This window comes from Mobula birostris, chromosome 5, assembly GCF_030028105.1.
Source record: "Mobula birostris isolate sMobBir1 chromosome 5, sMobBir1.hap1, whole genome shotgun sequence".
Classification (NCBI taxonomy): domain Eukaryota; kingdom Metazoa; phylum Chordata; class Chondrichthyes; order Myliobatiformes; family Myliobatidae; genus Mobula; species Mobula birostris.
In genome coordinates, this window is record NC_092374.1 from 186,405,485 (window position 1) to 186,470,132 (window position 64,648).

Sequence of the window (64,648 nt, forward strand, 5' to 3'; positions counted from 1 at the left end):
GTGTGTGTGTGTGTGTGTGTGTGTGTGTGTGTGTGTGTGTGTGTTTGTGTGTATGAATGCTACAGTACACTGACGGGTTCTTCTGCCCAAGCCATCAGATGATGGCCCATGTTGTCCAGGCTCACAGTCACCACCATTCCAAAACACTCCTGGAGGTAGGTTCGGACACCTCCCCATTCACAAAGACTCAGCTAAACCTCCACTGGTGCATTAAAAACGCACAGTCAGCATTCCAGGAATCAGCAGTGTACATCCCCACAACCTGTTTTCCCCCTTTTGCAATATCTATTTATGCTTGTAACTTATTTTGATTTTGATAACTTGTTCTGTACTGCTGCTGTCACACTATAAATATCATGAAATGCGTCAGTGACAATAAACCCGATTCTGAATTCCCATTATTTGGAGGGAGGAACGTATCCAATGCAGAGAACAAATTTCTTGTCACTGAACCTCCAGTCAAGATCCCAGTGAAAACTCGTGCTTGCCTCCAGTTGTGTTCATCCATCATCAATGTCGATAAGGACCTCGACACCATTATGATGGTGTTGAGACTAGCGCGTGATTTTGATTTAAGTGAGGGAGAGTTGTGCAGCGTCAGCCTCACTCTCTCTTCCCAATTCTCATCTGGATCCAGTGGCAAGACAGAGTTGAGACGGCTGGAGATGGGACTAGGCGCAGTGGATGACCAGGACGTCTTGTGTCTTGTCCTGTTCTACATGTTCCACAACGCTTGCAGAGACCGCCTACTTGACCGTTGGACCTTCCATTGGTCTCGTCTGCTCAATCCGCCGGAGTCTGTCTTCACATGCTGGGATAGACAACTCCCTATCACACTGAGGGTTTGAGACCCGTCGGCCACCCTCACCTGGTTTAGCCGGCTTGTCGAAGCCGTTGCCTGGGGTGTGGCCGCTGTCGCATGCAAACAGCTACAGGGAGCCACAGGTGAGAGCTGAGTGCCAGGTGGGGACCAAAGGTGGACTATCCGCCTTGAAAAGGACGCGACGTGTTCCCCCACCAGAGGTGCTACCCCTCCCTGACACCCCATACACACCTGCCTCCAGTTAGACTGTAAGACAAAGCAGAATTAGGCTGTTTGACCTGTCAAGTCTGCTCTGCCACTCACTCATGGCTGATTTATTATCTCTCCCAACCCCATTCTGCCTTCTCCCCATCTTTACTAATCAAAAACCTATCAGCCTCCGCTTTAAATACATAGCTGAGTTATTTATCTATTCACTTATTGACATTGTCGAATGAGCCCTACTGCCACTTCCAGTGATGCCGCCCAGCAATTCCCTGATTCAATCCTAGACTAATCACAGGACAAGTCACAATGACCAATTAACCTACCAATCGCTACGTCTCCGGACTGTGGGAGGAAAGCACAGTGCCTGGAGGAAAGCCACACGATCACGGGGAGAACGTACACACACTTCTTAGGCAGCAGCTGGAATTGAAGACAGTTTGCTGGTTTTGTACGGCATTGAGCTGACTGATGTGTTAGCATGCCACCCTATTCCCACTCCTATTCCCATTCCCATCCTCCTGCCTTCTCCTCACCCTTCCAATCAACAGCTCTATTGTTAGGCTGTGGCTTCTGGTCCTAGACTCCCCCACTGTAGGAAATATCCTATAGTGGACGTTTGAGACCTGATGTGGATTGGGAGACCACTTCACCAAGCACCTATGCTCCATCCACCAGAAAAAGTAGGATCTCCCGGTGGCTACACACCTCAATTCTACTTACCATTCCCATTCCGACATGTCAGTCAGCCTCTTCTACTGCCATGATGAGGTCACGCTCAGGTTGGAGGAACAACACCTTATATTCTGTCTGAGTAGCCTCCTACCCCTACCTCTCTGGTGCTCCTTCCCTTTCCCTTTCTTCCATGGTCTTCCACCCTCTCCTAGCAGATTCCCCCTTCTCCAGCCCTCTATCTCCTAAGCCTATCAGCTTCCCAGCTCTTTACTTCGCCCCCCTCCTCCCGTTATCACCCATTACCTTGTACTTCCTCCTCCCCCCCCCCATCTTCTTGTTTTAACTTATCCTTTTTCCAGACCTAATGAAGGGTCCCAGACCGAAACGCCAACTGTTTACGTATTTCCATAAATGCTGCCTGGCCTGCTGAGTTCTCCAGCATTTTGTGTGTGTTGCTTAGGAAATACCATCTCCACATCCACTCAGCCTTGGCCATTCAATATCCGATAAGTTTCGATGAGATCCCCCTGCATTCTTCTAAGCTCCAGTGAGTGCAGTCCCAGAGCCTTCAAACCCTTAATTTCCCAGAATAATTCTCATGAACCTCCTCTGAACCCTCTACAATGCCAGTACATCTTTTGTTAGATAAGGAACCCACAACTGCTCACAATATTCCTGGTGCGGTCCGGCAAATGTCTTATAAAGCCGCAGCATTACACCTTTGATTTTATATTCTCATCCTCTCGAAATTAATGCTACACCTCCGAGGTAAAGATTCGGGAATCTGAAACCCTGTCCCCTTCAGGAGTTTCTCAGTCTTGCATTCATCTGCCAAATCATCCTATTCTTACCCTCACTGGCTACACACTAATAATCAAAGAAAGAAATAAACTTATCAGAAACTTACCTTAGCTTCCAACAAGAGCAAATCTGCAGATGCTGGAAATCTGAGCAACACACACAAAATGCTGGAGGAACTCAGCACTTTTTTCGCATAGGTGTTGCCTGGCCTGCAGAGTTCCTCCAGTTCATTCACAGAATGGCTGTTCCGCTTCAGCCTCTTGCTTTTATTGGCCCTTGACAAGAGCTTAATTACCCCATGATCTCTGGTGCACAGAATGTCCCAACTGGCTCTGCTTGATTTTGCAAATCTTGCTTTACAACAACTCATCCTTCTGGGGACATTTTTCAGTCCAGACTCTTGCTTCTCATGTCTGTGTTGTTTGAGTGGGTTGATATGGTTTTTCGATATGAATTCAGTCTATTCTGACTGATTGACAATCCTGTTCTTGTTCAGCTCGAACCGCTGGACGAAATGTCCTGGCTCTAGTCTCTGCTGTTAGGGGCGGCTGCGGCCATGTTGTCAGTTTTCTGAATCTTGAGTGTTTGCTGACACTGACCTGTCCACGCATTCTGTTCCTTCCTTGAATCTATGCTAGAACCTGCCTTCCTGGTGCATTTAACCCCAGGACAGCGTCCACTCCAAGGTGAAGCTGTACCAGAGCTGTGTTCTGTCCGCACCCTTGTACGTGTCATATGGTGGGCGCTGGGGACGGACCAAAGTGCAAGACACAGACACTGAAGTACTAGGGACAGGACTAGGATACAGGGTGAAGGCTAGGACATGGACACGAAAACCCAGAACAGGACTGGACAAGAGAGCTAGGAGCCCCAGCTTGAACTCCGAGTCAGAGACTGGACAAGGACCCAGAACCTGGGTCTTGCCTCTGGCTCGGACCCCAGAACTAGGCAAGGACGTGACTTGGCTGGCAGGCAGGACGAAGCTCGAGACCAGAGACTGGAGGCTTGGGGTCCTGAAGCTTGGCTTGGAGCGAGGTGAGGCGAGGCTAGAGACTTGGGGTCTTGAAGCTCCTCCTGGGCAGGGCGCGGATCTCCCCCCGACAGAGGCGAGGGACAGGAAGGGACAGAACCAACCGCAGGGTAACAGCAATCTGGCCTGACTTACCTGACGGAGGCAAGGGACAGGAAGGGACAGGACCCACCACAGGATAACGGCAAGCTGGCCTGATTTACCTGACGGAGGAAAGGGACAGGAAGGGAGCTAGGTTCAGGGTGGCTCCAAGACAAGACTTCAGGCGAGACGAGGCGAGAGTTACCAGCAAGACAAGGCAAGGCTTCAGGCAATGCAAGGCGAGACAAGAACTTCAGGCTCGGCGAGAGTTACCGGCAAGACAAGGCAAGACTTCAGGCAAGGAAACAGAAGGCAGGGGAAGGGATACCAGAAGTAAGGACAAGAACAATCCAGGAGCCACACCCTGGTCTCTGGAGACATTTATGCAGCCAGCCCCAACAAGAATCAGCTGCCTCAATTAGTGCGCAACAGGAACAGAAACAGGGTAGACAGGAAAACCTGGAGCAAGGGTTGATGGACTGGACCGTGAACCGGAATGCGGACTTCACGGACCATGACCATGACAGAATGTTGACGCGTGACAGGAAATGACCTTGCCAAGCTGTCGTCATTCCACACCACAATCCTCCAGAAGATCCTTTGTATCTCTGGCCAAGAAAGATCCCCAACCACGCCCTATTCCTTCAGTGTCATCATGAGGACATGGCCACAATCACCATTGGGAAACGTTGGAGATGGATTTGGCACTTGATGAGAAGAGCTGCCAACTCCATCATCAAGACAGTACTTCATTGGCCCCCAGAGGACGAAGGAAGTACAGGAGACCATAGACAACCAGATGCCATACCATGGAGGCAGAAATGAGGACCCTGAAACACATCTGGGGCACACTAGAGAAGATGGTCAAGTTGAGACGGAAAGAGAGGACCTTCATTGTTGTCCTAAATACCAGTGACATAATGGGCAGTAAGTAAGCAGTACAGACCCTTCTTGTTTCTGCAGAAATCCACTGGAAACCATGCTTCCTCTGTCTCAAGTCCATGAGGCTCCTTTTTTCTGTACTCATTGTTTACCTCTCTCCCCCCATTCACTAGATTTTCCAGTTTTGGGCAAGTGTAGGAGAGATATAGAGTATGAAGCTCTTGTGCCCACTAACATATCATGTTGCTGGCCCCTTATTAAAGCTCGTGTGTACTCCCGTACTGACAAAGGGAGCTGCTGATAGCTGTGTGTCTGACCTGGATGCTGTCTTCATTAGTTCTATAATCTGGTCAGCAGTCACTGTAGGTAGAGTAGATTCTACTGTGGTTTCTGCCTGTGACTGTCATCCCTTCCTTCCTTCCTGGGACACTACTCCCTACCATGGTGGGAAATGCCACCACTGTAACACACCATCTTATTTACCCTTCTATCTCCATTCAAGTAGTTCCTTGCTAGGTGCCCTGGTCAGTGGTCCCTGCATCTTCACAGATGTTAGATCTGCTACAGCCACTATTCCCTCGCTTCTGATTTATTTCCCTGCCTCTTGGTGGGCTGAACCCAGCTTTTCCATCAGCATGTTCAGGAAGACTGGATCATCCCTCCGTGGATTGCCCAGCTCTGTTCTCTCACACTGCCCAAGTGTTTCCGGTAGCCAGTTCCCAACGGTGTCTCCCACACTACCCAAGAGTTTCAGGTAGCCAGTTCCTAACAATATCTCCCACACTACCCAAGTGTTCCCAGTAGCCAGTTCCCAATGGTGTCTCCCACACTACCCAAGTGTTTCAGGTAGCCAGTTCCCAACAGTATCTCCCACACTACCCAAGTGTTCCCAGTAGCCAGTTCCCAACAATATCTCCCACACTACCCAAGTGTTCCCAGTAGCCAGTTCCCAACAATATCTCCCACACTACCCAAGTGTTCCCAGTAGCCAGTTCCCAACAGTATCTCCCACACTACCCAAGTGTTCCCGGTAGCCAGTTCCCAATGGTATCTCCCACACTACCCAAGTGTTTCCGGTAGCCAGTTCCCAACAATATCTCCCACACTACCCAAGTGTTCCCAGTAGCCAGTTCCCAACAATATCTTCCACACTACCCAAGTGTTCCCAGTAGCCAGTTCCCAACAGTATCTCCCACACTACCCAAGTGTTCCCAGTAGCCAGTTCCCAACGGTGTCTCCCACACTACCCAAGTGTTCCCGGTAGCCAGTTCCCAATGGTATCTCCCACACTACCCAAGCGTTTCTGGTAGCCAGTTCCCAACAATATATCTCACACTGCCCAAGTGTTTCCGATAGCCAGTTCCCAACAATATCTCTCACACTACCCAAGTGTTTCCGGTAGCCAGTTCCCAACGGTGTCTTCCACACTATCCAAGTGTTTCCGGTAGCCATTTCCCAACGGTGTCTCCCACACTACCCAAGTGTTCCTGGTAGCCAGTTCCCAACAATATCTCCCACACTACCCAAGTGTTCCCAGTAGCCAGTTCCCAACAATATCTCCACACTACCCAAGTGTTCCCAGTAGCCAGTTCCCAACGGTGTCTCCCACACTACCCAAGTGTTCCCGGTAGCCAGTTCCCAACGGTGTCTCCCACACTACCCAATTGTTGCCGGTAGCCAGTTCCCAATGGTATCTACCACACTATCCAAGTGTTCCCAGTAGCCAGTTCCCAACAATATCTCCACACTACCCAAGTGTTCCCGGTAGCCAGTTCCCAACGGTGTCTCCCACAGCACCCGAGTGTTCCCGGTAGCCAGTTCCCAACAATATCTCCCACACTACCCAAGTGTTCCCAGTAGCCAGTTCCCAACAGTATCTCCCACACTACCCAAGTGTTCCCAGTAGCCAGTTCCCAACGGTGTCTCCCACACTACCCAAGTGTTCCCGGTAGCCAGTTCCCAATGGTATCTCCCACACTACCCAAGCGTTTCTGGTAGCCAGTTCCCAACAATATATCTCACACTGCCCAAGTGTTTCCGATAGCCAGTTCCCAACAATATCTCTCACACTACCCAAGTGTTTCCGGTAGCCAGTTCCCAACGGTGTCTTCCACACTATCCAAGTGTTTCCGGTAGCCATTTCCCAACGGTGTCTCCCACACTACCCAAGTGTTCCTGGTAGCCAATTCCCAACAATATCTCCCACACTACCCAAGTGTTCCCAGTAGCCAGTTCCCAACAATATCTCCACACTACCCAAGTGTTCCCGGTAGCCAGTTCCCAACGGTGTCTCCCACAGCACCCGAGTGTTCCCGGTAGCCAGTTCCCAACAATATCTCCCACACTACCCAAGTGTTCCCAGTAGCCAGTTCCCAACAATATCTTCCACACTACCCAAGTGTTCCCAGTAGCCAGTTCCCAACAGTATCTCCCACACTACCCAAGTGTTCCCAGTAGCCAGTTCCCAACGGTGTCTCCCACACTACCCAAGTGTTCCCGGTAGCCAGTTCCCAATGGTATCTCCCACACTACCCAAGCGTTTCTGGTAGCCAGTTCCCAACAATATATCTCACACTGCCCAAGTGTTTCCGATAGCCAGTTCCCAACAATATCTCTCACACTACCCAAGTGTTTCCGGTAGCCAGTTCCCAACGGTGTCTTCCACACTATCCAAGTGTTTCCGGTAGCCATTTCCCAACGGTGTCTCCCACACTACCCAAGTGTTCCTGGTAGCCAATTCCCAACAATATCTCCCACACTACCCAAGTGTTCCCAGTAGCCAGTTCCCAACAATATCTCCACACTACCCAAGTGTTCCCAGTAGCCAGTTCCCAACGGTGTCTCCCACACTACCCAAGTGTTCCCGGTAGCCAGTTCCCAACGGTGTCTCCCACACTACCCAATTGTTGCCGGTAGCCAGTTCCCAATGGTATCTACCACACTATCCAAGTGTTCCCAGTAGCCAGTTCCCAACAATATCTCCACACTACCCAAGTGTTCCCGGTAGCCAGTTCCCAACGGTGTCTCCCACAGCACCCGAGTGTTCCCGGTAGCCAGTTCCGACCAGTATCATTATATCGACGGTGCAGACATGGAGATAGTTGGCAGATTCAAGTTCCTGGTGTAAAAGTCACCAATATCTCATCCTGGTCCAGTTGCTTTGACCCCCAGGATGGAAGTGAACCAGCATCTCTGCTTCTTTGGAAATGTGAGAAAATTTGGCTTGTCCCACTGACTCTGCCCACCATAGAAAGTGTCTTATCTGGATGCATCATTTGTTATGGCAACATGGACAAAGTGCTGGAGGAACTCAGCAGGTCAGGCAGCATCCATGGAGGAAAACGAACAGTCGATGTTTTGGACCCTTCATCAGGACTGGAAAGGCAGGGGGCAAAAGCCAGAACTAAACTGCAAAAGATTTCAGAGTTGTGGACACGGCGCTGTCCATCACAAAAACTAGCCTCCCCTCCATTGCCTCAGGAAAGCAGCCAATAGAAGACAAAAAAGACTAAATATGAAGGTAAGCTAGCCGACAATATAAAAGATTTTTTTCAAGTTTAAAAGAAAAAGAGAGGTGAGAGTGGATATCAAAGTGTGGGAAAATGATGCTGTAGAGATAATAATGGTGAACAAGTAAATGTCAGATAAAAATGAGTAAGTATTTTGCACCATTCTTCACCATTATGCCAGAAATTCGAGAGTATCAGTTTGCAGAAGTGAATGTAGTTGCCATTACTAAAGAGAAGGTCCTTGGGAAGCTGCAAGTTGTTAATTTAGTTAAGTCATCTGGATCAGATGGACTACACCCCAGGGTTATGAAAGAGGTAGCAGAAGAGTTCGCGGGGGCATTAATAGTGATATTTCAAGAACTACTAGATTCTGGAATGGGTCAAGAGGACTGCCAAATTGCAAATGTCACTCCACTATGTAAGAAGGCGGGGAGGCAGAAGAAAAAAAATTATGTCAGTTGGCCTGATTTCTTTGGTTGATAAGATGTTACAAACTGTTATCAAGGATAAGATTTTAGAGTACTTGGAGGCACACGATAAAATAGCTGGAAGTCAGCATGGTTTTCTTAGGGGAGATCTTGCTGAAGAAATCTTTTGGAAATCTTTGAGGAAATACAGGCAAGATAAAGGGGAGTGTTTACTTGGATTTTCAGAAGGCCTTTGATAAGATGCTGCCGAACAAGATAAGAGCCCGTGGTATTATAGGAAAGATGCTAGTACGGATATAAGATTGGCTGGCTGGCAAGAGTCAAAAAGTAAGAATAAAGGGGAGCCTTTTCTGGTTGGCTGCTGGTGACTAGTGACGTTCTGCAGCAGTCTATTTTGGGCCCCCTATGTTACATCTTGTAACTTCAAAACATTAAACTAATTCCATAAGGAATTGGTCAGATCATGTTTGAAACATTGATCATCAATGTTTCCCGTGGGATCAATAAAGTATGACTATGACTATGACTATGACTATGACTATGACTATCGATGAGAGGCATTGATTGTGTGGATAGTCAGAGGCTTTTTCCCAGGGCTGGAATGGCTAACACAAGAAGACACAGTTTTAAGGTTCTTGGAAGTAGGTACAGAAGAGATGTCAGGGGCAAGTTGTTTGTTTTGTTTTAAACGCAGAGAGTGGTGAGTGCATGGGATGGGTTGCCGGCAGCGGTGGTGGAGGCAGATACGGTAGGGTCTTTTAAGAGTCTCCTGGATAGGTATATGGAGCTTAGAAAAATAGAGGACTATAGGTAACCCTAGGTAATTCCTAAAGTACATACATGTTTGGCACAGCATTGTGGGCTGAAGGCCATGTATTCTGCACTATTGGTTGAAGGTTTGCTGCCATCACTCTGTCTGACTTGCAGCTGAGCGATGGCAAACTTCGTCACAGGGTCGGTAACAATGACTTAACATGAAAGTTGTGATCCCTCTTCTCAGTGGCTTCAACAGGTAAGAAATTATCTTTCTCTGAAAGAAATATATTTGACTTGTTACATACAGTTACAGTTACTGGATATCCAACAGGAACAATATTGATTCAGACAGAAAATCATAAGCACAAAATGTAACATGTTTACCAACTTATAAAGATGTGTCCGTGAGATTACTAATACTGCTTGAAAGTTGTGGACTTCCTCTGCCCATCAGTGACATTCTGAGCTCATTAAATCAGTGTTCAGTCAGCAGTTAAAACAATCTACAAAACTGAGCTAAATTATTTGCTGTAGTCTCAAACCTTTGATTTCTTCATAGAATGAAATAAAATATTGTTCAGTCTTTGTAAGACACAATTTGTCTCACCTGTAATCACCTTCACAAACCACTCTCTCACGCCTCTCCCTCCAGCTCCCAAATCACATTTACACCCTGGTGCTCTCCCTTCCTTTCAACCTCCCCACTGTCCATCCCTCTCACTCTATCACCCTCTGTTACCATCACGGTCACCCAATCATGTTATAATATGGCCCATACTGAAGCTCATCATGATAACTGCTATTGGTTGAAGGTTGCTGCCATCTCTCTGTCTGACTTGCAGCTGTGTGACAGCAAAGGTCATCACAGGGTCGGTAACAATGACTAAAGATGAAAGTTGTGTTCCAACTTCTCAGTGGCTTTCGCAGGTATGAAATATCTTTCCCTGAAAGAAATATATTTCACATGTTACATACAGTAACAGGATATGCCACAGGAACAATATCAATTCAGACAGAAAACCATAAACACAAAATATAACATGTTTAACAACTTATAAAGATGTTTCCAGGAGATTACTAACACAGCCTGAAAGCTATGGATTTCCTCTGCCCATCAGTGACATTCTGAGCTCATTAAATCACCGTTCAGTCAGCAGTTAAAGCAATCTACAACACTGAGCTAAATTAATTATTTGCTGTAGTCCAAAACCTTTGATTTCTTCATAGAATGAAATAAAATATTGTTCAGTCTCTATACTAGTTACACAATTTGTCTCATTTATTCCTATAAATATTCTACAACCATTTCTTCGATGTGTGGCTAACATTTCGACAAGATAAAGACTGAGACGGTAAATTGGAGAGAATTCTTGATTCAGAGCCAACATCAGTTTTGTCAGAGGGAGATACAGCACGGAAACAGGCCCTTCGACCCATCGAGTCTGTGCTAACTCTCCACCATCCATTTAATACTAATCCTCAATTTCTTTAATTCTCCCCACATTCCCATCAACCTGCCCAAGGTCCCAGCCCTCAACCACACAACGGGTGCAGTTTACAGTTACTCGTTACCCTACCAACCACCCCTAACCCGCAGGATGTGGGAGGAGACCAGAGCACCCAGCAGAATCCCACGGTCACAGCGTGAACATGCAACGTCTACACAGAGGAGAGGAGAGGTCAGGATTGAAACTGGGTCACGGGAGCTGTGAGCCCACCATCATTGAGACACCAGTTTAACAGAAAATGTCCTCACTACAATAAATACACAGACTATTGATGAAGGGTCTTGGCCCCAAATCACTCACTCCATCACTGACTGCTCCTACCTATGGGCTCGTTTTCAAGGACTCATCTCCTCATGTTTCTTTCTTTCCTTTTTTCTCTGTTTACACAGTTTGTTGCCTCTTGCACATTGGTAGCCTGTCCGATCTGCTGGGTGTGATCTTTCATTGATTCTATTGCGTTTCTTCTACTTACTGTGTATGTTCGCAACAGAATGGCTCTCAGGGTTATATTACTTTTAAATAAACATTTACTTTGGACTTATTCCTCTCGCTAGGTGCTGAGTTAATGTGTTCCTCCAGCATCGAGTGTGTGCGTTAGAATGGACTTCCAGCATCCGCTGATCTCTTGTGTTTCAGCTACAATAGTTAGGATGTCTGAATACAGCAGCGTTTTCGGATATGACACAAGTGCGGGGTGTGATGTTATAAACAGAATTAAAGATTGTTTATTGTTATTTCCAGTGACATGTGTAAAGGAGGATAAAACAATTGTTACTCCGGGTCTGACGCAGCCCAAACAAAAACACTCAAAACGATAAAGAACATTCGTTTGTTATGTGATGTGGGCGATCATGGTCTTTTCATGACCATGATTGTTCTAGGCACATTTTTCCCACAGAACGGGTTCATCACTGCCCTCTTCTGGGCAGTGTGACCCCAGCCGTTAGCAATGCTCTTCAGAGATTGTCTGCCTGGGGCCAGTGGTCGCATAACCAGGACTTGTGATACACACCGTCTGCTTGTACGACCACCCACCACCTGCTCCCACGACTTCACATGACCCTGGAGTAGGTGGACGGTGGGGGGGAGGATGGGCTAAGCAGGTGATGCACCTTGCCCAAGGGTGACCTGCAGGCTACTGGGGGGAAGGAGTGCCTTACACCTCCTGTGGTGGAGATGTGTCCCCACCCCACCACTCTAAGATAAAGGACACTAACTAAAATAATAAGATAAACAACAGTAAATAAAAAAAAGATAAAGAACACTAATAAAAAAACACAATAAATATAAATGTATCCCATAGGACTGATTATATATCCACAAAGTGATGCTAGGTACAGGAATGTCTGTACGTAGGTGACTGACAGGAATCAATAAAATGGTGGTGGGGGTTGTGGAAGGGTGGGTTACTGGGTGGAGCTGCTAATTAATCCAATGTCCCCTTTGGTTTCTGTCTGAATTATTCTATTAGCACGGCCTGAAAGTGTACTCTGAATTTACTCAATCAACCAGTGACATTCTGAGCTCATAATAAATTTGTATTAGATCATCAATCAAAAACCAATAATGTCAAATTAAAAGCAATTAATTACCTGCTGCAGTCGAGTTCTTTCACCACTTCTATCTGGAATAAAATAAGATGTTTCGTAATCCTTTCACCTGTTATTGATTTGTCTCATTTACTCCAGTCACGTTACAACTATCTCCTATCAGTGAATGTTCATTTTCTTCTGCTACCGTAGCCCATCCACTTGGCAAGATTTGACGTGTTGTGTGTTCAGTGATGCTCTTCTGCACACCACTGTTGTAATATGTGTTCATTTGAGTTACTACTGCCTTCCTGTCAGCGTGAAACAGTCTGGCAATTCTCCTCTGACCCCTCTCATTAACAAGCTTTTCTGCCCACAGAGCTATCACTCACTGGATTTTTATTAGCACCATTCTCTGTAAACTCTAGAAGTTGTTATGTATGAAAATACCAGGTAATCAGCAGTTCCTGAGATACTCAAACCACCCCACCTGGCACCAACAATCATTCCACGGTCAAAACCACATAGATCTCATTTCTTCCCCATTCTGACATTTAGTTTGAACGATGAAAGAACCTCTTTACCAGGAATGCATGCTTTTATGCATTGAGTTCCTGCCACATGATTGGCTGAGTAGATATTTGTATTAACAAGCAGGTGTACAAGTGTACCTAAAAAGGTGGCCACTGAGTGTATTCAGACAGAGCAAGATAGACAAGATAAAGACTGAGGCAGTGAAATGGAAAGCATTATTAATCAAAATGGGAAGAAGACCAGAGCCAAAAACTGGGTCACTGGAGCTGTGAGAGGTAGTGGCCCCACCCACTGCATCACTGGGGCACACATTCCACAGAAAATGATCTCAACACTAGTCAGGACATGTGAATACAACAGCATAACCTAGAAACATAGAAAACCTACAGCACAATACAGGCCCTTCCGCCCACAAAGCTGTGCTGAACATGTCCTTACGTTAGAAATTACCTAGGGTTACCCATAGCCCTTTATTTTACTAAGCTCCATGTACCTATTCAAAAGTCTCTTAAAAGATCCTATTGTTTCCGCCTCCACCACCGTCACCTGCAGCCCATTCCACACACTCACCGCTCTCTGTATAGAAATCTCACCCCTGACATCTCCTCTGTACCTACTTCCAATCTCCTTAAAACTGTGCCCTCTCATGCTAGCCATTTCAGCCCTGGGGAAAAGCCTCTGAATATCCACATGATCAATGCCTCTTATCATCTTATACCCCTCTATCAGGTCACCTCTCATCCTCTGTCATTCCAAGGAGAAGAGGCCGAGTTTACTCAACCTATTCTCATAAGGCATGCTCCCCAATCCAGGCAACGTCCTTGTAAATCTCCTCTGCACCGCCTATAGTTCCCAACTCCTTCCATTAGTGAGACAACCAGAACTGAGCACAGTACTTCGTGGGGTCTGACCTGGGTCCTTAACAGCTGCAACATTACATCTCGGCTCTTAAACTTAATCCCATGGTTGATGAAGGCCAATGCATCATATGCCATCTTAACCACAGAGGCAACCTGCGTAGCAGCTTTGAGTGTCCTACGGACTCGGACCCCAAGATCCCTCTGATCCTCCACACTGCCAAGAGCCTTACCATTAATACTGTATTCTGTCATCATATTTGACCTACTTTTTAATTTTTTTTAATATTTATTTTTAGATATGCTTCTTACAGTCACCCTGTTAGACAAACCAACTTGCAAACAAATGTATAAATACCAAATCTGATGTGACACAATAGATTAGATTGAACTGACATGTCTTGATGAATTTACCCTGGGGTTTACATATTCTCTATATTGTACATGTTTTTGCAATGCTATCAGCTTGGGATAATTCACATGAATACATGTGATGTAAATACAGTGAATGGTGTAAATACAATCCAATGTTCCCTCGAGTAGGTGTCTGTGACATCATTAGCCCAGCCTAAAAGCACACTCTAGATTTGCTCTGTCACGCAGTGGCATTCTGTACTCATCATAATTTGGTGTTAGATCATCAGTCAAAAAACATACAACATCGAACTAAAGATAATTAATTACCTTTGGTGCTTCTTGATACTTTGATTCACTGCAAGAATCTCCACCACTTTCTAGAATGAAATGAAATGCTCTTAGTCCTTTACTTGTTATATGGTTTGTCTCATTTATTCCTTTAAAAAAATTTTACAACTATTTCTGTTTTACTGTTGTGCTTTAGTCCATTGGCGAGTGTCTTCCATTGTTATTTGAACAGTAAATGCTGGTGGTATCTCTGGCTAATAGGCGTGATGAAGGTGCAGGTCCTGACAGTGGAAAGGACAAAACATTGAGAAATCAAATCACTTCACCTGCCATGTCCTGCACAGGATTTTAGGGAGAATCTCCACTTCACTCGTTATTCATTAGGAATCTTGACAGTGGCTGGATGAAGGCCAGAACGTAATGCAAAGAGAGATCTCCAGGCTACCCACTGGTTGTCTTCCCCTTGGAGTTTCCAGGATTTCTCATATGAACTTCCACCACTCATCCCCTTCTGACAGTGAATGAAGTACATCCCTGCACCTCTGCTAAACTTTCCCTTTACAACCCAGAATCTGCTTCGAGAAAGGTATACCCAGACCCACTGTAGGTTTGGGCCATGAGATGTCTTGATCAAAACTGAATGAAAGATTCCAGGATGCTAATCAATCTACAAGCAGCGTGGGAGCTGCAGCCCAATGAAAGCGACCAAACCTCTGTCGAGTCATCTCCTACAGACCCAGCCACTGAATGAAGAAGGTCCCATGATTGATCCCTGTGTATCAGTAGGTATCTCAAATCCTATCCCAGCTGAGATCACGCTCAATTCTGTTGTTTGACGAATAACAACCCAAGTCCTACACAAAACAGCGGGCATTTAGTCCTCAGTGTAAACAACAGTAATGTGTGATATGAAGGAACAGAATCCTCTCCTGAGATTTCATTGAGTCAGTGCTACTTAAGTACTGCTAAAGCTGGACCCAATGGTAAACTCCTATAACAGCAACATACACCTTGTGTTAAATATGCTTAACTCTTTAATACTTACTGAACCATACTTTTGAAGACACAGAGATCATCACAACAACCATGACCAATGGGGCCACTGTGCTCCAGGTTAGAGGTGGTCTGTGACAAACTCGATCTGGAAAAGGTCCAAAGTCACAATCCAATTACAAGAGCAGAACCAACAGCAACTGATGTTACACTGCAGCTTAACACAGAACTCGTATTTGGAATGGAACCGCCAGGCCTGGATACCAGGACTGTTGGCGAGACATTTGTTCAGCATCTTAATGAGAAGACAGAGAGATAGACTTTGATTGGGGTGGGGGGGGGGGTTGGAGGGATTACTTAGACATTCAAGGAGGAGACTCCTGAATTTACAGAGTTCAACAACTTTGTCTGTTGTGAGACAAAGTTCAAAGTCACATTTATTATCAGAGTATGTGCATGTCACCACATACAAGCCTGAGATTCTTTTCTGGTGGGCAGACTTCACAAATCTATCTATAGAACAGTAACTTTAAACAGGATCAATGAACAACAGACTGCAAATGCAAATATAAATAAATAGCAACAAATAACGGGAGCATGAAATAACAAGATAAAGAGTCCTTAAAGTGAGACATCGGTTGTGGGGACACCAGAAATAGAACGAGCGTAGTTATCATCTTTTGTTCAAGAGCCTGATGGTTGAGGGGTAGCAACGGTTCTCGAACCAGGTGGTGCGTGTATCTTCTACCAGTTGGCAAAGGGAGAAAGGAGCCTGGCCTGGGTGGTGAGGATCTTTGATGATGGATGCTGCTTTCCCACGGCAACTTTTCATGTAGATATGCTCAGTGGTTGGGAGGGCTTTACCTGTGACGTACTGGGAGGAATCCACTACCTTTTGTAGCATTTTCCATTCAAAAGCATTGGTGTTCCCACACCGTGTTACACTGCAGCCAGTCAGCACACTTTCCACCACACATCTATAGAAGTGTGCCAAAATTTTCGATGACATGCCAAATCTCCGCAGACCACTGAGGAAGCAGAGGCCCTGTCATGCTTTCTTTGCATTTATATTTACATGATGGGTCCAGGACAGGTACTCTGAGATAGTGACACCCAGGAATTTAAAGTTACTGACCCTCTCCACATTTGATCCTCCAATGATTACTGGCTCATGGGCCTCTGGTTTCCCTCTCCTGAAGTCTACAATCAGTTCCTTGGTCTTACTGACATTGAGTGAGAGGTTGTTGTTATTACACTACTCAGACAAATTTTCAATCTCCCTCCTGTATGCTGATTCATCACCATTTTTGATACAGCCCACGATAGTGGTGTCATCAGCAAACTTGTATATGGTGTTGGAGCTGTACTTAGCCACACAGTTATAGGTGTAAAGTGAGTAGAGCAAGGGGCTAAGCTCGTATCCCTGCAGTGCTCCTGTGCTGATAGAGATTGTGCAGGAATTGTTTTTGCCAATCCGAACTAACTGGGGTCTACAAGTGAGGAAATCCAGGATCCAACTACACAAGGGGGTATTGAGGCCCAGGTCTTGGATTTTACTGATTAGTTTTGAAGGGATGATGGTGTTAAACGCTGAACTGTAACCGATAAAGAGCATCCTGATGTATGCACCTTTGCCGTCCAGATTTTCCAGGGTTGAGTGAAGAGCCAATGAAATGGCATCTGCTGTGGACGTTTTGCTTCAGGAGGTAAATTGGAGTGAATACAATTTGCCACGGAGGCAAGAGCTGATAAGCTTCAACACCAGCCTCTCAAAATACTTCATCACTGCGGATGTAAGTGCCGCTGGGCAATAGTCATTGAGGAACGTTACCACGCTCTTCTAGGGCACTGGTATGACTGAAGCCTGCTTAAAGCAGGTGGGTAGCACACACTGCTGGAGCGAGGGGTTGAAAGTATCCGTGAATGCACCAACCAGGTGGTCAGCACAGGTCTTCAGTACCCGGCCAGGTACTCCATCCAGACCAGATGCTTTCCTTGAATTCACTCTTGTAGGCATCCAGCAAATCATCTTCAGGTATTGACATCAAATGATCATCGGGAGACATGGAGAGTGTACAATGTTTCCCCTCTGTTCCGGTGATCAAAGTGAGCATAGAAGGTGTTCAGCTCATCTGGAAACGAAGCTCTGCTGCCTGCTATGTCACAAGGTTATGGCATTCACACCCTGCATCCTTCGCTGATTCCTGTATAGTCCGGAATCTCCACTTGGCCTGAGAGATGACTTTCCGGAGATCATACCTGCATCTCTTGTAGCATTCTTGATCTCCAGACTTGAATGCCTCTGATCTGGCTCTTAGCAAACTCCAGATTTCATGGTTCATCCAGGACTTTTGATTGGGCCAATAAACACTGAATGTTATTTTTTGGGGACTCACTCATCTGCAGCTGTTTTAATGAAGTCTTTTATGACCCTGGTGTACTCATTCAGATCTTCAGATGAGTGCTTGAACACGGCTCAGTCCACTGCCTCGAAGCAATCTTGTAACCATTCCTCTGCCTCCCTCAACCTTCTCTTAGTTGTCTTGATTTCTGGAGCTTGCTTTTTGGGCTCTGTCTGTATGCAGGTGTAGGAGCACATCCAAATGATCCGCTTTGCCAAAATGCGGTCTTGGGAAGGAACGAAAGGCATTCCTTACCATAGTGTAGCAGAGCTCTAGTGTGTTGTGACCTCTGGTACAACAGGTTACATGCTGGTCACAGCTGGGCAGGGTTTTCTTCAAACAGGCCTGGTTAGAGTCACTGAATATAATCTGAAATGCATCAGGTGGGCTGCCTTTGAAGCAATTAAGTCAGGGATGCAAGAGGACGTAAAGTGACGTTTATTAACTATGTCAGACAGACATTAAAAATAGACAAGATGTGGAAGGATACGGCCCTAATGGGATGCGTGTAAATGGGCAAAATGGTTGAAATGGACTTGGTGGGCCGAAGGGCCTGTTTTGTGTTGTGGGGAGAGAACATCGAGGGAACGTTGTACTACTGTATAATGTGAGGGGAGTCCTCCTCTTCTCACAAAGTGTCACAAGAGCTGTGTTTACTGGATTTTCAGGCACCAGCTAATATTAGCCATGATAACAACTCTGACTGAGCCCTCCTTCCCTGTTCTGATGAGAAACATCTGCCTTTATCTCCTTGAATGGCCACTGACAAGGCTCCCTTCGTCCATGAACCAATGCTTATTAAGAGCTCAGAGGTGGAGATTGCCAGTAACTTTAAATTTCTGGCTGTTATCATATCAGAGGTTCTGTCTGGGGCCAGCATGTTAATGCCACTTCAAAGAAAGCACAATCGCACTTCTACTTTCTGAGAAATTTGCGCAGATTTGCCATATCATCTAAAACTCTGACAAACCTCCATAGGCCTCCATTGATATTATCCTGCCTGGCTGCATCACTGCCTGGTACAGACACACCTGTGTCCAAGAACAAAAAAGTCTACAAAAAGTGGTAAGAATGGGCTCCCTCACCTCTGGCCCTCTGACCCTCAACATAGGATCCCCTCAAGGCTGTGTCCTAAGCCCCCTCCTTTACTCTCTGTATACCCATGACTGTGTCACCACCCACAGCTCTAATCTACTAATTAAATTTGCTGATGACACTACATTGATTGGCCTAATCTCAAACAATAACAAGGTGGCCTACAGCAAAGGAGTCATCACCCTGACACAATTGTGTAAAGAAAACAACCTCTCCCTCAATGTCGCAAAAACAAAGGAGATGGTTGTGGACTACAGGAGGAATGGAGACAGACTAACCCCTGTTGACATCAATGGATCTGGGGTTGAGAGGGTGAACAGCTTTAAGTTCCTTGGCATTCACATCAGCCCAGCGCATCTGCAGTTGTGAACTTCCTACGATTCAGGACATTTACAAAGACAGGTGTGTAAAACAGGCCTGAAGAATCATTGAGGACCTGAGTCACCCCAACCACAATCTATTCTAGCTGCTACCATCTGGGAAATGTTACCGCAGCATAAAAGCCAGGACCAATAGGATCCAGGACAGCTTCTTCCACCAGTTTCTAAGACTAGCTTTTTAAAAATTAATTGACAGACTTGAATGTAAATTCCATACTCCCTGATGGGATAGAATCTGCTTCTCTGGATCAGGAGTCCACAGGTCTGGCTGCCAGGCTAGTGACCTAACCACTATTCCCCAAATTCACCAAAATACCCTCCTGAATATAACAAGGGATTAAATAGATATTTGATCAATTACATTCTCCCCAAGACTCACTCAGCATGGACCATAAGACAATTAGATATTGGAGCAGAATTAGGCCATTCAGTCCATCAAGTCTGCTTCAAAATTCCATCATGGCTGATTTATTTTCTCCCTCAACCCCATTATCCTACCTTCCCCCCATAATCTTTGACGCCCTGACTAATGAAGATCCTATCAACCTCTGCTTTAAATGTAGTCATTGAATTGGCCTCCACAGCCACATGTGGCGATGAATGTCATTGATTAATAATAATAATAATAATAAATACATTGTTGATCCCAAGAGGGAAATTCTTTCACTATAGCGCAACATTTAAAGAAACACAATTAGCAGTCTTAACTAATAATAAAGTACGGAATAATAATATACACATTAATTCTTTACCAATGTGCGAGAATTTGCAATAATGTGTAATAATAATTTGTGAAATAATAAAACAGAGACTATTGTACTATGACGTGTGTTCTCGTGTCACACAGAGATGAACTGTTGTATATGCTAATTGCACTTGGTGGGAAAGATTTTCTGTAACAATCCTTGTGACAGTGGAGCTGAATGAGTCTGCCTGAAAGGGTGCTCTGCTGCTTATTCAGTAGATCTTGGAGAGGATGTGCCAGATTGTCCATAGTGGGTAACAGCTTGCTCAGTGACCTCCTGTCCACCACTATCTCAGAAGAGTCCGGGCTGTAGCTAACGACGTCTCCAGCATTTTTGTTGAGTTTATTTCATCTTTTTTGTATCACCAGCACCAATGCTGCTCCCCCAACATAAAGCTACAAAGAAGATGCACTTGCTACAACAGACTGAGAAAAGATCACCAAACTTCTGTTGCACACACTGAAGGATCTTAGCTTCCTTAGAAAATAGAGTCTGCTCATCCCCTTCTTGCAAATAGCCTTGGTGTTGGTTTTCCAGTCAAGTCTGTTGTTGAGGTGAACACCCAAGTATTTGTACTCCTTCACCACCACAATGTCTGCTCCCAGAATGTATACAGGAATGTATTCACTAACACCTGGATAAATAAATTCCTCTGCATCTCTGTTCCAAAGGGATGTCTCTCTATTCTTAGGCTGTGCCATCTGGTCCTAGACTCATTCACTTTTGGAAACATCCTCTCCACATCCACTCAGTCTAGGCCTTTCAATATCTGATAGTTTTCAATGAGATCCCCCCTCATTCTTCAAAACACCAACGACTACAGATCCAGAGCCATCAAATGCTCCACATACAATAACCCTTTCATTCTCGGAATCATTCTCATGAACCTCCTCTGGATCCTCTTCAGTGCGAGGACATTTTTTTTTAGATGAAGGCTCAAAACTGCTCACAATATTCCAAATGCGGTCTGACCAATGCCTTTTAAAGCCTTAACACTATATCCAGGACAATAGCCTTTCCTATCCTCTGTCACTCAGCTGTTTACAGTGGAGACTTCACAAAGCTGAACACAATCCATAGAATTAAAGCAAAGGACAATGAAAGGCTGTTGGTAAACTCACTGCTTTGCTGAATCTTCTCAGCAAGAATGACGATGGAAAAGATGAGCACAGGGATCAATCTCATGATGCCACAGAAGTTAATCAAAGCTTGCAAATCTGGTAAGTGCAAACGGGGGAATGGATTAGAAGAACAGTTTCAACATTCACAAATGGGATTTTTTTTTCTATAAATCATCTTCTATTTACCTGTGCAGACTAAGAACTTTCTGATAGGCTGGCAGCCCAGATTCCTAATGGTGATGGTCAGGCACACATTCAAAGGCAGCAGGACAACCACAATGTACAAGGCAATCACAGATGCACTGGCAGCTCCTGGAGTTATCAACCACAATAAATGAAGGGAAATTAAGTGAACATAAGGTATTATTACCATTTAGCAACTCACTCATAGTTTATACATGTCAGCTCTGGTTGTATCTGACAGTGGGACAATTTAGTCCAAGTTCCTTTATGAATTGAATAGGGACCTTCTAGGATCACAACTCTGAAACGCGAGCAGGTAAGTTAACCCCTGAATCTGCTCAGAATGGACTGAACACAGGTCTGATCCGGAATCGACTCCATTCATGCACATCTTCCACTTCATACCTTTACTCAAATATCCACTATCTCTATTGAATGCAGACACCAGATCTTTTATCCAGTGATACTTCTAGTATCTCTTGTTTTCATTCCCTTCACTCTGAAATGTTGGCTCTGTTTTTTCCGGGCCATAACATCCACTTCCAGGCCATAACATCCTTCCTAATTTATGGACTGCAGAAACACTTAGTCCTTCAAGTATGAATCAGAATCAAAATCACATTTAATATCACCAGTATATGTCATGAAATTTGTTAACTTTACGGCAGCAGTACTCTGCAATACGTGACAACAGAGGAAAAAAAAGCTGAATTACACTATGTATATATATAGTCTCTCTCATGGACAGTTACCTTGTCATGGTGAGGAGGCGTGTGAATCTCAGTGACACTATGAGCTACACCATGTACAGCTACACCGGATGGACAGGTCATGGTAGAGACGTCAGAATAAATATGGTCCACTGGAGAAGGAAATGGCAACTCACTCCAGCAATTTGCCGAGAAAACCTTATGGATGCTTAGAGAGGCAGTTTCCAAGAAGAAGGCTTGGTGTGCAAGTGTCCATGAGGTCACAAAGAGTCGGACTCGACTTAAAGACTGAACAACAATGACATACAGTATACACTGTATAAATATATTTGAGTGTGAGATATATATATATATAGCTAAATAACTAGTGAAAAATAGAACCAAAAAGTATTGAGGTGGATGTCCTTAATGATAGATGCCAACTTTTTGAGGCACCATTCCTTGAAAATGTCCTGGTTACTATGGAGGCTGGTGTCCATGATGGAGATGATGAATTAGTCAGCTCTGTACGTAACTGTACCATAACTCCTACTCCATACCAAGGGGAAGGGTCAAGGTGAGAGAGTGGAGCGGATGTGAAAGGTGAGCCATGACCTTACTAAATGGTGGAGTGGGTATGGGGATCCAGCTAGTTTGTTCTCGTTGAAGAATGATATTAATTAATTCAGTAATGGATTCTTTCCCTCCACCAATAGATTTTTGAATGATCAATAAACCCATGAACACACCTGAAACCTCCGCTGCCTTAGGGAAAGCTTCAGGAGTAAACACTGAGGAAAAATCCGGAGCTCGAGTCCCTAAGGCAATTCTACATTGAGTTCAATGCTGACTGGCAACTCCTGGTGCCAAACTGTATTGGTTTTTGCCATTCCTCTGGATACACCGGTTATGTGGAAAGGAGGAGCTTGCTGCATGGGCATCAGCTTGTTCTCCACATTTTATTGACATACAGCGTGCAATAGGCCCTTCCAGCTCTTCGAGCCGCGACACCCAGTAATCCTCAACTTTAACGTAGCCTAATCACGGGACAATTCACAATGACCAATCAACCTACTAACCGGTACGTCACTGGACGGTGGGAGGACATCGGAGCACCTGGAGGAAACCCATGCGGTCATGGGGAACACGTGTAAACTCCTTACAGGCAGGTGCCGGAATTGAACCTGGGTCACTGGAACTGTACGGCATTGTGCTAACCACTACGCTACCATATTGTACTGTCCTGGCTTGTGTATCATGCAGTCAGCTACAATGCAACATTCATGGTTGACCTCGACCAATGGAGGTCTGTCAACATCAAATTATCAAAACATACAGTGAAATGCAGGGTTTTCATTAACGACCAACACATTCCGAGGATTGTGCCAGGGGCAGCCGCAAGCATCACCATGCTTCCAGTGCCAACACAGCATACCCACGACTTACTAGCCTGTATGTCTTTGGAATATGGGAGGAAACAGGAGCAGCTGGAGGAAACCCACATGGTCACAAGGAGAATATACAAACTCCTTGAACTCAAATAAAAACTAGGATACCGTGCCATCCATGAGCCGTATCGCTCCATTCCCTGCATCTAAAAACCTTTGGAATGTCACTGCTCCCACCACCGTCCCTGGCAGCCCACCACTGAGTGAAAAACACGTCCCCCACATCACCTTTAAACTTTCCCCCTCTCTCCTTAAAGTGATAGCCCTTAGCATTCTACATTTCTACCGGAAGAAAAGGATTTTGCATAAACATACCAAGTCACCCATAACTTTAATGAGACCAATACACTGTGATGGAGAGAGCACACAGCTTTTTCCCTCCCTCCTTGCCTGAGCAGATCAGGTCCACGTCAATAACAAATATTATTTTTGCACATACCTTTTATTGCAATCCAGGAAATGAGGGCCATGAAGATAACAACAAGAGACAGAGTATCACAGGTACACAGGAGCAAAAACAAGTGTTTGGGCTGCCTCAATGAACCTGTGGAGAAATGAAGACAAATGTATGGACACTTGGAACGCTCTGTACACCACTGTCGGAGACTGGAAAGGCCACACATTGCTTAACCCTGAAACGTAGGAGACAAAGGGGTGACCTAGAGTTTTACAGAATCATGAAGGTCATTGACAAGATGAATTGTCTCCCTCTTTTTCCAGGGTCGGGGAGCCTAATACTAGAAGGTAGAGGTTTAAGGGGGGTCATAGAAGGAACTTTTTCCACATGAAGAAGTGGGGGGGGGGGGGGGTGGTGGTATATGGGACTAGAGAAATGGTTAGAGTTCTGGTACAATTACAACATTAAAACAAATAAGTTAGAAAGGAGGGATAAGGGCCAAATACAGACTGGGTAGAATGGGACAGTTTTCCCTGGAGTGAAGGATGGATGAATATATGCGAGGGGCATTGATAAGATGTACTGTTACACTTGTTCTCAATTTTTATGATTATTTTCAACAGGGCTTTAGGAATGCAATGGAATTCCACCACCAGACTAAAGTTTTCAAATTAATTTAACTGGGTAGCTATGGGTTTATAGGAGCAGAGATTTGATACCTACCTTTTTCCAATTCATTCCTCAAGCAACACAGTAGCAGAAAACCAATAAATGACACTGCAGAAAATACTATTCCATGTATTGACAGATGGGCAATTGATTCAGCCACATTCTCCTCCAGACAAAGATCTGCCAACAGAAAAGTTCCATGTCAGAATAACGAAAGGATTCTCAGAGGAAGTGACCAACCTCTTGTTGTCACAACAACCCATTCAGTTGAAGTCCTCGTATTAGGTCAAACCAAAATCAGACCTGCTCTCTGATTTTTCTTAATAAATTCATTTTCAATATGGACATATCTAAAAAGGACTTCATTAATTGCCCATCCCTCATTGTCTGTCAGAAAGTGGTGGTAAGCTGTCATCCTGAAACACTGCAGAACTTCTGGTGAAGATGTGTCCACAGTGCCAGGACTGAGATCTATTAGCAATGAAGAACAAAGACCAGTACAGGAAGAGACACTTTGGCCCATAATGTTATGCAGTACTAACTAAGCTAATAATTAAATGCTTAACTAAACTAATTCCTTCTGTATACACCATGTCTACATTGTCCATTCTCCGTCCAATTCTTTGTACCCACCGAAGACTCTTTTAAGTTCCTCATCTCTTCCTCACTGATGATTAATACAGATGCACGCTTAGCCCACTGCTCCAGTTTCTACACAGTCTTGATTGTGTGGCTAGTCACAGCTCTAACACCATGCATAAATTTGCCAATGATGCCACTGTTGTTGAGAGAATTTCAGATGGCGATGAGAGGGTGTACAGGCATGAGATAGATCAGCTGGATTGAGTGGTTGCAGCAGAGAACCCTGCACTTAATGTCTGTAAGGAGAAGGCAGGAGAACATATCGAGGGGTTAGCAGTGGAAAGAGTGAGCAGCTTCAAGTTCCTGGGTGAGAGCTTCTCAGAGGATCTATCCTGGCCCCTACGTGCTAATGCAAACATGAAGAAGACACACCAATGGCCATACTTCATTAGGAGTTTGAGGATGCCTCATATGTCACGAAAGATAAGGATTTTTTACAGCTGTATGGTGGAGAGCATTCTAACAGCGCTTGCATCACTGTCTGGTATGGAGGTTTAAACACCCAAGATGAAAAGAGGCTGCAGAAGGTTGTAGATTCAGCCAGCTCCATCATGGGCAGATCCTTCCCACCATCAAGAACATCTTCAACAGGCATTGCCTGAAGAAGGCAACATTCATCACTAAGGAGCCTCACCACTGGGACATGCCCTCTTTCCATTACTGCCATTGGAGAGGGGGAAAAAGACCCTGATGATTCCCACTCATAGTTTTAAGTACAACATCTTCCTTTCTGTCATCAGATTTTTGAATGATCCATGAAACCTTGAACACTATCTCATTAGACCACAGTTGGAATATTGTGTTCAGTTCTGGCCACCTCATCATAGGAAGGATGTGGAAGATTTAGAGAGAGTGCTGAGGAGATTTACCAGGATACTGCCTGGATTAGAGAGCATGTCTTGGAGGATAGGTTGAATGAGGTAGGACTTTTCTCTTTGCAGTGAAGGAAGATGAGCTGTGTACAAGATAACAGACATAGACCATCTCCCAGGGCAGAAATGGCCAATATGACGGGACATGTGTCATGTACCCCATGACGGGAATAAAGAACCAGCAGAAATAGAAAACACTTTGGAGTCCAGTATTGATATTAACTAGTAATATTTATTAGTAACTACGTAATACAGTAATATAAATGTAGATAAATCGAACAGGTTAGCAATGATTATATATAAGTAAGTAAATCAGTAAGTGTGGAAGTATATGAAAGTTAAGCTTCTTTAAGTCTAGGGGTAAAAAGATACAGTCTGACGATGATGAGTAAAGTTCAGTTCAGTTCAGTTCATGGTATTGAGTTGAGTAGTGATGGAGAGAGAGAGAGGGAGAGATTTGAGTCTTCAGTTGAGCAGCCGCCGCCGATCTTCTCGTTGTCCTTCGAAATCCTTTAAAAGTCACCAACTGTGACCACAATAGAAGGGGACAGGTTTTCTATGGTGGAGCTATCACCCAGGCAAGGGTGGACACATGGACAACTCCCCACCAGTCACTGCCTTTTTTGTTCACTGCAAGAGCCACTGATCGATCCTCCAAAAACCCACTTTTCCTGTGGGCACAACAAAGCTCATTCAGTGTCCAAAACATGTGTCTGAGGTCTATATCATCTGACCTCCTATTTATCTCACCGTACTGGATACCAGCTGTCATTCAAATAACTCCTCCTTCTTCTCTCTATGTAAGAAATGCAAGCAGGCAAATGTCCTTGAGAAGTAGCAACACGCTGCCGAAAAATCATAACATTGATTGTCCATCAAATAATGCCCTCAGTCGCCATAGCAACTTACGAGCTGCTCAGTGCTGTCTCCAACTCAGCAGAAATCCAAAAGTTAGCCAGTTCTTTCTTGTGCCGTAAAGTGACAGTCCAACAGTTAGTTTTCGTCTCTCTCTCTCTCTTTTCAAAATGACAGGTCAGTGTTAACTAACTCTCTCTCTCTCTCTCTCTTTACAAAAGCACAGTTCGTAGGGGTAATTCAGGACCCCATCACACATTACTTTAATGTGATTGGAGGACAGTACTGGGGGAATTCAGAGGTGAGTTTTTTTAATGGAGTGTTAAGTGCATGGAATGTGCCACCAGGAGTGGCGGCAGAGGTGGATACATTAGCGAGATAAAGAAATTCTTAGGTAGGCACATGGATGGTAAAGAAATGGAGGGCTATGTAGGAGGAAATGGTTAGATTGGTCTTAGAGTAGGTTAAAAGTTCAGCAGGACATCATGGGCTGAAGGGCCTGTATTGCTCTATGTTTTCTTCCTCTTTTGCACATTTATTCATTTTACTTGTACTGTAACTTCTAGTAATTTTTTGCGCTATAGTGTAACAGTCCAGTGACTACAGTTAATGGGTGAAATCAGATGGCTGGTGTGGCATGGACATCAAAAGAAGAATAGGGATGGCAAAAGACACCTTTACGAGAATGAAGAGTATACTGACCAACACTAAACTGGGCATGACAACCCGCCTCAGTGTACTAAAATGTTACGTTTATCCAGTTATGTTATATGGCTCAAAATGTTGGACAATATCTAGTAACATGAGGAAATGAATTGTAGCAGCAGAAATGTGGTTTTTGAAGAGGATGCAAAGAATATCATAGACGAAACAAATATCTAACAAGGATGTCATGAGCAGCGCAAGCACAAAAAGAGAAATAATGTATGAGATCATGAAAAAGGCAACGTAACTTCATTGGACATATGATTAGGAAAGAGGAGTTAGAATGCATGGTAATTATGGGAAAGACTGAAGGGAAGAAAGCAAGAGGACGGCAAAGACAAATGATGATGGAGACAGCAGCCAGAGAACTGGAAATGAATACCAATGAATTGATCCACTTGACCTGAAACAGGAGTGTGTGGGCCATGGCAGTCAAAGCTCAAACTGGGCTTTGAGCTTTGACCTGAAACAGGAGTGTGTGGGCCATGGCAGTCAAAGCTCAAACTGGGCATGGCACCTGATGAACAGTCAAGGCTTCGGCAACCAAATATGAAATATTCCCTCACTAGCCCCTGCATTCTCTGACGGACAGCTTGATACATACAGGAAATAGGAGACCAACACCTTTGTTTTCAGGGGAAATAGTTCTTCCTTTTCTCATTCTGCCAACCTGCTGATGACTTATATTTAAAGACTTTAATTAACTTTTGCTCTCTCTGCTCCACTATGGATTTGCACAGACTGTGTTTAAAAGCTCAGCACCAGCAAATGATGATGAATTGTACCCTCATGATGTTATCCACAAACAAGCTTACCGTGAATTGTTAGCAGGTAGTTTGCCTGGACAGTGCTGCCTTGGTCTGTGACAACACAGGTATAAGTTCCAAGGTCACTTCTGGAAGCGTTCTGGATAACAAGGCTTTTGTTACCATGCATCAACTGATCCTGGGAGACCTCCTTTCCATCTTTCTGCCATTGGTAGCTCGGAGAATCTCCATCAACATTACAGCTGAGCTGGATGGTGGAATGCAGAGAACTGCCGTTGATCCAGATCGAAGGTTTTGACAGCTTATCTAAGGAGAAATTACTGATTAATGAGATGCAATATAGGTTGTTGAATCTATATCCGTATCAGTCCATTATCAATAACTGCTACCATCAATCTGATAAAAAAAATATTCGATCTCTGATTTAAAAAAACAGTTTAACTCTTTAAAACATACGAGGTGTCTGTGGTTTTTTATTGAACCCATTATTGAGTTTTATCAGTCCTTTGTCAAAATGTTCACCTGAAGCATGTTTGTACATTGATGATAGTTTGAAGAGATTTGGTATGTCAACAAATACACTCAAAAACTTCTATAGATGTACCATGGAGACATTCGGACAGGTTGCATCACTGTCTGGTATGGGGGGGGGGGTGGCTACTGCACAGGACCAAAAGAAGCTGCAGAGGGTTGTAAATTTAGTCAGTCTACAAAGTACTCAGGACATCCTCAAGGAACAGTGTCTCAGAAAGGCGGCGCCTATTATTAAGGACCTCCAGCACCCAGGGCGTGCCCTTTTCTCACTGTTACCATCAGGTAGGAGGTACAGAAGCCTGAAGGCACACACTCAGCAATTCAGAAACAGCTTCTTCCCCTCTGTCACTCGATTCCTGTGGATATTGAACCTGTGAACGCTACCTCACTTTTTAAATATATGCTATTTCTGTTTTTGCACGATTTGTAATCTATTCAATATATGTGCACCATAATTTATTTATTTATTATTTTTTTTTCTCATCCTCTTCCATATAATGTATTGCGTTGCATTGCTGCTGCTCAGTTAACAACTTTCACGACACATGCTGGTGATAATAAACCTGATTCTGATGACCAAATTCTGGTCACCTAACCATAGGAAAGATATCAGTAAGATTGAAAGAGTGCAGAAAAGATTCAGTAGGATTTTGCCAGGTCTTCAGGAGTTGAGTTGCAGGGAAAGATTGAACAGGTTAGGACTTTATATACATATATCCAATGACTTGGTCTCTACAGATTCACCACCCTCCTCCTCATCTCTGTTCTAAAGTGACATCTTGGAAATCTGAGTCTGTGCCCTCTGGTCATAGTCTTGCCCACTAGAGGAAATATCCTCTCCACGACAGCTCTCTCTAGGATTTTCAAAATTCAGCAGGTTTCAACATGATTCCCCCCACCCCCATTCTTTTAAACTCCAGCGTCTACAGGCCCTGAGCCATCAAAAAGCTCACACATTAACCCTTTCATTCTCGGGATCATTCTTGTGAATCTCTAGTCCTCTTGAACTGAATGCTAACATTGCATTTGGTTTCCTTACCACCGATTCAATCTGCAAGTTAACCTTTAGGGAGTCCTGCATAAGGACTCCTAAGTCACTTTGCTCCCCTCTAATTTCTGAATTTGCTCCCCATTTACAAAAGAGTCTGCTCCTTTATTCCTTCAACCAAAGTGCATGGCCATACACCTCCCGTTATGATGTTCTAAATACCACCTCTTTGCCATTTCTCCTAATCTTTTTAAGTCCTTCTGCTGACTCCCTACTTCCTCAGCACTACCTGCCCCTCAACCTATCTTTGTATCGTTCACAAACGTGGCCACGCAGCCATCAATTCCATCATTCAAATCATTTACATATAACGTGAAAAGAAGTGGTCCAAACAATGACCTGTGCAAAACTGCACTGCTTAATCAGCAGCTAACTAGAAAAAAACACTCTTTGCCTCCCGCCAGGCAGCCAAACCTCTATCCATGTTTGCATCTTTCCTGTAATACTATGGGCTCTTATCTTGTTGAGCAGCCTCATGTGCAGCATCTTGTTAAAGGTCTTCTGAAAATCTAAGTAAACAACATTTACTGACTCTCCTTTGTCTATCCTGCCTGTTAATTCCTCAAAGAATTCCAGCAGATTAATCAGGAAAGGTTTCCACTTAGGGAAGCCTTGCTGACTTTGGTTTATTTTATTGTAAGGCTCCAAGTTCCCTGAAACTGCATCCTTTGTATTGGACTCCAACATCTTTGTAACCAATGAAATCAGGTTAAGTGGCCTATAATTTCCAGCCTTTTGCTTCCTTCCCTTCTTAAAGAGTGACATTTGTAATTTTGCATTCCTCAGGGTCTAGTGATTCTTGAAAGATCACGACTAATGCCTCAACAACCTCTTCAGCTGCCTCTCTCAGAAGCCGGAGATGTAGTCCATCCTGGCCAAATGATGTTCTATCTGCACAAGGTTCTGTTTCCCAAGCACCTTCTTCTTGGTAACAGTGACTACAGTCTCTTCTGCCCCCCTGTCACCCCAATTTCTGGCATACTGCTGGTGTCATGTGAAGGATGATGAAAGATACTCATTAATTTTGTCCACTATTTCTTTTTCCCCATAATACCTCTCCAAAGTCATTTTCCAGTGGTCTGATGTCTACTCTCGCCTCTCCTTTACACTATGTGTCTGAAAAAACTATCAGTAACATATTTGATATTATTGACTAGCTTACCTTCATATTTCATCTTTTCTCTCCTTTTTGCTTTTTTTACATTGCCTTCCCAATACTGTATCCATGCACTAATTACTGCTGCATTATATTCTCTCTCTTTTGCTTTTATCCTGACTGCATCCAGTGGGGATTGAAAACCTCATCTCCTTCACACTGACCTTCAACACAGCGGCACCTCAGGGCTGTATGATTTCATCCTCTCTATGCCTACAGCTATCTGGGTAAGCATAGTTCTTAACAAATTGGCCGATCACACCACTGTTGATGAGGTGGCATGCAGAGCTGAGATGGGAGTCGGCTGTAGAGAGGTGTCATAACAACAGCCTGGTGGCCAGTGTCATTAAGACCAAGGAAGTGAGTAGGGTCAGCTCTTTGGTCCTGTTCCGACACAGGTACAGCTCTCCCCACCATCGAGAATGTCCGAAAGAAGCAATATCTCAGGAAGACGGGGACCCACACAATCGAGGCCATTTCCTCTTCTCGATGTTGCCATTAGGCAGGAGGTACAGAGGCCTGAAGATCTATACCTCAGGTTTCAACAACAGCTTCTTCCCCACTACCGTCAGGTTTTTGAGTCAATCTAAACATTAATTCAACCTTGGACTGTATTTCTTTCTCTCTCAACTTGCACTAGTATTGTTGTAAATGTAAACAACTAATTTGCATTATTTATATTCATTTAAATTTATGTTAACTTATGTTTGTCCTCATCTTTCAATGCTTTGTGCTGCTGCTGCAAAAAAAGATTATTTATACCTGTATATAAACGTTCATATACTGGAACTTGACCTGTGCATTTAATCAGAGATTAATTTAGTGTGGAATCAGTAATCAGTTTAATGGCAGTAAACACTGACCATGAACTGACACAAGTGTTGACTTACTAAATACTCCTTTGGACTTGGCATAATTTTAGAAAGAATCTTTTAGAAAAAACTCCATATGTAAATGTTGGCAGAAATTTATTTGTATTTATTTATTGAGATTCGGCATGGAATAGGCCCTTCTGGCCCTTTGAGCCACGCCGCCCAGCAAAGCCCCTATTTAATTGTAGCCTAATCATGGGACAATTTTACAATGACCAATTAACCTACCACCCGGTAGGTCTTTGGACTGTGGGAGGAAACTGGAGCCCACAGTGGAAACCCACGCGGTCTCGGGGAGAAAGTACAACTCTTTCAAGACAGCAGCAGGAATTGAACCCAGGTCACTGGTTCTGTAAAGTGTTGTGCTAACCACTACACCACCATGCCACGCGCGGTAATTCAGAGAGCTGTTTTGTCCGGCAGGTTGGGTAATTTGCTGGTTTTGATCAGAGATTGAGAGCTACCTATGTGGTTAGAGGCTGCCTGCAGTGGTGATGAAGAGGACATGAAGTCAGGTCACACATCTGTCATGTTTTCAAGTCAAGTCACTTTTTATTGTCATTTCGACCATAACTGCTGGTATAGTACACAGTAAAAACGAGACAACATTGTTCAGGACCATGGTGCTACATGAAACAATACAAAAAAACTACACTGAACTATGTAAAACAACACAAAAACTACACTAGACTACAAACCTACTCAGGACTGCATAAAGTGCACAAAACAGTGCAGGCATTACAATAAATAATAAACAAGACAACGGGCACAGTGGGGCACAATAGTCACAATAGGCACAGCAGAGGCTGTCAGTCTAGGCTCTGGGTATTGAGGAGCCTGACGGCTTGGAGGAAGAAACTGTTACATAAATAGAAAGCTGAACGGCGGCATCCAGAATTCCGTCGGTGAGAACACATGCACAGCAGACTCTGTACTCCCGCCGAGTGTTTCGTTAGAGTCGGTTGTAGTCCAATTTATTGTCCAGGGAGCGGACATTGCAGAGCAGAATGGACGGAAGATCCGGCCGGCTAGGGCTTGCTTTTTGCCTGGCACGGACTCCCGCCCGCTTATCTCGCCTCCGCTTCCTCGCACACCGCTTACGACGTTCCCCACCTCCGGCTACCGGCATCAGGCGACTCCTAGGACTGCAGGCCCAATCCCCTCAGCAAGCTGAGGTCACATAATTTAACCAGCAGATCTTCATGAGGGTTTGTTTGTGGGCAATCTCCGTATTGTAGCAGTATCTGACGACGGTAGATAGTCGCTCTGTTATCTACCAACACCTTTGTTTTCACCACCCCCCCGCATTCTCTGAGGGACAGCTTCTATACATGCAGGAAATAGGAGACCAACACCTTTGTTTTCAGGGGAAATAGTTCTTCCTTTTCTCATTCTGCCAACCTGCTGATGACTTATATTTAAAGACTTTTAATTAACTTTTGCTCTCTCTGCTCCACTATGGATTTGCACAGACTGTGTTCAAAAGCTCAGCACCAGCAGATGATAATGAACTGTAACCTCGTGATGTCATAAATAAACAAGCTTACCGTGAATCGTTAGCGAGTAGTTTGCCTGGACAGTGCTAACGGGATTGGTGACAACACAGGTGTAAGTTCCACAGTCTCCTCTGGAAGCGCTCCGGATAACAAGGATTTTGTTACCGTCCAGCAACTGATTCTGGGAGACCTCCCTTCCATCTTTCCGCCATTGGTAGCTCGGAGAATCTCCATCAACATTACAGCTGAACTGGATGGTGGAATGCAGAGAACTGCCGTTGATCCAGATGGAAGGTTTGGACAGTTCGTCTAAAGGAGAAACTACTGATTAATGAGATGCAATGTTAGCAGCAAGCTCTCACCGTGACAAAGAGACCAGTTCATGAGAAACCAATGACCGGCAAGTCAGGCAGCTGCCATGGAAGGAGAAATGTCTCAGATCCAACACAAAGTCAACCCAAAAGTTAACCATATTTCTATGCCGATGCTGCTTGGCTTGCTGAGTATTTCCAGCATTTTCATATTATTTAATCAATTTGATCCACTAACAAAATATTAATCTATATCTGTATCAGTCTGTTATCAGTAATCACTGCCATTAATCTGATGTTACATTTACAAAATGTAAATGTAACACTTACAAACTCAATCTCTGTTTAAAATGGACAGTCTACCTCTTAAAAGGTATTACGTATGTTATTGAATTCATCAGCCTTTTGTCAAAACTTGCACTTCTAGCATCAAAGAACATAGCAGTGTTAGATTTTAATGAGTTTATTTTTAATGTTGGTTGTTTGGTGATTACTGAGTGATTTATTGTCAACTGTACACTAACAAGAATGGGAACAGTGACCTTGTGATATGTCACCTTTGTACATTGTGTGAAAGTACATTAATTCCCTGCAGGAATAGGCAGATGAAAGAGCCTTCAATGAAAAACAAAGTTTCCACAACATTATCAATGACCTGCTGAGTCACAAGGTTTTCTGGTTTGTCGGCAATAATTCGCCTGCTAATTTAATGAAAACAGCTCTGCATCCAGCACCATCATCCCCTGAAAACTTATCAAGCTCCTTTGACCCTCCCTCTGCAACTGGATCCTTCACATGCTCATTGAGGGGCGACAGTCAGTGCAGATGGTAAAACCTCATCTGCGTCTCACTGACCATCAACTCAGCTGCATGCTTTGCGCGCCCCCCCCCCCCGCTCTATTCTCTCTATGCCAACAGCTATGTGGCTAAGCACAGCTCTTAAAAATTTTCAGAATCATGGATGGTGATGAAGTGACGAAAGAACTGAGCTAAGTCGGTTGGTTGAGAGGTGTCGTAACAGCAACCTTGTGCTCAATGTCGGTAAGACCAAAGAAATGAGTAAGGACAATTCTCTGGGCTTGCTCCATCGCTAGTACAGCTCCCCCTACCACCGAGGACACCTACTGGAGGCAACATCACAGGAAAGCGACATAACCTTTCGTACCAGAGTACTCAACACACTGGACCACTGTTATAACAAGGTAAGTAATGCCTACCGATCCTTTCCCAGAATGCTTTGCAGTAGATTGGATCATTTGCTGTCTTTCTCTTACCTGTCTGCTCATCGAGGCTAAAGAGCAAAGGGTCGGGGAGAGGGGCTAGAGGAGTTTGCGGTATGTGGGGGAGAGGGGTGGAGAAGGTGGGGCAGGGGGGGAAGGGGTGAAATGGGAGAGGGTGGGGAGTGGAGGAGGGGAGTAAAGGTGGGCAGAGAGGGTGTAGAGAGAAGGGGTAAAGAGGGGAGAGAGAGTGGGAGAGAGAGTGGGAGAGAGGAGGGGGTGGAGAGAGGAGGGAGTGGAGAGAGGAGGGGGTGGAGAGAGAAGTGAGAGAGGGTGAGGTAGGGAGGTAGAGAGGGGGTGTACAGAGAGACGGGGAGGTGAGAAGGGGAGGTGAGAGGGGTAGGTGAGAGGGGGAGGTGAGAGGCGGGAGGGAGGCAGGAGGGAGGCAGGAGGGGAGGGGAGGGGAGGGGAGGGGAGGGGGAGGGGAGGGGGAGGGGGGTGAGAGTGGGAGAGGGAGGAGACGATGGGATTGGGGGTGAGCAGAGACTATGGCAAGTTAACAAATCGGTTCTGTACGTAAAATTAGACAGAAATTTATAGAGCTGTTTTGCACAACAGATTGGGTTAGTTATTGGTTCTGATCGGAGATTGAGAGTTACTTGTGAATCATTGTGGTTAGAGAATGGGGACCTTGGAATAGACACCAATAAAAAAAGGGAAACGCATTAGGTTGCACATTCCTTTCTCTCATATTGAAGTTGAAGTGGATTTACTTTGTACATCGCGGGCACGTCCCTCCCTCATCAAAGGTCCCCACCACCCTGACCATTCCTTCTTCTCACAGCTAACATCGGGCAGGATGTACAGAAGCCTGAAGTCCCACCCCACCAGCTTCGAGAACAACTACTGCATTTCAAACATCTGGTTCTTGAGCCGACCGACAACATTTTAATCCCTGTCTCGGTACAGTAAAACAATCGTCACTTTGCAATAAAATGGATTTTTGCTTTGTTCTAATTGTGTTCCTGATTGAAAAACGTCTATCACTCATGTTTTTCTTGTGAATGTTGCTTATCTGATGCCGTGTGCCCGTGAAGCTGCTGCTTGTTTGTCATTACACCTACACAGATGTGTACTTGTCCATGTGACAACACACTTGACACTGAACTTCACATCAACGCTGAAAGTGACTCAGGGTGAAGGAGAGAATTTCATCTTTCTTTGACATTTGGACAACGATACCCAAAGTTCCACAGGCCGCAGTCCCTCTTCAGATCTCTGGCACTTTGCAGGTTTAACCCTTTAAACATAGCAGACTGACCATAATACAAACATACCAATTATATGCAGATGAACTAATGGAATTATGATTGCTGTGGATTGATGGAAAGTCTATAAAGCCTCTCAACCCCTTCCATCTGCTACCCTGGGCAGACTTCCGGACTCCCAGCCTCGATCTCAGTATCTAATCAGCAAGTTGAAAAGCTTAGTACGACATATTGAAACTTACCAGGGAGAAGTGAAAGTCCTTCTCTTATCCTCACATTTCTTCTCCCCCTTCCCCACATGAATCTTCTTCCCCCACCTGCTCCCTCTGCCCCTTTAGTCCTTCTGTCCAGTGAGCTGCCCAACAGGAAATTCCAACCTTCTGATATAACAAACAGCACCCCCTTCTTTCCCCATATCACCTGCAGAACAGTAGACAGAGAATCTGTTACCATGGAAAGGCAGGTATCTCACAGGCATTGTGAGCATTCAGTATCTAGTCACAGATTCTGAGTCCTCCTGCACAGAAAAGGCCCTTCAGCCCAGCAAATTCGTTTTGACTGCTTTCCCCATTTGCCTGTGTTAGGACTGTATCCTTTATTTCAGATCTTAACCTGGCAGGTAATGAACCCACAACTACAGATTCTGCCGTGAATGATTCATTGCCACATCACCAATAAGTGCAATACTCACTGAAGACACGCAAGCTTATTACATTCAACTGTCGTCCATCCATCATGAAGCTGTAATCTCCTTGATCACCGGTTTGTAATCTGTTCACCATCAGAGAGCCATTGGACTGAATAAACTGCAGCCGGGAGTTGAACTGTTTACTGGGTTCTGCCCATTTCGTGAAACTTGGGATGTGATGCAAAATGGTGAGAGGAGTTTTGTGGCTGGAGATGAACATCCAAAGAATTTCATTCTTCTTGGGGTTAACTTTGACACTGGGATCCAGTAAAACGGATGAACCACAGGCACCTGCTAATGTGCTGCCTGATTAGAATAGGAAAATATAGTTGATGAAACTGGTGTCAGACATGAAATATTAAAATTAAACAGTACAGTAAACAAGCACCTATTGCATGGCAGATGGAATGGTTTATTAGGGGTATGTGGGGGCTGTTCAGATGCAATTAAGTTTATAATGTCAACTCAATTCCGAACAAACTGTCTGAAAAAGGCATCTCAAATGCAAGTGAGTTGCAGACAAAATTATTTATACAGAACAGTAATCACTCATCAACAAGACCTTTGTGGTAGATTGTCTCTGCGTCCTCCCCAAAGCCTTCACAACCTTCCTATCATGTGCAAAATCAGGCACAATTTTTGGGCTGTCCCCAGCCCTTACATGGGATTATCACAACTTCCTTCATTTTTATTTTGTATATGAAACCCAGGATCTTTTTTTCAGTTATTTCTTGCTGTGTTAACTGACCAGCAGTGGCTTCGGGAACACTTCAGATACAGAGATATTAGGTGGAGGAAAACTCTGATCTCAAACCTCCATTACCTTGCAGCTCTGCACCATGTGGGGAACATTTCTGGAGTAAACCCTGAGGAAAACTCTGGAGCTGGAGTCTCTAAGGTGGTACTATATTAAGCCCCATGTTGCTGGCAACTCTTGCGATGCTGCTGGTGCCGAAACTGTATCAGTCCCTGCCATTTGTTTGGATTCATCAGCTTCATGGAGAGAGGGAGCTTGCTACATGGGCAGCAGCTTGCTCCCCCTATCACACTGCCCTGGCTTGTGTATCACAGAGACAGCCGGGATGCAATATCCATGGTCGATCCCGTCTAACTGAGTGTCACTCCCTCATGAGGCAGAGGGATTCTATATTCAAACTTTAATTGTCTCTTAATACATCAATATTCTGATCAATAACAATTCAGGCTGATATAACAAGAACTAAAACAAGTTAGGTAAGTAATTTGTTATACAAGATGACTGGCCCAGTTCACGATGTTGAACTATGCAGGTCTGAACTCTTTTTCCCTGACGTAGAACGACTGTCAAAATGAAACTAATCTCACATCCCAAATGTAGGGAATTTAGGATTAAAGATTAGCTTTATTTGTCACATGCACATCAAAACATAGAAACACAATGAAATGTGTTGAGTTTCATCAATGATTAACACAGTAGAGGGTCATCTCTTTATAATAGCTTTGTTTCTACAGTGATGTTGCATCTGTGTGGATTTTCCATCCTTTCTTATATTTCCCATGGAGAGTTATTTGTTCACTTACATAGAAACATAGAAAACCTACAGCACAATACAGGCCCTTCAGCCCACAAAGCTGTGCCGAACATGTCCTTACCTTAGAACTACCTAGGCTTACCCATAGCCCTCTATTTTTCTGAGCTCCATGTACCCATTTGATGAGTTTCAGTCTCGATGTCATAGTTCAGTTTCAATAGTGACTTGGTTTTCCATTCATAACTCATCAGTACCAAACATTTCAGCAGTCTGCCACTGATTTGATCAGGGATAATTTCTCTGTGTCATTACTCCGCTGATTTCATCATACATCGTCAGGCCTGCACACACAGGCATCTCCCAATCAACACAGGAGTGAATGCCACTCGTTCCAACCGATCAGTGCAGCTTGTTAAAGTCAGCTCTCATCTACTGTTGCCAGGAGACGACTGAAAGCGGACCCAAGTGCAGGACACAGGCACGGAGACTTGACACAGAGACGGACTTGGACATGACTTCGACAGGGAGCCTGGAACTGGACACGGAGCCTGGAAATGGACACGGCCACTGAGCCTGGACTTGGACTTGGACGCCAAACAACAAAAACAAACAACGACAGACAATTCGTATCACGGCCTGGAGCAGTGGCAAACGGCCTGCAATTCTCAGCCGGACACAAGATGACAAAAACAAACAACGACAGACAATTCGTATCACGGCCTGGAGCGGTGGCAAACGGCCTGCAATTCTCAGCCGGACACAAGATGACAAAAACAAACAACGACAGACAATTCTTATCCCGACTCTGGGTAGCACATGAAGCGGCGAACGGCCGGCAAAACCCAGCTGGATGGCAGGATCTCGACTCGACCCAGGAACTGCGGACGGCAGGCTCTCGACTCAACTCATTCTTGGCGGCCCGGAACGAGCATAGCCACACTGCTGAGGTGACGAACCAGCAGCGAGTAGATGTAAGCCAGAGTTTTTATGCTGCTGGTTTGAATGAGGATCAGGTGCCCTAATCGGGGAGCCTAGTGGAACACGAGGAAAAGGAAATTAACTGAAATGAGTAGTTAACGGACTAGACCATGACATCTACAGTCCTTTGTTTACCTTTCGAGCGAGACAGCCTTCACCAGTTGCTCTTACTGTTCAGTTAGCTTGCTCCCTCGTGTTGTATCTGTTCTCTCTTGTTTTGTGGCTCCCCATGGCTTGTTAGTTTGTAGTTTATTATTAAAGTTATCACTCACCACTAAATCATCTCCACTGTTCTATGTTAGAGTCAAGTCTCCTCTACATTTTGAGTCATACTTTGCCTCTTAATCTTGGAGTTTCCCTTTGTAATCTGTTTTGTACAACCTTTCACATTGTCACTTCCTCTTCACCGGGTGTATGACTCACAGCCAAGTGTCCAGAACTACACGCTACCCATCAACCTGTGAATCCTCTTTTTTAAAGCCCCTGGCTACATTGCAGAATATCATCACACAGAATCAGGCCACACTTGTATGAGTTAGAAGTAACAGTAACTCAGATGACACTGAGAATTTATGAGCTGAAGGACATGATACTTGGGTTGCTGGTGGAGCTGCATGACCTCAGATGTAGTGCGGACTAAGCCTAAAGCTGCCGCTCGAGAGAGGCGGTGTGGTGCGGTGTGGTGTCCACGCTGGAGTCCGCAAGCTGTGCTGCACTCACCCACCCTCCCACCCTTGTGTTTGCTCAGCAGAAGACGAGCCATATTGTGTTCAACTGCAGATGGCTGCAACATTCATGGACTCGGGGTCTTGGACTCTATTTGTGTGACTCTATTTTACAGATATCTTATTCTGTATCTGCTATATGTGCCTTTTGCTCTGCGTGACTATCGGTACTGTGTTTCGTAGCTTGGCCCTGGAGTAAAGCTGTTTCGATGGGCTGTATTCTTGCAGGGTTGAATGAAAAGGTGAGGGTGTCAGAGCCAGAAGTGATGGATGGGCTGGTCAGCTCACTGCTCCACAAGATTTACTCATTTCTATATTGAACTGAGACTGTGGCCTGCAACTGATGCACTCACACCACCACATTTAAGAACAGTTACTACCCCTCAACCATCAGGCTCTTGAACGAAAGGGGATAACTACACTCATTCTATCTCTGGTGTCCCCACAACCGATGGTCTCGCTGCAAGGACTCTTTGTCTTGTTACTTCATGTTCTCGTTATTATTTATTTTTATTTGCATTTGCACAACTTGTTGTTCACTAATCCTGCTTACAGTTACCATTCTATAGATTTGCTGACTATGCCTGCAGAATCTCAGGGTTGTAAGTGGTGACATGTTTGTACCCTGATAATAAATTTTACTTTGAACTTTGATGTGAATCGGCTGCCGTGATGCCTGGCTGTGGATTCGCATTTCGTCAGCTTCGGTTCTGAACGCTGTTGGGTTACTTTTACTGTTTGTGTTTTCATTCTCTGTACACTGGGTGTTTGACAGTCTTGTTTTAATGGTTTCCATTGTTTCTTTACTTTATGGCTGCCTGTAAGGAGATGAATTTCAAGGTTGTATAAAGAATATACACATTGATAATAAATGTCATTTGAACTTTGACATTTGAATAATTAAACTTAAAGTTGAACTCTGACCTTCCCCAAATAACCTTGGCACAAAAGATACCTTGCAGCATTCTGTTACCCATATATGACTTTTGGGAATTTCTGCACTGTAGTTGAGCTTGTCGAGTAACTGGTATATCAGGTACCACACCCGTAGGCTCGCACGTAGCCCAGGCAGGAAGCTGTTGTTCTGGGGAATGTGAAACCAGATCAGGGTTCTTTTGTTTTCCATACAGCTTTTTGCAGAGGTGAAGTTAGTTAGAGGGGGAGCTCCTGAATTTGGTAAGCATTTATTTAACATGCTTTTAGTTTCATTAAGTCTTTCAGGGAGAACAGGAGTAAATTCTCGGAAGAAATTCTTACAGAATACCGACAGAACTGCACTAGCCAGAAAACAAGGAAACTTCAGTGAGAAAGCTGTTCTGGATTTCAGTTCAGCATTTGACTATTGAACTACTGTCCCACAGATCTTGGTGAACAAACTCCTACTCCTTGGTCTAAATGCACCATTGTGTTGGACTTCCTAACCACCAGACCTCAGATAGTCAGGTTGTACAAAATGCTCCTCCTTCCCCATCATCCTCAACATGGGAGCCCACCACTTCCCCAAGGCTGAGGTCTGAGCCCATTGCTGTACACTCTGCTCACTTGTGACTGCACGGCAAACATCTGAGTAATCACATTGTTGAGTTTGCTGATGACGCGACAGCATTGGGGCTCATCACCAACAGTGATGAGACATCCTACAGAGGTGAGGCCTGGTGATAGGCAAATAACCTCTTCCTTAATATCAACAAGACAAAGGAGATGGTTAGCAACTTCAGGAGAAGTCACACCACTCGCTGCCCCCTTTACGTTGTCGGCACAACAGTGGAAACTGCAAGCAGTTTCAAACTCCTAGGAGTGCACATCACACACAATCTCTCATGGTCCCAGAACACTTCCTACACAGTCAAGAAAACTCACCAACAACTCTACCTTATGAAGAAGCTGAGGCGAACTGGACTTTGCACATCCATACTCAGGTCATTCTACAGATGCAGAGTAGAGAGCATCCTGACAAGCTGCATCACTGCTTGGTATGGAAACAGCACTGCGCCGAACAGGAAGGCTGTACAACGAGTAGTCAAAATTGTCTGACATATCTGACACCAGCCCACCTGTCATCAAGGACATATTTAACATTTAAGTCCATTTATTGTCAAAGATTGCATAAGTTATACACCTTGGGATTTGTTTGCTTACAGGCAGCCACAAAGCAAGAAATTGAAGAAGCCAATTTTTTTAAAAAAGGATCACAAAAGAGGGGAAAACACACAAAGCACGCAAACAATAGAAGCAAACGACAGAATTCGGAACCAGATTGAGTCCTTAGATCAGCTCCCCGGAGCAGCCACAGTAAACCCAAGCCTACTCATACAAGCCATCTCCATTCATCACATTAAAGGAGCAAAAACACCGCAAAACTCGCAGAGACAACAGCTGCCGGAGATGAGAATGGACATCACAGGACAGCCAGCTATATCAGCCCAACCCTCGCCTCCAGTGCCGACATTCGGGCTTTCCAGTCTATCTGGGCCAGCGTTTTAATTGTCCAAGCACCGAGCAGTGGCTCACTGTAAGACCCAGATCCCAGAACTTGGTTCGCACAGCCCAAAGCCGTTCTCCATCTCACCAAATTGTCTCAGCACTTGCAGCGATCCAACCTCGCACCCGGGTTATGTGAACGGGCATCGAAACTCTACTGCAGTGACTCCTCTCCAAATTGTTCACTCCAACAGCAACAGAGATACGAACTCTGTCTGTGACCCCGTCTCAAACACCTTGTCCCTCGGCTCTGCAATGCACCTACACACCCCATCCTTCCAGTCAGCCACCTCTGCTTACTTCTTCATTGTTTGCCGTGACAGTTGACCACAATTTATTTCAGAAAAGGTGTAATTAGTAATGTTTTAGTCATATTTCTTGCCATCTGAAATACCAGTAGGGTCAGTAAAACAGAACCATAAAAATCTACAGCGTATTACAGGCCCTTCAGCCAACAATGTTGTGCCAACTATGTAACCTACTCTAGAGACTGCCTAGAATTTCCCTAGCGCATAGCCCTCTATTTTTCTAAGCTCCATGTACCTATCTAAGAGTCTCTTAAAAGGCCCTGTTGTATCCGCCTCCACCACCATCGCTGGCAGCCCATTCCACACGCCCACCACTCTCTGTTTAAGTACTTACCCCTGACATCCCCCTTGTGCCTACTTCCAAGCACCTTAAAACTATGCCCTGTCATGTTAGCCATTTCAGCCCTCGGAAAAAGCCTCTGACTATCCACACGATCAATTCCCCTCATCACCTTGTACACCTCTATCAAGTCACCTCTCATCCACCGTCACTCCAAGGAGAAAAAGGCCAAGTTTACTCAACCTCTACAACCACCCTTTGCCTTCTGTGGGCAAGTCAGTTCTGGATCGGCAAAGCAAGGTCTCCTTGGATCCTATGCCTCCTTACTTTCCGAATGAGCCTTGCATGGGAAATCTTCTCAAATGCCTTACTGAAATCGATGTACACTACATCCACTGCTCTACCTTCATCAAAGTTTTTTCTTACATCCTCAATTCAATCAGGTTCGTAAGGCACGACCTGCCCTTGATAAAGCCATGCTGACTATCTCTAATCAGATTATGTCTCTCCAAATGCTCATAAATCCTGCTTCTTCTCCAAAACTTGCCCACCACAGAAGTAAGACTCACTGGTCTATAATTTCCTGGGTAATCTCTACTCCCTTTTTGAACAAGGCAACAACATTTGCAACCCTCCAATCTCCAGTACCTCTCCCGTCCCTATTGATGACGCAAAGATCATTGCCAGAGGCTTAGCAATCTCCTCCCTCACTTCCCACAGTAGCCTGGGGTATATCTCATCCAGTTCCGGTGACTTATCTAACTTAATGCTTTTCAAATGCTCCAGTACATCCTCTTTCTTAATGTCTATATGTTCAAGCCTTTCAGTCTGCTGTAAATCATCCCCACAATTGCCAAGGTCTGTATTCCTGATGAACACTGAAGCAAAGTATTCATTAAGTGTCTCTGTTACCTCTTTTGACCTTTCTTTTCTTCTTTACTAGATCTTTTACATCCTTTGTACACCATGGTTCTTTCATCCTACCATCCTTTCCCTGCGTCAATGGAACATACCTATGCAGAATGCCATGCAAATATTCCCTGAACATTTGCCACATTTCAGCCGTGCATTTCCCTGAGGACATCTGCTCCCAGTCTATTTCCACAAATTCCTGCTGAATAGCATCATATTTCCCCCTGCCCCAATTAAATGTTTTCCCAAATTGTCTGATCCTATCCCCTCCAGCGCTATGGTAAAGGGGACAGGGCTGTGATCACCACCTCCAAAATGCTCTCCCACTGAGAGATCTGATACCCGACCAGTTTCATTTCCCAATACCAGATCAAGTACAGCCTCTCCTCTAGTTGGTTTATCTACATATTGTGCCAGGAAACCTTCCTGAATTCACCTAACAAGCTCCATCCAGTCTAATCCTCTTGCTCTAAGGAGATGCCAGTTAATATCAGGAAAGTAAAAATCACCCATCACAACAACCCTATTACTATTGCACTGTTCCAGAATCTGCCTCCCTATCTGCTCCTCAATGTCTCTATTACCATTGGGGGTCTATAAAAACAACCAGTCGCATTATTGCCCCTTTTCTGTTTGACTTCCACCCACAATGACCCAGTAGCCAATCCCTCCTTGACATGCTCCTTTTCTATAGCTGAGATACTATTCCTGATTAGCAATGCCAATCCCTCCCCTCTTCTGCCTCCCTCCCTGTCCCTTTTGAAACATCTAAAGCCTGGCACAGCCAGCAGCCATTCCTGCCCCTGAGACATCTAAGTCTCTGTAATGGCACAAATTCATAAAGGATCCCACACACCCTGCTCACGGACTGTTTGTCCCACTCCCATCAGGGAGAAGGCTACATTACATCCACACCGGGACCATGAGACTCAAAATCAGTTCCTTTCCCCAAGCAGTGAGGCTGATCAACACCTCCACCCACCAACTCCACCACTACTTTATCATTTCCCTTCAGTCACTTTAAATAAGACCAAGTGTTACTTTATGGACATACAATTAATGTATGTATATAAGCTATTTTATGTACAGAAATTATATTGATATGCTTTTGTTATTATTTTTATTGTGTTCTTGATCTTTTTGTGCTTCTTTATGCTGCATCAGATCTGGAGTAACAATTATTTTATTCTCTTTACACTTGTGCCCAGGAAATGACATTAAACAATCTTGAATATTGACACTTAGGGCAACCAGGGATGATCTTATAGAGGTGTTTAAGATCATGAGGGCAGAAATAAGGTGAAGGCAATCGGATGTTTTCCCAGGGCGGGAGACCTGAAAATTAGAGAGCAGAGAGGAAAAGATTTAATAGGAACTTTTTCCAGTGAGTGAGTTAGGACGGGGGGGCCTGTTTCTGTGCTGTTTGACACAAACCACAGCCAGCTTGTCCACGCTACCACCATCCAGCCTCTACCTTTCCCCCAACTCAATCCATCTGCCGTCAACCTCACATCAACCGGTTCCACCAATCACCTGCCAGGTTTTGTCCCACCCCTTCCCTTCACCTCTTTTTACTGGCCATGTCCCCTCAATCATTCGGTGCTGATCAAGGGTCCCGACCCAAAAGGACAAATGCCCATTTCCCTCCACAGATGTCACCAGACTTGGTAATTTAGCTTGTCCAGCTGATCATTTTGTAGTTGCTGAGTATTTAACTGCTGCACTTTTAAAAAAAAACTTGCTGCTGGCATTTCATTCATGTGCTATTTCAGTTCCAGTTACTCCTGTTGCCACTCCTCATTTCTTGTCTAACATTCTTCTTAATTGTATCTGTAGTTGCTCATACTTGTTCCAGTGGAATTACCCCAGAAACCTGTTGGTACTTGTGCAGCTATTTCCTTATTACAACTATGAAAGCCTGCTGCCATTTGCTTAAGCTGTCAACACTGAGAGGATCGTGTTTTTTGCCGTTTCTTGTGCGTTCAATACCATACAGCCCTCAGGCTGGGGGCGGGGGGAGCTCCAATCAACGCAGGTTGGCACTTCCATTGTATCCCGGATAATGGACGACCTGACTGGCAGACCACAGTTTGTGCAGCTTCAGAGCTGTGTCAGACATGGCTATCAGCCGCACTGAGGCCCCACAGGTGACTGTATTGGCTACCTTCCTGTGTACTCTGTATACCTCAGACTTAAGATAAAACATTGAGTCAGGTCATCTGTAGGAAGTCTCTGATAACTCAGCAATAGTGGGTGTATAAAGAAAGGACAGGAGGATGAATACAGAACCCTGGTGGAGAACTTTGCAAATAGTGCAGCTCAACATCACTGAGATGAAGGAGATGGTGATGGACTTTAGGAGGACTAAGCCTGCACTGCTCCCTGTTACTATTGATGGTGAGGACGTGGATGTGGTGAGGACCTGCAAGTACCTGGAGGTGCACCTGAATGACAGAATTGAGTGGAGCACCAACACAGAGGCTGCGAACAAGAAGGGCTCAGTCACCTCTACTTCCTGAGGAGACAGGCCCTTTGGAGTATGCAGGCCTCTCCTTCACATGTTCTACCAGTCTGTTGTCACCAGTACAATCTGCTATGCGGTGATGTGCTGGGGCAATGGCATCAACACAGGTGATGCCAACAGGCTCAATAAACTGATTAGAAAAGCTGGTTCTGTTATACGAGTCAGAGTGGACACACTGGAGACTGTGGTAGATGAGCAGATCCTCCAGAAAACCCTGGCAATACTGGACAATGTTTCTCACCCCCTGCATGCCACCTTGGCTGAACAGAGGGCACTTTTAGTAATAGACTGTGCTGCTCCAAAAAGAGCTATATGAGGTCATTCTTACCCTAGGCCATCTGGCTCTATGATGAGTCAACTTATAGCTGGGGAAATGATCTTGTAATCTTTGACTTGTAAATCTTGTAGATCTTATTTTTAAGATAACTTATTTTTATTCTTTCTTACTTCTCTTCTGATATTCATATATCTGTGCTCTTGTAATGCTACTGTGGCACTGTAATTTCCTTTGGGATCAATAAAGTTCCTATTTATCTTTCTCCATGACACAGCACCTCCAAGTGTATTTTTAGTTGTTGTTTTTCTACCTCTGCTCATCGCCCTGAAGGGTTTTCTTCTGTTTATGCATATTTCTTCTAAAGCTCAGCTGCTGGTACTGATGCTTTTTTACGTATTTTATTTCTACCTTTCTTTTGTCGTTTTGTTTTACTCCGACTTCATTCCTATTAACTGCTGTCCCTGACCAAGTACAGTAATGACCAAGAACAGACAACACGCTGGAGGAACTCAGTAGGTTAGGCAGCATCTGTGGATGGGAATACACAGTTGTCTCAGGCTGAGACCCTTCCTCAGGACTGGAAAGGAAGGGAGAGGGCAGAAGACAAAATAAGAAGGACTTCTCCCTTCCTTTCCAGGGATAGGAGACAAGAGTGGACTGTGGCTTCACTTAACATCTTCCTGATGGTATTCCTTCCCTTCCTTTACCCTTACCCTTTTTTCTGACTTCTTCTCCTTCACTTTCCAGTCCTGATAAAGGGTCTCAGCCCAAAACATCGACCTCTTTAATCCTCTCCATAGATGCTGACAGACCTACTGGGTTTCAAAGGACATTGCACTGGACTGGTGGTGGAACAAGGACTTTTCTGTGCTTTGTTGGGTGGGAACGAGCTTCAGAGCCTTTTACACGCACACACGCACACACACATATTTCCACATACATGAAGATTCAGGGGATTCCATCCTGGACGTGACACCCTGCCCTGGCTCTGGTTCTCTGACTGCTCTGGACCTTCTCAATCTAATTGGTGATGAGACATCAACCAACTTGATTTCAACTCTCCTCTCTCCTCCTGACCCCTTCCAAATGCACTGTCCTCCACCCTCTTCTCATCAGTCCCAACCTTACTATCAAACCTGCAGACAAAGTGGGTGCTGTTGTAGTGTGGCGCACTGACCTCTACCTCGCTGAGACCAGCCGGCAACTCTCAGACACTTCCTCATACCTATCCCTCGAGGAGGACCCACTCCACACCATCGGAAAACTGTCTCTGACACCATCACTGACCTGATCCACTCTGGGGAAGTCTCAACCACTGCCACCAAGGTTATAGTTCCCTTACAACACACACAAAATGCTGGCAGAACTCAGCAGGCCAGGCAGCAACCAGCATCTGCAGGTTTTCTCTTGTTTATAGTTCCTTTAACCTGCACTATCTGCTTCTACCTCTGACCCAAGATCCACAAACTGGTCTGTCCTGGTAGGCCCATTGTCTCTTCCTCCTCCTGTCCCACTGAACTTATGTCCTCATATATCGATTCCATCTATCCTCCTTGGTTTAATCCCTTTCCACGTACATCCACTACACTTCTCATGCCCTTGATCTCCTGAGTAACTTTCAATTCCCGGGCCCTGATCACCTCATCTTCGATGTTCAGTTCCTATACACTTCTATCCCCCATCAAGCTCTACGCTCCTTTCTCGACAAAAGAACCAACCATTTCCCTTCCACCACCACGCTCCCTCGTCAGGCAGAACTGGTTCTCACCCTGAGCAATTTTCCCTCTCACTTGCTCCAAACTTCAAAGGGTAGCTATAGTCACTCACGTGGGCCCAACCTGTGCCTGCCTATTCATTGGCTGTACAGAACAGTCTATGTTCAAAGCCTTCCCTGGTAATACTCCCCAACTCCTCCTCTGCTACAATGACAACTTCATTGGCACTACTTCATGCACCCATGCTGAGCTTGTCAATTTTATCAACTCTGTCTCCAACTTCCACCCTGCCCTTAAATTCACCTGATCCACCTCAAACACCTGCTGCCCCTTTCTCCAAAAATCTCCAACTCTGGAGACAAACTGTCAACCAACATCTTTTATAAACCTACTGATTCCCATGGTTATCTCAACTATTCCTCTTCTCACCCCATTTCCTGTAAAAATCCTATTCTTTTCTCAGTTTCTTTGCCTCCATTGCATCTGTTCCCAGGATGAGGCTTTCCATTCCAGTGTATCAGAGATGTCCCCCTTTAAAGAAGAGGGTTTCCCTCCCTCTACCATTAATATTGCCCCCACCCACATCTCTTCCATTTCCTGGACATCTGTACTCACGCTATCTTCCTCCTGTCCTACCACCTCTTCAGCCTCCCCATCCAAGACACCATCTCCTGCAACTTCCCACCACGAAACATACCCTGCCACGTTCCACAGGGATCGCTCCCTCCACAATTCCCTTGTCCATTTGTCCTTCCCCACTAATCTCCCTCCGGGCACTTATCCCTACAAGAGGCCCAAGTGCTAAACTTGCCCATATAAGCTACTCCCTTGCCTCCATTCCAGGCCCCCAAACAGTCCTTCCAGGTGAGTCAACACTTCACCTGTGAATCTGCTGAGGTTGTCTATTATGTCTGGTGCTCCTGATGCAGCCTCCTCTGCTTTTGTGAGACCCATCGTAAACTGGGGGGGTCGGGGAGGGGGGGAAGGGAGGGGGGGAAGGGAGGGGGGGAAGGGAGGTGCTTCATCAAACACTTCCACAGAACCTGCCACAAGTAGGACTTTTCAGTGGCCAAAGATTTTAATTCCATTTCCCATTCCCGTTCCATGACCTCCACTTGCACCAAGATGAGGTCACCCTCAGGGTGGAGGATCTCACCTTATATTCTGTCTGAGCCTTCAACTCAATGGCATGAATATCGAGTCCTCCTTCCAGTGAACCAATTTCCTCCCTCTGCTCCTCCATTCCCCACTCTGACCTTTCACTTCTTGTCACAAAAGGGGCGCTGGGAATGGACCCAAATGCAAGACACAGACACTGAAGGACAAGGAACAGGACTTGACACAAGTAGGGACGTGACAGGATACGGACAAGGGGCAGGGACAAGAACGCAGACTAGGGCTTGGACCCTGAACCAGAGACTGGACAAGGACCCAGAGCCTGTGTCTTGCCTTGGGCTCGGGCACCAGAACCAGGCATGGACATGACATAACTGCAGGACTGGAGGCTGGGGTCTTGAGGCTTGAGGCTTGGAGACAGGCTTGGGGTCTTGGTCTTGAGGCTTGAGGCTTGGAGACAGGCTGGGTTCTAGAGGCCTGGGTTCTTGGCTTGGGATCCTTGAGGCCTGGGTTCTTGGAGCTTGGCTTGGGTTCTTGAAGCTTGATTTGGGATCCTCGAGGCTTGGGTTCTTGGAGCTTGGCTGCTGGCTGGGGTCTGGGATTTTTTATCTAGGGCACTTCGAGGCTTGGGTATGGACTCCGAGCCAGAGACTGGGCAAGGACCCAGAACCTGGGACTTGACTCAGGCTCGGACTCCACAACTAGATAAGGACAAGATGAGGCTACAGGACTGGACATGGCTTGGCTGAGGAGCTCCTGGGTAGGGCGAGACACAAGGACAGGTAAAGGCACATGGACAGGACTCGGATATGACTTGACTAGGCACGGGCTGGACAAGGGCCTTCAGAAGCATGGAGCCTTGGACTAGAAGAGACAGGAGCATGGAACAGAGAGCCGGGACCCCTCCTTGGGAACAGGACATAGGGCTGGGACTCATACACAGAACACTGAATATGAAGAGACAGATCTCAACACAAGGTGGTGGCAAACGGCCTGACCCACCTAGCGAAGGCGTGGACACAGACAGACAATTCCACACAACAAAAGACAGTTCCTTATCTTGACCTAACAAGACTCCGGTCTTGCTCTGGCGATAACACTTCTGTGCTACAGGCAGGGTATACAGGCGGGGTATACAGGCACAGAGTCAGGCGAGGGGGGAAAGACAGGGGGGGAAGATGGGGGGGAAGACGGTGAGGGGGAAGACAGGGGGGGGAACAAGACAATCCAGCAGGGAATCCCTGGTTTGCAGAGGTATTTATGTCTCAGCCCCATAACAAGAAACATGTGCCCACAACAGAAACTGGGAAAAACCAGAAACCCTGGAACAAGGAACCATGGACCGGACAGTGAACTGGAATATGGACTTCACGGACCGGACTATAACACTTCTTCCCTCCTATCACTGCTCCTTGGGTCCCCTCCTCCTTCCCTTTCTCCTATTGTCTTTTCCTGCCTTTGACCTTTCCTACCCACCAGGCTTCACCTATCACCTTCCAGCCAGCGTCTTTCCCCTTCCCCACCTTTTTATTCTGGCATCTTCCCCACTTCTTTCTCAGTCCTCAAGAAGGGTCTTAGCCTGAAACATCGACTGTCTATTCATTTCCATAGATGCGGCCTGGCCTGCTGAGTTCCTCCAGCGTTTTGTGTGTGTTGCTTTGGATTTCCAGTATCTGCAGATTTCTCGTGTTTGTGTAGTAGATACATAAGCCTGAAAGCACATCTCACCAGGCTCAAGGACAATTCCTACCCCACTCTCATAAGACTATTGAAAGAACAACTCTCTGGGGAACTGAAACACCTGATACCTCATTCCGTTGTTGTACATATTCCTTTGTACCACATCAATGTACTGATGTTGCACGGTAGTTCTGTATACTTGCGAAACAAAAGTTTTAAATGTACCTCCAATTTATTGTGGCGAGTATTTGGTCCACAATGATAGACGAGGAAGCTCGTTGAATTCAACAAATGCTTTTTTTTTTATTAACAAGATATACTTTATCACAATATTATTTACAATAAACCATTCAATAGCTCTGAATACTTTACAGACCTTACCATTACATTTTGTACAGTTCAACAATTTCAGCCACTCACGTGGCACTCTACTGGTTCATATTGTACAATCATTGTTGAGGGGTATACTCCCTGCCACCCGACCCCTCCCACTCCCGTGGGTGGAGAAACCTAGACCGTGGTCCTTCCCCACCGGGCCCTTGCAGTGGCTGCACCGAGTTTCAGTGCGTCCCTCAGCACGTACTCCTGCAGCCAAGAATGTGCCAGTTGACAGCGTTCTCCCACGGACATCTCCATGTGCTGGTAGATCATCAAGTTTTGGGCCGACCAAAGAGCGTCTTTCACCGAGTTGATGATCTGCCAGCAGCACCGGATGTTGGTCTCCGTGTGCGTCCCCGGGAACAGCCCGTAGATCAGAGAGTCCTCAGTTACGCAGCTGCCGGGGATGAAACGTGACATTAGCCCATCCATCCTCGTCCACACCCTCTCTGCGAACTGACAGTGTGCAAAGAGGTGGGTCACTGATTCCCCCCCACTGCAGTCCTCCCGTGGGCAGTGGGGTGTGGAGGCGACGTTCCGGGCGTACAGGAGGGATCTGACTGGGAGGGCCCCTCTCACCGCCAGCCAGGCGAGGTCTTGGTGCCTGCTATTGACACTGGGGACGTTCTTGCCTCCATTCTCCACGGTGACCCATCTGACTCGCTCCATCTTTGATGCACAGATGAACCTGAAGATGGCTCGGGTGATTTCCAAGCTGTAGGAGCGGGGGACGGGCCAGACCTGCGCCAAGTACAGCAGCTCTGACAGCACCTCACACCTGATGACCAGGATCTTCCCCGTTATCGACAGGCCCTCCCCACAGTCCCAGTTTCTGTTTCACCTTGGCAGTCCGCTCCTGCCAGTTCTTGTTGCATGCCTCGGCCCCTCCGAACCAGATCCCCAACACCTTCACGTGGTCAGACCTGATGGTGAAGGGGAAGAGCATGGCTTCGCTCTCCATGCGGTTGACCCTGGCCCCCGACGCTAGCTCAAACTGTTCGCAAATGCCAATCAACCTGCGAACTAACCTCAGATCAGAGCAGAAGACGGTGACGTCATCCATGTACAGGGAGGTTTTCACGTGGGTCCCTCCACTGCCTGGCAGCGGCACCCCTCTTATACCCTCATCCCTCCTGATGGCTTCGGCAAAGGGTTCTATGCAGCAGACAAACAAGACAGGGGAGAGGGGACAGCCCTGCCTGACTCCAGACCTGATGGGGAAGCTGTCTGTTTCCCACCCGTTGACCTGGACTGCACTACGGATGTCTGCGTAGAGCAGTCTGATTCAATTCAGGATTCCCTCCCCAAATCCCATTTTGGACAGCATGTACGTGTGCGATATAATGTCGAAGGCTTTCTCCTGGTCCAAGCTGACCAGGCAGGCGTCCACTCCCCTGTCCTGCACGTAGGTGATGGTGTCCCTCAGCAGCGCGAGGCTGTCTGAGATCTTCCAGCCCGGTACAGCACAGGTTTGACCGAGAGCAGACTTGACCCTGTTGGCGATAGCCTTGGACAGGATCTTGTAGTCCACATTCAAGAGTGATACGGACCTCCAATTTTTAATGTCATCCCTTTCCCCCTTCTGCTTGTAGATGAGGGTGGTGATGCCCACCCTCATGGATTCCGACATGCTGCATAGCGTTGTACACTTCCGGCAGGTCTGAGCCCATCCAGTTCCACAGAGCCGAATACAACTCAACCAGTAAGCCGTCGCTTCCGGGAGTCTTACTCAACTCAAAGGAATGGACGGAGCCTGTCAGCTTGTCCAGGGTCAGTGGCTGGTCTAGAGTCTCCCGCTTTCCGTCATCTAAGACCTGCGTGATAGACAACAGGACGTTGCGGGAGGCTGTGCTGTCTGTGGCCTTCTTGTCGTACAGACCGGCATAGAAGGACTTGCAGATCCTCAGTATATCTGTCTGCGAGGACACGACTGAGCCATCCTCTTCCTTAAGGTTGTGGATCACAGAGATCCCCCTGTGCACCTTCTGGAAGAAGAAGCGTGAGCACGTCTCGGCCTGTTCCACAGTTTGGGCCCTTGATCGGAAGATAATCTTGGAGGATTCGGCGGCAAGGTGCTGGGATTGCCGGCCCTTCCCCTCTCGTAATTCTTCCCTGACATCCACTCCCTTCGACTGCAGAAGGAGAAGCTGCTGCAACTCTGTCTGGAGTTTACACAGTTCCCTCTGCTCCTGCCTTGCCTTCCGGATACCCTTGTGGATGAAGAACCTCTTAATGTTCTCCTTGGTGGCTTCCCACCAGTGAACCGGAGAATCAAAGAAGGCTTTCAAGGTTCTCCAACTTGTGTACTCCCTCTCTAGTTCCTCGATGTTCTCTGGGGTCAGCAGCTTTACGTTCAGCTTCCAAGTCCCCCTGCCTGCCTTCTGGTCCTCCCGTAAGAGACAGGTGGCTCTCAGAAGGCAGAGGTCAGAGAGGAACACCGGCTTGACGTCGGGGGATCTGACCGTGAGGGACCCTGAGAGGAAGAGGAAGTCGATCCGGGAGCGGTCTGAGCTGTCCGATCGTGTCCAGGTGGCTTGTGTCTGTGCTCCACCTGTGGGGGTGCCAAAGGTGTCGCGCAACTTGACTGTTTTGACCGTTTCCATCAGGAGTCCGGAGGTACCGTCTAGCCTGCCGTCGGCGCTGCCGAATCGTCCAGCCGCATCAATTGAAGTCTCCGGCCAGAACGACCGGCTGGGCGGTCACCAGCAGAGGTGGGAGCTGCTCGAAGACGGCCAGCCACTCGCTCCGCACGGGGGAGGCGTGCACGTTGATCAGCCGGAACGGAGAGTTTCGGTATTTGACGTATGCTACCAAGTTAAAACCACGTCTTTAACTTGGGTAATTGAGAGGTTGCCTCCCCGTAGTAGAATCCCCAGGCCAGAGGCACGGCAATCATTGCCCCCTGACCACACCGACAAACCCTGGGACCACCTCCGGTAGTTGCGGAGGTGTAGTAGTCCGCCTGAAGGAAGGTTGCGCCGGCCCTGTTGATATTGTCCGAGTACTGGAGCGCGGTGACGCATCGTCCAATACTCTTCAAACTGCGCACGTTTCGTGATGCCAGTGTAAGGTCCGTCTTAATTTGAACTGCCCACCGTCCCTACCTTCGCAGGCCTGAGCCGTCATGCCCTCCGCCTTTGTGAAGTCCTCCTCCTTCTGTGGGCTCAGGTACTGCGGGTAGTCCTCCCCCCGGGTGCGGCAGTGCTAGGTCCGAGCCATATCGCACTTGATCTTAGCCAAAGCACAAAACAGACCGGGCGCCATGACCCGGAGAGTGAACCCAACCAGTCTCACTCCGACGGGGGAGGTGACCATCACACACCCTGGTTACAGTTAGGGTGACCCACAAATACACGAGCAAATAACTGTACAACCCAAGCAAAAATGTAACCATAAATGAACTCGAACTTCCCACCATAATAAACAGTGCTGGTCATTAGAAATGCAGGGGCGGGCCGTCGACCACGTCCCCTCCCCGAGCGTCAATTTACCATTACAGTCAGGCTCTGGAATTGAACTGAAAACCCCGAACACTGCCTCTTTTTCTCTCTCAGCTGGCACCAATGTGGTTGTGTTTATTTGTTCATTTCAATTGAGTCTAATTCCAGTCACGTGAACAAATGATCTTTGTCATGTTTGTAATGTACAGTGCTGTTAAAAAAGCTACTGGCCGTGTCATTTATTTATACTCTGTATACTTATGCTTCGGACAACAGACTTCAGCTTGCAAAGCGGCAGTTCCCCATAAGAAAAAAGCTGGTTCAGTCAGCAATCTGTTGTGACACCACAGTCTCCGAGCACGGAAATGGAGACTGTGGCTCTTGGATTCACACATGAAGTCATTCCCTTACCTTCGGCACCGATCACACCAAGATGGAGCAGAAGCGCGAAAAGGCGAACGAGTGAAAATATCCGGAGACTGAAAAGGGACATAAACTTCTCAAACCGGGGTTGACGATTCTTGAGTCCGACGCTCAATCGATCCACGCCTCTTCCCGATCGATCGGTGCCGGACCTGCTCTGGGATACTGACCCCGTTCGCTGACGGACAGAGAGCAGAGGAGGGTCCGCACACCGGGTCACGGAGCTTCCCAGCGGGGAGTGGAGGAGACTGATGTGGAGTGAACTCATAACTATTGGTGAACAGTAAAGCTGATCACGGGCAGAGATATTCCAGGTGAACACTTTAACAGCAATTAACCTGTCTGCTACCGACAGTTTCTCATCTGTTTCAGTTTCAATTCACTGTACTAAACAAGGAGGAGGAGGAGGAGCGAGAGATTTCAGGAACATGTAAGAACTTGTTTGTGTTAGGAGTACATTCTTAACTTCACAAATAATCTTTATTCACAATAATATTTACACGAAATGAACAACGCAATGCAAAAATAATTTACATCCTCCGTGTCACATGGTCAATATCTTCAGCTGTGCTAACGTTTAAAAATGCCATTCATGGGTAACACTGAGGTGACATTGTTTGAGGGGCTAGCCTAGCTGACTCAGGTCTTCCCTGTCCAGAACTAGAAGGACCCTAGAATGTGCTCCTTCCCCACAAAGCCTTTGCATTGGCTGCGCCGAGCTTCAGTTGGACCCTTGCATGTCCTCATACACCCTGAATGTGCCAGTCAGCAGCATTCCTGACAGACGCCTCGCTGTGCTGGAAGAGCAACACGTTTCCAAAGCACCAACAGGAGCCCTCCACCTGGTTGACGATCTCCTAGCAGCACTTGATGTCTGTCTCGGTGTGTGTGTCCCTGGGAACAGGACAGACCCATCCTCCACAACACCCGTGACCAGCAGAACCTCATCTCATTGTGATACTTGGTGCCCGTGTATCTTTTATCCACGTTCAGCCCGATGCAGCTGCGCATGGAGGTGGTCATCAGGGTGAAGGCACTTTTGATTAAATGTTGCCCCCAGTCTCTGGAGAATTGTGCACCATGACCTGTTGGACTCACTCCACTTTGGACCTCCAGATGAACAGATGAACAGGACGATGACACAAGGGGAGAAGCTGTGATCAAAAAGTCTGTGATCTCTTCTGTGGATCCCTCAGGATGGGAATCACGGAGGCCGAAATACTTGTTGATTCGTTAGCAAACTCTGCACATACAAATTGATCAGGAGGAAGGGGATAATGGGAACACTTCATGATCAAGTGGGGGTCTCTTGGGAGCTTGACCTGCTGACGTAGGGGTGGATCTTAATGCTGACTGAGATAGGATAATATCATGCACATACACAGTAGACATGCTCTCCAAAATGGGTTTTGGCCTGGAGTCAGGATTTACATCAAACTGCTCTACGTAGATATCTGTAGTGCAGTCCAAATCAATCGGTGGGAATCAGATAGACTCCCCATTAATTCTGGTGTCAGGCACGGTTGTCCACTCTCCCCTGTCTGTCTGCTGTATAGAAACCTTTGCTGAATCTATCAGGAAGAACGAATGCAAAAGAGGGATGTGTTGCCAGGCTGAAACCTCATCAACATGGATGATGTCCCCAAGTTGTGCTCAGATGCAAGGTCAGTTCACAAACTCATCAGCATCTATGACCATCTGAATGGGCATCAGGGATCAGAGTTTACCATGGTAAGAGTGAGGTCACTGGACCGATCTAATGTTCCCTTCACCATCAGGGTTGAATTGGAGGTACATATGGAGGTGCATGTAAAACTTGGGCTTCCCTTCCTCCACAATCAACACTGCGCTCAACTGCAGCTCTCTCATTTCATGGACATCTACTCTTACCTACTCCTCTCACCACACAACCAGGGATAGGGTTCCTCTTGTCCTCACCTACCACCCCACCAGCTCCCATATCCAGTATATAATTCTCCGTAACTTCCATTATCTCCAACAGGATCCCACCACCAAGCACATATTTCTCCATAGCTTCCACCAGCTCCAATGGGATCCCACCACCAAGCACATACTTCCCTCTCCCCTCCCCACTTTCTGCTTTCAGCACCTAAGGGGGCCACATCAGTGTTAATAGTGCTATTGCTTTAAAAATAACTCTACTGAAATATTGACTAGATGGTACTAAGAATGTAAAAAAAAATTTTTGCAACCAATTCTTTTTGTATATATGTTGTATTATGAATATTTATTTCTAAATTTAAAAAAAACAGTAGTGAATCTATGACTGTTGGCTTGGGTTTTGGAGTGGCTCCTTTTGAGAGTCTGTACAAACTTGTTAAATGAGGAGAGGTTAAACAGTATGGGTCTGTACTTGGCAGAGCTTACAGTAACAAAATATAATCCCAATAAAATCTACTAAATTCTGAAAACATGTTTTCCTGGGTGTCCCCAACCACAAAATAAGAGGTTGGCTGCTCAGTACAGAAATTATGAGTTTCCTTACACAAGGGTTTCATCATTGAGTATAGCCTATTCAAAAAAGAAAAAGAAAGATTTTAAATATGAAGAGAATCATGGGGTTAGTGCAGGAGAGTGGTATGAAGGTAAAATGCCAGCCATGAACTTATGAATGTCAGGGAAGGCACTGGAAGAATGAGTGGGAATGAGGGGAAAGAGACTGCAGAGAGTTGTCGACTCAATCAGATCCATCACGGACACAGCCCTCCCCACCGTCGAGGACAACTTCTAAAGGCAGTGTCTCAAGTAGGTGACACCCATCATTAAGGATCCTCACCACCTGGAACATGTCCTCTTCTCATTATCTTCAGGGGGATAGAGACCTCATTTAAAAAAAATTCACAGCATAAAATCTCACCCAATTGAGAAAAACATTCCCATTGACAGAAAATTTGTTACTGTGCAACAACAGGGAAACCATGTAAATCATCAGTTTTAGTTTTGCTGGATGCAGAACTAGTAAAGGGGCACAGTTAGACTTGAACAAGAGTCTTGGCCCAAAACATTGACTGTTTATTCATTTCCATATATACTGCCCAACGTGCTGAGTTCCTCCAGCATCTTGTGTGTGTCGCACCTGCAGAATCCCTTGTGTTCCAGTTAGTGTTGGTTAGAGTTGTATGAATGACCACAATGAAAGGACTTAGGTTGGAAAATACATTGCACAAAGACAAAAGAATCCTAACGCAGGATAAAGAATGGTTACAGAGTGAGAACAGTATGGCAACTGGACTATGATCGAAGAACAGCCACATTGGAATTTAAAATGGAGTGAGGCTAATGAATATTCAGGATGCAGGAGATCAGACACCCTCAGAAACAAAACACAAAGTGAATTTTCAAATACAACAACTAGAAAAGCAAAAATATTGCTACCTTTAGCATAAGAAAGGAGGAGTACAAAAGCAGGGTGGTCTTGCTACAACTGTGCAATGTTTTGATTAGGTCTGTGAGAAACATTGCATTTATTTTATCAAAAAGAAAAATCAATTCCAATGAAATGTTCATATCTGACAGTGAAACAGGAAATAAACACAATGACAAAATATCTCATTGATTTACAAATAGCATGTAATATTCACAGTGAGGAGTGGACAATAATGAATGATTGTATGATTGCACATCCCATGTCAAATTCATTCAGACATCCACACACGGGCTATTGGACAGGTATTTTACAATTGCACTCGTTTGTCAATCACACTTTATTTACTTGAGAAGAGCTCAGTCAGGGTCTTTAAACTGTTCTGAAGTCTCAGCTCAAAATTACCGATTTTTATGTAGACATTCGTCCAATACAAACATAATGCACTTCTGAATCCTGTTATATGCATATTTAAGTTCCAATGATAATACATTTTTCATGTGCTAATAGCCAGTAAAATGTATGAGTTAAAGGCCAGTAATGCATTAGAATTAGTAAAATCACTGTTCAATTGCTAGACTGCCTTTGTTTTCATCCTTATCGTGTATTGGTATGCCTGGTAACTTTGGTTCCCAAGCTTGGCAAAGAAGCTGAGCAACAGGAGCTGGGCTCTCAAGGATTGAGTTTTGCTTGGGGACCCATGTTCAGCTCGGTAACTCTACAATGTCTGCACACTGTTCTGTCAGCACCTCATTTAACCCTTGCCTCGCTGCAACATGCAGTTGTTAAAACCAGAAATAGAAATGATTCCACTTCTGGTAAATGTTGAATGTTGAAAGGCCTCAATGGAGTGGACGTAGAGAGGATGTTTCCTATGGGGGGAGGGAGTCTAGGAGGATTGGGAACAGCCTCCGAATAAACAGATCTCCATTTAGAATGGAGATAAGGAGGATTTCATTTAGTCAGAGGAGTTTGTTGCCACAGGTGGCTATGGAGGCCAGGTCATTGGGTCATTTAAAGCAGAGGTTGATAGGTTCGTCAGGGCATGAAGGTTTACGGGGAGAAGGCAGGAGAATGGCACTGACAGAGAAGTAGATCAGCCATCATAAAGTGGTGGAACGCACACTCGATGGCCAAATAGCCTAATTCTGCTCCTATGTTTTATGGTCTGATGGTCTGAACAAGAATTTTATTATTTTATTCATTTACTGGACAAAGAATAGCAATTAAACACTTCCTTACAAAAAATGGCCCAAAATGTATCCATAATCAATATTTAATGATCATTTCTAAATTTTTTGGATCTCAGCATATTCTGAACTCCCTTTTAGTTCTAGTGATGCCCGATGACTTCACCTCCGTATATAACACAGCAGGACAGCCCGTTGATGAATTTTGAGATCAAATGGAACAAAACTCTGGTTACACTTTGGACTATTTACAAGGCTCTGCATTTATATAGAATCTCTAATATAGTGGAATGTCACAAAGTATTTCACAAGAAGGTAATTAAACAAAACTTAGCTCTTTGTAACAAAAGGGGGTATTAGGACTGATCACTGAAAAGTTGTTTAAAAATGGGCTTTAGAGAGTTTCTTAATGGAGGAAGAAGTTGACAAGTTGTGAAGGAACTCCAGAATTTCGGCCTTAGCCAGCACAAGTCATGGCTACAGATGGTGGATGAATTGAAAGAGTGGTTTCCGTAGGAGACCAGAAGTGGAAAGTCCATGGCTGAAGAAGGTTATAGAGCTGGGCATTGATGGATCTGCAAACTCTATATTGGCATAGGTAATTATTTCAGATGTGGTAAAGTCACTCTCAGTCCAATCAATCTTGTAAAGTGCTCCTCACTAACACCCGGTATTTGAATTGGAGGAGTTGTCCCACTGACTGGTCAAGGAGCAGCCTGACTGAACCATATCTCACAGACTAGGTGCATTCATAGTAACCTACCAGAAGATGGCAATACAGGCAATGGAGAGTAGCATTTGGAGTCCTCAAAGTCAAATTTAGACCCAGGTGTTTTCAATGCCTCAGGGTGAAAATGGAAAATTCCTGCAAAACATAAACCTTCGGGGGGACTCCTCCTGATTAACACCCATGTCCTTCCTCAGCTGTTATTTCAGTGAACAACAGTGGAAAAAGCACTCAATATAGCAAGGGCACAGGCCCTACACTTGTTAGGTGATTTCAATGTCCATCACTAAAACTAGAATAGTAATCCAGCACTGACAAGACTGTTTGAGACCTGAAGAACAGAGCTGGCAGACTGGGTCTGTGGTAGACACAGCATCCAAACCAATACAAGAGGTATATCTCCTTGACCTTGTCCTCTCCAAATTACCTGCAGCAGGTGCATCCGACGTCGACCTCATTGGCAGAAGTGACCACGACTGAGACCCCATGGGGAGAATATCTCAGCTTCCCTACAGACACGATGAGTGTCACCATGCATGAGGGGCCTTGACTCTCAGCAGCAGCCAGTGAACACACCACAACGTATAACCTAATGACCCGGTATACCCTTGCCATTACTGTCAAGCCAGGGATCAATGCTGGTTCAATAAGGAGTTCAGGGGGACTGTCAAGAGTAACATTTGTCGTACCCATAGATGGAAAATCAATGGCCGAATGAAGCTGCAAAAGAGGGCAATGGGCATGCTGGACTGAAACAATATTCAATAGTCAGAGTTAATAATTCTCATAATCAATCTGCTCAATACTTTTCTGTCCTTCCAGATCTAGTAGTGGACAGTGGTGAGAATTAAACTGATTCTGAGAAGAAGAGTCTCCAGTATCATCCCCATACTCAATGCTGGTGGGACTAAATCTGGGAACTCCCTCCCCAACAGCACTGTGGGAGCTCCTTTACCAGAAGGACCATAGTGGTTCAGGAAGGCAACTCACCCCCGCCTTCACATGGGAAATTAGAGATGGGCGAGAAATGCCAGCCTTCTCATCAATGACCAGATCCAAAAATGTAATTTAAAAGATGCGTATTTAAAACTTAATTTCAAACATTCAGTCATATTGTTTTCAGTACTGTGGGACTGAAGCGTTAAGTTGGAGAAAAATGCATTTCTGATTATTATCGAGCCTTTCAACGTGTGCTGGCATTCTATTACTGGAAGACTTGTAAATGGATCACTGACAGGCAAGTAAAGGCAATGAAGAGCTCATTATGGAAGATCTCACCCAACAGATGTGGAGAGAGCCCATTCTCACCTCTTGAATTTGACATGAATTTCTTCAAGACTGTTGACATTGTGGTCTGTGACTTTTAGCAGCTCTATCGATATGTCCAACCATTAGAAGAGCAAAACCCTCACCTGAGGACATAACTCCAAAGGAAGTAGCAGGAGGATGAAGAAAATGGAGACAACCACAAAGTTCAGATGATGAAGCCCAATTACGTACAGCATGGTGGGATGTCCATTTCTGGACATACATTGTAAATGGGTCAAAAATAAGAAGTTATCCTGAGGGAAAATCATCAGGTTTCACAGCCCAATCACATCCATATTCACATATTACCGATTTCACTTCGTAGATTATACTTTTGACTAATTAGAATCAAAATCAAGTTTAATATCAAATGGTTCCGTTCATTATCAGAGAATACATACAGTATACAAGCGGAAATACTTGTCTTCACAGACATCCACGAGAAACAGAAGAACCCTGAAAGAATGAATGACAGAAAAACGTTAGAATACCCAAGCCCCCTCTCCTCCCTCCCCCACACAAACACCAGCGAAGCATCAACCTCCCCTCCCCCACCCATTTCTGCAAAATGCATCAGTGCCCACCACCCACCAAGCAACAGCAAAGCACCCAAAGAGAGACCACGATCTGCAGACAACAAAAACTATTGTTTACCCGACAGTGTGACATGTCACAGGCTCTCTCTCACTAACGATGGACAGAGACAGACAGGTTTAATATCACTGGCATACTGTGTCATGAAATTGGTTGTTTTGTGGCAGCAGTACATTGCAATACATCATAATAAATAAACTATAAATTACAATAGGAAATAGATATATCTAAATTCAATTGAATTTAGGAGCTGAGAGGTAATGTTGCAGCTATATAGGACCCTGGTCAGACCCCACATGGAGCACTGTGCTCAGTTCTGGTCGCCTCACTGCAGGAAGGATGTGGAAACCATAGAAAGGGTGCAGAGGAAATTTACAAGGATGTTACCTGGATTGGGGAGTATGCTTTATGAAAACAGGTTGAGTGAACTCGGAAACACAAGGAATTCTGCAGATGCTGGAAATTCAAGCAACACACATCAAAGTTGCTGGTGAACGCAGCAGGCCAGGCAGCATCTCTAGGAAGAGGTACAGTCGACGTTTCAGGCCGAGACCCTTCGTCAGGACTAACTGAAGGAAGAGTGAGTAAGAGATTTGAAAGTGGGAGGGGGAGGGGGAGATCCAAAATGATAGGAGAAGACAGGAGCGGGAGGGATGGAGCCAAGAGCTGGACAGGTGATTGGCAAAGGGGATATGAGAGGATCATGGGACAGGAGGCTCAGGGAGAAGGAAAAGGGGGGGGGTGAACCCCAGAGGATGGGCAAGGGGTATAGTCAGAGGGACAGAGGGAGAAAAAGGAGAGAAAGAATGTGTGTATAAAAATAAATAACGGATGGGGTACGAGGGGGAGGTGGGGCATCAGCGGAAGTTAGAGAAGTCAATGTTCATGCCATCAGGTTGGAGGCTACCCAGACGGAATATAAGGTGTTGTTCTTCCAACCTGAGTGTGGCTTCATCTTTACAGTAGAGGAGGCCATGGATAGACATGTCAGGATCTTTACAGTGCTCCCGATGTGGCCTTCTATACATTGGCGAGACCCGACGCAGACTGGGAGATCATTTTGCTGAACACCTACGCTCTGTCCACCAGAGAATGCAAGACCTCCCAGTGGCCACACATTTTAATTCCATATCCCATTCCCATTCTGACATGTCTATCCACGGCCTCCTCTACTGTAAAGATGAAGCCACACTCAGGTTGGAGGAACAACACCTGATATTCCGTCTGGGTAGCCTCCAACCTGATGGCATGAACATTGACTTCTCTAGCTTCCGCTAATGCCCCACCTCCCCTTCGTACCCCATCCGTTATTTATTTATACACACACATTCTTTCTCTCACTCTCCTTTTTCTCCCTCTGTCCCTCTGACTATACCCCTTGCCCATCCTCTGGGTCCCCCTCCCCACTTGTCTTTCTACCCGGGCCTCCTGTCCCATGATCCTTTCATATCCCCTTTGCCAATCACCTGTCCAGCTCTTGGCTCCATCCCTCCCCCTCCTGTCTTCTCCTATCATTTTGGATCACCCCCTCCCCCTCCCACTTTCAAATCTCTTACTATCTCTTCCTTCAGTTAGTCCTGACAAAGGGTCTCGGCCTGAAACGTCGACTGCACCTCTTCCTAGAGGTGCTGCCTGGCCTGCTGTGTTCACCAGCAAATGTGATGTGTTTTGCTTGAATGAACTCTGCCTTTTCTCCTTGGAGCCTCGGTGGATGAGAGGTGACATGACAGAGGTTATAAGACGATGAGAGGCACTGATCGTGTGGATAGTCAGAGGCTTTTTCCCAGGGCTGAAATGGTTGCGACAAGAGGACACAGGTTTAAGGTGCTGGGAAGTAGGTATAGAGGAAATGTCAGGCGTAAGTTTTTTACGCAGAGAGT

General features: G+C 45.6%; 1 protein-coding gene across 1 annotated transcript; it reads right to left on the reverse strand.

Moving 5' to 3' along the window:
* Positions 1-9,486: 9,486 nt before the first annotated feature.
* On the reverse strand, positions 9,487-55,924 carry LOC140197399 (uncharacterized). Its single transcript, XM_072257356.1, has 12 exons — positions 55,553-55,924; positions 36,820-37,122; positions 33,384-33,641; positions 28,275-28,532; positions 24,440-24,565; positions 23,759-23,863; positions 21,186-21,311; positions 21,000-21,095; positions 15,308-15,403; positions 14,302-14,351; positions 12,290-12,321; positions 9,487-10,133 (listed from the first exon to the last, which is right to left on the reverse strand). The coding sequence occupies exons 1-12, from the start codon at positions 55,830-55,832 to the stop codon at positions 10,073-10,075; spliced, it is 1,791 nt and encodes a 596-aa protein (XP_072113457.1). The 5' UTR covers positions 55,833-55,924; the 3' UTR covers positions 9,487-10,072.
* Positions 55,925-64,648: the final 8,724 nt, after the last annotated feature.

Excerpts from the sequence above, each read along its gene's own strand:
- LOC140197399 (XM_072257356.1), bottom strand. The coding sequence starts at position 55,832 with ATGAGTTCACTCCACATCAGTCTCCTCCACTCCCCGCTGGGAAGCTCC. Across the intron at positions 21,096-21,185 it reads AAAGTTCTTAGTCTGCACAG|ATTTGCAAGCTTTGATTAAC; the intron begins GTAAATAGAAGA and ends TGCACTTACCAG. Across the intron at positions 12,322-14,301 it reads AGTATCAAGAAGCACCAAAG|ATAGAAGTGGTGAAAGAACT; the intron begins GTAATTAATTAT and ends ATTTTATTCCAG.